The following is a 72,089-nucleotide window of genomic DNA, read 5'->3' on the forward strand; positions in this document are numbered from 1 at the left end:
AATCCTGTAAGAAGGATAACTCTATTGATTATCTTTTCCTATAAACAGGACTATCCGTCCACAGTGTATTTTATTTGGAAACTAAACTAAATTTTAGTAAGAGGGTTATACGTGGCAACATAGAGACAGGGTTTCTGTTATTTACATAAAAGCATACTAATATCATAATGGTAGTGTTACAAGGTCCTATTAATGTGTGGTCATCACATTTGTTAAATGTCTCACCACATTCCTATTGAAACTATTTACTCTTATTGAAACTATTTCGGGAGGACGACGGTTCAATCCCGTCTCCGGCCATCCTGATTTAGGTTTTCCGTGATTTTCCTAAAATCGTTTCAGGCAAATGCCGGGTTGGTTCCTTTAAAAAAAGGGCACGGCCGATTTCCTTCCCAATCCTTCCCTAACCCGAGCTTGCGCTCCGTCTCTAATGACCTCGTTGTCGACGGGACGTTAAACACTAACCACCACCACCTACTCTTCTTGTAAATAACACCTATGACAAATTTATACAAATGTCCACTAAGACTTTGCTCGTCAACTTTCATTTAGGTAACAGCGATCTTTTAGATGTATTTAAATCAGTACTGTTAAGAAATACTGACTAGCTTTATTTTCAAGAATCTCAAGTTTAAGTTATACATACTGTTATCCTCCAATAAGAATCATTGGCCGATTCTTCATCTTTGACAGGTTCAGCATGCCTGCAATGCAAAACATTACCTTTTGTATTAACACATGAAATCCAATTTTTAAATTTAATAAATGCTTATACAAACATAAAGTTTCTTCAAAAAATGTATTTCTGACAACTTCCTGTCACAGATAATTTTCACTGAATGTTTCAACCCAGTTATATTGCTGATGAGAAGCAAATGTTGATCTTTTCCCTCTCTTCCTTCACCATCTCCTGTTTTGTTCACCTTGACATATTTCTACCAAACAGACTACCCCAATGGATCCACTGCTTATATTTAACACACAGTAAATTCAGTGCAAATATTTCCTTAACACAGGATGTGCATTGACGAGCTTGAATTAATCAGAAAAATATAAACAGATACTAACCATTCCACAGCTCTTACAAAATACTTGCATTAAGTAATCATCAAAGCTACTTTTTGTACAGCAAGAGGACTAACAGTCAAAATGGTGCTACATGCTACAGGCAGTGCAATACAATTTATTTTACTCATTGCTACAGCAATAAATGTACTTATAAAAATATTCAGACTTAGACTATAATCAAATACAGAGAGAGAAAATATTCTAACTAAAGAGATATAGCAGCCATAGGCAGAAACAAATAAAAAAACTGATACTAATCTTAGCTTTGAGGACCAAAAGTTTCTTCATCTGGAAAATGTAAAAAGAGAAATGAGACTGTTCAAGAAATAAGGATGAAAATTTAGGATCTTGAGTCATGGAAGATGGATGGTTAAATCAATGAAAAAACTAGACTGGACATGATGAAATTCAGATGCGAAAGAGCAGCAGATGATGTAATTTTAAATGCTGAGAAATAAGATCTCTTCAAGAGGAGCCACCAAAAGGTCAAATAAGTGAAGAACAAGCTGAAAATACCGGTAAATGGGCTAAAATGGTGGCAAATAGATAAACGAAACAGAAAGATAGTGCTGAAGAACAGGCAACCAAACAACAACAACAACAACAACAACAACAATAACAATAACAGCACATTGTAGCAATATATAATAGCAGTCCCACAACATCTGGAGGAAGATTTTCCACTAACAGAACAATAAATTCATGAAGCCATCAAATCATTCCAAAACTTCAAAGCAACAAATGAAGACTCCACTACAGCAAAATTATTGAAATAGTCAGAACACACAAATGATCTACAACTGCTGTTTGAGAACATTTGGAAAGCTGAAGAGATTATTGAAAGCATTAATCCACAGCTATGAAAAAAAGGGGACACACAAAATGTCAACAATTGCAGAGATGCCTGACTTCTGCCAGTGGTATACAAAATATTATCAAAAATTCTCTGGACAGAGTTGTAGAAACTTTAGACAAATAACTGGGAGAATCTCAAGGAGCTCTAGAAAGGGAAGACCCTGCACAGAACAGATGTTTATTAGAAAATTGATAATTCTCCACAGACTGTTAATCACCAAACCAATAATAGTATCACGTATTGGTTTCAACAAAACATTTGATTTGGTAGGCAGAGAAATTATGGGTAAAATCATCAAAGAATTTTGTGTTAAAGCAAACATAATCCTCAAAACACTAGCAAATAGGGTGACTGAAGCTAAATTTATGGGAGAAGTATCTCAACCATTTGAAATAAAAACTGGTGTTAGACAAGGGGACAGTTTATCACCTTTACTGTAACACTACATTCTAGAAAAAATAGAAAGTTATTGGAATTTGGAGAAAAAAAATCACAAAATTGAACCAATAGTTTTAGGACGAAAAACAAATGGAATTAAGGTAAACTGCCTGGCTTCTGCAGATGATTCTGATATACTTTCAAAAAATCTGACAGACAGTTATTAAAAGAAATCTTTTGGAAGAAATAGCAAAGAGAGCTGGTCCCAAAATTTCAGCCGAAAAAACAACATTGATGACAATTTCAAACAATGCATCAACATTCTTAGAAAAACAAAAATGTAAAATAGCATTAGTAAGTAAATTTAAATATATTGGACAAACTGTACAACAAAATGGACTAGAAGAATTAACAGTAGATGCAAGAGTCAGCAAACTGGAGAGAGCAAATCGTTTGACAAAGGATATTTACAACAAGAAATGTACAACTAAAAAAAACAAATTTAAACACTATCCCACAGTGGTATGACCAGGATGTTTACATGGATTAGGATGCCTAATGATGAACTATAAGCTGGACAGAACAGAGGTTCCACAAAGGAGCATTATTAGAAAATAATGGTTGCAATACAAGCTACAGATGGCTGGAAAATGAGAAGTAATGAGGAGATATACAAAAATTTTGAGAAAATATCAGAAGTAATGGCTAAAAGAAGATTAATCTTTTTTTAGAGACCTCTACTGAATGAGTAGTTCTGGAAGAAGGAATCAATGATAGCATGGATTACAGAAATAAGAAAGAAACAACATCAAACAATCAGAAATAATAGAAAGAAACCTTTTTACAGATAACATACTGAATGTAAAAGGATCATCACCTCTCCAAGATCAAAATTAATTTCATCCCTCTCAATAAGACTGTGAAAACCGGAAATAAATTTCATAAATATGATACTGCGAAGCTCAAAATCAATCAAAACGTATTGGAACAATGCCACCAGTAACTGACAGTTGAATCCCATAAATGGGCAGACATTGCCTCCATGATCCAACAAGCAGCTAATACTACAATCCTGACAGCTAAAAAGAGGAATCATACATGGTGGAATGAGGTTTGTGGTGAGGTGGTGGCCCAAACAGCAAGTGCATGGAAATAGTGGAACTCTACCAGGAGACCTGATGATTTTGATGTATTCCATGAAGTTCAAAAATATGCAGCCAGAACTCTACTGCATGAGAAACAGCAGTTAGAACAGATCGATCAGCGTTTCCAGATAAACAATGTCAGAGACTTCTATCAGACGTTCAAATCGAATTTGAAAGGATACCAAGCCCCTAGTTTTTGTTTTAGAGACGAAAATGGAAAGCTCAGTGTTGTGTACATAGTTCCACGTATTCAGCTCGTACACAAATTTCCCACTAGAGTGCGCCCCGCTAAGCACAACAGCGCAGGCGCAGCACTCGTCCATCTCCCCACTACGAGATGGCGCTGCCATAGAGACGGACCAAATTCTGCTTCCGCCGATCCGCGTATTAATATGTAACGCAGCCAATGAGATTGCTGCTAACATAGAACACTTTCTCCTCGCGCATCACACTCACGCAGTGATACATGAACGTGCGAGGTATTATAACGGGTGTAAAGACCTTCGATCAGTCAGTCTGCATTTGTCTGCACCAGTCTGCATTAGTCTGTACCAGTCTGCATTAGTCTGTACCAGTCTGTACGAGTTCTACAATTGTCTGTGCCAGTCCATAGTCAAGATCCAGTCTGTGCCTAATAAGATTACCATATTCCTGTACATAGCCATGAAGATAAATGTATAGACACTTTTGTCAAGTATCCGAGATATATGTAAGAATAAGATTAACGTACCAATACCAAAGGAACTTCAGATTGTCAATTGTAAATAGCATCCAGAACCAAGTTAAATAATTTTTATATTTGTTATTATTTTAATAAATGTGTGTGAAAATTAATCAAGTTCTATTTAAAGTTGGTCACCATCAATCTGCTACTCTAAGTGTGCAAGTGGCATTTCTATCGTCTGACCTAATGGCAGAAGATAAACATGCCATGATAAGACCACGAGACATATTGCTGACACTCGCTTACTTCGTTAGAGCAACAGGTCAAATAATCTGATGGTGTGTGTACTGAAGGTCTTACAGTACGCACACCACACTCGGCCTGACCAACAAAGAGAACTGCAAGATAATGTCTCGTTACTTTGAAAACCTACTTAATTGTGATGAACCGAAAGAAAGATTCCCTGTATGTGCCCCAATCCACAAACTACCCCTCATCTCCATCTAGTAAAGCGGAGACCAAAGAGATCATCAACAACTTTAAGAATAATAAGGCAGCTGGAGAGGATTCAATAGTGGTGGAACTACTGAAGCTGGCAAATAATGAAACTCTAGATATACTAGTCCAACTTTTTGAGGAGATCTGGAGAGCTGGGATGATACCAACTGAATGGCAGTCAGCTTTAATCCATCGTATACACAAAAAAGGTGATAAATAGAATGTCAATAACTATAAGGGTACCTCATTAGTATCTGTTCCATATAAGATTCTCTCCAAAGTGATACAGAATAGAATAGAAGATCATTGTAACCAACTGATTGGGGACTATCAAGCTGGTTTCCGAAAGGGCGATTCTTGCGCAGAACAGATCTTTAACCTGAAGAACATGATCAGGTACAAAAAAAATTGGAAAAATAACTATGTGGTCATATTTGTTGATTTTCAGAAAGTATATGACTCCATCGACTGACAGGCAGTAATGAATATTTTGGAAAAGTTTGGGGTGGATAATACATCAAGAAAGCTGATCAAACAAACTCTTACTAACACAGTGTCAAAAATTAAATTTATGGGTGAGGTATCTGAACCTTTTCAATTGTGTCTTGGAAAAGGTCATTCAAGAGTGGAGAAAGTTATTAGCCCAAGGAGAAACAAATGAAGAGTGGTTCAGACTTGGTCCTAAGAACAAAGGGGTGTGCATTGGCTGCTTAGATTTTGCGGCTGACCTAGCCATTTTTGCTAACAACATAGAGTCAGCAGTCAACAAGATAAATAGGCTGTCAGAAATTGCTGAAAAAAGTTAGACTCCAGATCTCTATTCAAAAGACAAAACATATGACGAACATCTGTGATGGACCTGAATGGATGATAACCAACCTGGGAAAAAATTGGATGAGTTAAGAATTTCAGGTATCTCGGTGAAGTCATCCACCTGGAGAATGGATTAAAAGAAGAAGCAATTGTCGGGATGAGGAAGTTAGACCAAGCATACCAACTGACAAAGAATACTTATAACAAAAAGTCTATGAGTATATGGGCCAAGTTCCAACATTATAATACAGTTGTAAAACCTGAGGGCTTATAAGCATCCAAATCTTTGACCACGAATAGACAAGGTAAGCTGAGCGGCTGGAAAAGCGTGAGTGTAGGATATTAAGGAAAATCCTAAGGTAATAGATGGGTCGATGGACAATGGCGAATGAGAGCAAATGAGGACTCGTGCAGCAAGACAGAACCTATCACAGCATCCATTACGAAGAAATGATTGTTATTTTATGGTATCTCATGAAAATGGACGGTGATCGACTAACAAAAAGAATATGGAGTTTCATCCCATCTAAGAAAACAAGGCCGAGATGGTTCAAAGAATGTGAAAAAGATCTTAAGCAGATTGGTATCTCAGAGAGAAATTCCTGAAAGGAACAAATTTAGAAGATTGGTGACCAACTACTAAGGTTTTAACATGGCATCAACATCCGAAAGACAGTGAGGACCATTATCTGAAGAGCATAAAAAGGCACTTCTTGCAGGGGCTCAGAAGATACTGGCAGGAAGTCAAAGCTGGAGCAAGAACAAGACCTGGACACTAGAGTGAAGTCGGTTGTTACCACGCAGTCCGTAGAGACTCACCTCAATAAAAAAAAATAAGTAAATAAAAATAAAAGGCTTTCAATGCAGAAGAAATAGGGGATTGAGAACAACACGAATAGAATAAAGGGGGAAAAACATGAGGAGGAGATGGACGAGTACTGGAAAAACAGGAGACGACAAGGGAAGAAGAAGAAGTGAAGTTATTACATGATGAGAGATGGTGATTGGATTTGATTTGATTCAGTTTTCATTACATACACCGAAAAAATGAGATGATTCTCGAGGGTGTGGAACATGTCAGAATGTATAACACAAAACATTTTAATATAATGAATACTACCCTGATCATTTGTCATGAGATTGTCAAAATAGGTGAATACAATACAATAAACTGGAAAAGCTAATATTTACAGAATTAATACGCTGTCAGAATGAAACATTGTTATGCACTATTAATAAATTTATCATACACAAAATACCTAATTTTGACTGTTGCAACCAAGTGCTGTCAAAACTTAAATCTAACATATTTTTACTTAAGCTGGCCTTTCAGTCTCTGTTAGGATATTCATCTATAGAGTAGAAGGCATTGCCTATCAAAAAGTCATTCAAACTCTGTTTAAACTGTGCTTTATCTGAAACCAAGTTTTTAATGGTTGCTGGTAATTTATTGAAAATGTGTGTTCCTGAATATTGGACCCCCTTTTGGACCAACATAAGTGATTTTAGGTCTTTATGTAGATTTTTCTTATTCCTAGTATTGATAATATGTATTGAGCTACTTGTTGGAAATATAGATATATAACTTGCAACAAATTTCATTAAGGAGTAAGTATACTGAGAAGCAATGGTTGGAATTCAAAGTTCCTCGAATAGGTTCTACACGATGTTCTTCAAAGACTGGTCCCAGATACTCCATTGCACCATTCACCGAACCTGATAACCCCGAGCCGTCAGTAACAAAAATTAAGTCTTGCTTAAGAGATTTACAACACTACATGCACTTGTTACCAAAGTCTCATTTACTTTTAGAGCTATCTGTTCCACTTCCTTTTTGGCCCCACTTCTCTCTGTCTTCACTATATCTGAAACAGTTCTTATTTTGTTGCCCGATACAATTATCATTTTCTCTTAATAAAGCTACTTCGATTTCTGGATTACTTGATTCAATATTTTGCAGTATTCTTTGTAATGCATTACAATTCTAATATCAGAAACGTTCCTAGATAGTAGATACAGTCTCCTTTTTGCCCCACATGATATCTTTATTCCTTGTATAATCCATGGTTTATCTTTTGACTTCTGTGTGATCTGAGTTACCTTTAGGGGAAAACAATTTTCAAAAGAGGAGGTAACTTTATTAATAAATGCTTTGCATTTTCCATTTGAGTCAGGTAAACATCTCTCCAGTTCATGTCTTTGAGCAATTTCCTGAATTCCTCAATTTCTGGCTTATTTATTATCCTCCTGTACTCAGATTTAATATTTTTTTATCCTGACAAATTTCAACATTTAACACAAGATGCTGCACGTCGTGATCAGATAGTCCATTTACTATTGGTTTTGTGATATGATGTTTTTCCCCTAGATTTGTTCATAAAGATATTATCAATAGCAATCTCAGAGCATTTACATATCCTAGCTGCAAAGTTCACAATAGGAACTAAATTGAATGATAGTGTTAAAAACACCAGCAACCACTATTTCCCCTTCTTTTGTTTTTTACACAAGCTATTCCTTTCGCTTTGTGAAATGAAGCACTGCCTAGTTCCAAAACACAGGACTACTATGACAAGGTGAAATGTTCTCAGAGTGCTACATGTATGATAGTAAATGTAATCAGCACTATAGTTGTTTTCTGAGTAGTTATGCTGTGTGTGTTTCATTCAATCAGATGAAATGGAATAAAATCATCAATTTATTTATTTGGGCTCTTTATCACCAAGATACATTCAATGTTGGTTGAGGTTTATCTTTTGAATTCACTCCAGTGTAGATTGTCAAAATTTTATCAGTTGTCAATGTACTTGTAACACAGTTTCCGAATTTACTGCCATCCAGGAAAGTATCGCACTCAAATTATTCTCAGAGACTGAGAGATGGCTGAAACCGAGAGCAGAAAGCTCTGACATATTTAGTGATTAATGGAATATATATCAGAAAGGCAGGTTAGACACTGTAGGAGAGGGAGTGTCCATTGTCTCTATTGAGGTCAAAGCTGATTGTGACAGTGAAGTTATCTGGTTGCGTATAACAAGTCTAGGTGAAATCACGTTAATTAATGGATAATCAGCCACCCAGTTCTGCTATGACAGCTTTGGAGCCATTCACAGAAAGTCTACAGACAGTAGCACATAAATACCTAGATCATGCAATACTAGTTGGAGGTGAATTTAGCCTACTGAGTATAGATAGTAGCCTATGGCTTTATTTCAGGGGGTGCAGTCAATCTTGTGAAGCACTTTTGAATGTGGTTTTCGAAAATTGTCTTGAGCACCTAGTTTGCCATGCCACATGCAATGGAAATATCTTAGACCTTGTAGTTACAAACAGGCCAGATATCATCAATGACTTCAGCATAGAGATGGGGATTAATAATCATGATAACATAATAACAACTAAGGTTACAAAAATTAATAAATCAGTCAAGAAGGCTAGGAAAATGTTCATGCCAGAAAGAGCAGATAAGCAGATGTTAGCATCTTACTTAGACAGAACTGACATCACTTAGTTCCATTAAGATGGACGTAGAGAGATTATGGTCAAAGCTTAAACAGATCGTGAATTGCACTCTCAACAAGTCTGTACCTAGTAAACGAATTAAGGATGCAAAAGAGCCACTGCGGTTTAACAATGAAATTTGGAAAATACTGAGGAAGGAAAAGCTACTGCACTCTTGGTTCAAAAGAGAATGCCAAATGGCAACAAGGAAAGGTTACTACCACTGTCATACCTCAGCAAAAGATCTGGCTGAGAAGCAGGGGAATTTATTGTCCTATGTAAAATCACTAAGTGAGTCAAAGAATTCCATCAAGTCACTTGACCAGTCTGGTGTGGCAGTAGGAGATAAATGTTTTAAATTTTGCATTTAAGAAATCATTCATGCAAGAGAATCATATAAACATACCGTCATTTGACAATAGCACAAAGACACCTAACAACAATCACCACAAGAGGCCAGCACTAGCACAAGTTGTTCACATGATATTCGTTGGACTGTTGCCTGTAAACCCGTCCCATGTCAGTGCTCTTGGAAGAGAGCTGTGGCAGTGACACGGCTCTGTTGTTGTTCCTGTGCAGTGATCTGCAAAGACGCGACGGTACGGGGCGGGGGGTTGGGTCGAGATTCAAGCAGTGATTAAATACTTCATAAAGAAAGGTATGAAAGTGAAGGACATTCATGCCGATTTCCAGAAAACACCAGGGGACTCTGCTCCTTTGTCTTCAACTGTTGCCAAGTGGATAAATGAATTTCAATTTGGTCAGGAGAGCTTAGATGATGATCATCCATGAATAGGTCAGCCAAAACGTGTCACTACTCTAGAAATCATTGCAAAAGTCCGCATAATGATCAAGGATGATCACCAATTTAGAGTGCATGAAATTGCTCACGCTTGCCAGATGTCATCTGAAAGGTATTCACAAGATGGGTGCCGCGACTCTTGACGCTGTGTCAAAAACGCATGAGAATGGACATATCACATCAATGTTTGGCCTGTTTTAGGAGAAACAAACAAGATCTTTTGTGCTGGTTTGTGACCACGAGGAAACTTTGGTTTACTACTATACCCCAGAGACAAAGCAACAATCAAGGCAGTGGAAACATGCTGAATCTCCGCCGCCAAACTCCTTCAGCGGGGAAGGACATGGTGTCAGTGTTCTGGGATGCGCCACCAAATTCCTTCAGCGGGGAAGAGCATGGCATCAGTGTTCTGGGATGAGAAGGGGATTCTGTTTGTACATTATCTCCCCACTGGGCAAACAATTACTGGAGAATACTATGCTAACCTTCTGGACAAATTGCAACAAATGATATGCGAAAAAGGCCAGGTTTAATAAGGAAGAAAGTCGTCTAGCATCAAGCAAATGCATGCTCGCATGCATGTACCATCGCCATGGTAAAATTACACAAACTAAGGTATGAATTGTTGCCACACGTGCCTCTTCCCTAAACTTAAAATTTTTCTTTGTGGATGAAGATTCACTTAAATGAAGAATTGATAGCCTGAGTTGACAACTATTTTATAGGCCTGGAGGAAAATCATTGTCGAGATGGGATCGAGGTATTGGAACACTGTTGGACCAAGTGAATTAATCTACAAGCAGGGTACATTGAAAAACAAAAAAGTTTCAGTGACATAAGTACATTTTTTCTATTCTGTTTCAAGAACTTTTCAAACCACCCTCGTAAGCATCCCCGACGCCTGAAATAATTAAAAACAAATAAGTCGCCAGTTGCAGATGGAATCTCAATTTGGTTTTACAAAGAGTGCTATATGGCACTGGACCCTTACTTAGCTTGTATTTATTGTGAATCTCTCACCCAGCAGAAAGACCTAGCAACTGGGGAAAAAAATACAGAGGCGTCTCCTGTATATACGAAGGGCGAAAGAACAGACCCGCGAAATTACAGACCAATACCCGTAACATCAGTTTGCTGCAGAATTCTTGAACATATTCTGGGTTTGAATCTAATCAGTTTCATAGAGACCAATAAGTTTATGTCCACAAATCAGTACAAAGCATCGCTCATGGGCAACTCAGCATGCCCTTTTGTCATACGACGTCTGTTCAAAAAATTCCAAAACTTTGTCCACAAAATTTTCTATGCTTATCTTTTAATTACTATGGATTGTCTCCTTCGAAATACTCTCCTCCACAATTGATACACTGCTCCCAATATCATTTCCACTTCCAGGAGCAGTCTTGACACACCTCTTGCTGGGTCGCATAAAGTGCCGTCTGCGAATTTTCTTTTATCTCATCTACCATTGCAAAACTTCATCCTTTTCAACTTTGGAAATAAAAAGAAGTCTGCAGGGGTCATACTATTCTCGCAAGGAACATCTCATTCTCATTTGTGAGATCCAAAAGTTTTTTTGGTCTTGACTCATGAGCGTGGAATGAACTTGACGGCAACACAATGCATTCCAAGATGCTGTGTCATTTCATAACATGATCCAATTGAAATGTTACATTCTACTACAATCTCTCTGACAGTGTATCTTCGACTGCCACACACAATTTCTTTGACGTTCCTGACACAAGCGTCATCAGGGGACATCTAAGAGCGTCCTGAACAAGGATTATTTTTGACTTTTGTAAAGCCATTTTAAAACGTGTGAATAATACATAACACCAAGTATGGCTTAAGCACTCATCGCTATAGGCTCCCTGCATCATTTGGTGTGTCTGTGTAAAGGTTTTCTTGAGTTTCACGCAAAATTTAATGCAGATGCATTGCTCCTCTAACTTTGCCATCACAAAATTCACAAACCCAGATTCCATATTTCTTGATTTCCGAGAAGCATTTGACATAGTGCCTCACTGCAGACTTTTAACAAAGGTACAAGCACATGGAATAGGTTCCCAGACATGTGAGTGGCTCAAAGACTTCTGAAGTAATAGAACCCACTACATTATCCCGACGGTGAGTGTCCATCAGTGACTAGGGTATCATTAGGATCATTCCAGGGATGTGTGATAGGAGCGCTATTACTCATATTTTCTATGTGCATAACTGATCTGATGGACAAAGTGGACAGTAATCTGTGGTTGTTTGCTGATGATGTTGTGGTGTATGGAAGGTGTCATCGTTGAGTGATTTAGGAGGATAAAAGATGACTTGGGCAAAGTTCCCAGTTGGTGTGATAAATGACAGCTAACCCTAAATGTAGAAAAATATAAGTTACTGCAGATGAGTTGGAAAAACTAATCCATAATGCCAGAATCCAGCATTAGTAGTGTCATGAATGAAGTCACATTGTTTCAATATCTGGACATAACGTTGCAATGTGATATGAAATGGAACAAACTTGTGAGGGTCATGGTAGGGAGGGCGAATAATCATCTTTCGTTTGTTGGGTGGATTTTACTACAGTGTGGCTCAGCTGTGATGGACATCACATATAGGATGCTAGTGTCTGGGATCCACAAGGGGTCGAATTAAAGCAGACATTGGGGTAATTCAGAGGCAGGATACTAGATTTGTTAAGAGTAGGTCGAAACAACAACATACAAGTATTATGGAGATGTTTCTGGAACTCAAATGGGAATCCCTGGAGGGATTTTGAGGAACACTGTGCTGACTGCAGAACAATTCTGATTGCACCAACATACATTATGCGTAAGGACCACGAAGATAAGAGACGACAAATTAGGACTCATAGAGAGGCATATAGACATTCACTTTTTCCTCAATCGATTGGCAGATGGAACGGAAAAGGAACTGACTACAGTTGAAATAAAATTACTTGATAGTTGGCACTTCAAACGCCAATAAGAGTAGTCAGCGTCACACTTGAACTGTCTGCTGTTGCCAAACTCCACCAAAATTGGCCAGTCACTTCCAATTCCTGGTTCAGCATTCTTTCTTGATGTATTTGTATCCCGAATTACGAGCCCAACACTTTTATTATGTATTTCATGACACGCGATAGCTACACCAAAAACAACACACATTAACAATGCTAATGAAAGACACACATTTCATTCATAGCACTAACCAAACACTACCGAATAACTCAGCACAAGGTGTAATTCAGTATCATACATATAGTTATCATATTCACAGAGATCATCTTACATTAGATAAGCTTTTCACTACATTGTGTGAAACTGAAATATTTAAGGTTGCAGTTCATAGTTGCAACTGGGTCACTACATTCACATATATAAATACTTCATGCAGTGCTGTGGCATAGCACAATGGTTGGCAGATTAATCTAATGTGTAGCATGTCGTAGGTTTGAATCTCATCAATGTAGCAAAATTTTTATTTCTAAATCTAACCAAAAGAGTGTGATTATTATTTTCATTCAATTAATTGGTTTAAATGTATTTTTTTATTTTTAATACTTTGCTGCATCATTTTTCATCATTGTTTTGACTGTTCTATTTGGTCTTATTTTTCTTCCTGTCACTATTTCTTCATTTGGAATCTGCCTCAGTCATCTATAATCCACGAACAAGTGCCCACATGGACTGTTCACTGGTTTCTAACATGGCAGCATGTGCAGCTAGAGTAAGGATAGTTACAGGTAACAAATGAAACGGAGAAATTTTAATTTGCTTTCAGCCCTGAAATTGAGTTTTTGTTGTCTTGAGTTTACCCTTAAGCGTTAGCTTTAATCGCCATGAACAAAGCGATCATGATATTAGTACTGCTGCAGACTGTTGACCACAATTTTCTCGGCTGGGTTAGGACACAAGTTTACAGTCAGGGATACAAAACGGGTCGTCTTCCCCAGTTCAGTCACTGGTCACTTTAAATCAATAGTCGACAGAGTATCCAACATTTCTGACATACCTTGCACCAGCCACTAGAAAAATTGCTCTGTGTTAAACGTTTAACATAATTTGTGAAGTGAGCCGCTTGTTTGTTGTCACCTGTAACCAAACGGTAGCTGGTAGCCAATGTGGCAACATTGTTGCGGCAAGTGATTGATGTCAACTATCAAGCAATTTTATTCAGACTATTGTAGTGAGACAGGGTACCTTCTGCCATGAACCATATGGTGGCTAGTGGAGTATGTATGTAGATGTGGAATCAGTCTTTCCTTCTCATCCCATCTGGAAAGTCTCCCCTGATCTGCAGTTCTGGGTAACTTTCTCAAAATCTACAATTTTTCCTAGACCTATCCTTCACCCCTCTTCCTTCCACTTCAACCCTTCTGCCTGAAGAATGAGCTACTGGCTCTGAAAGCTTGCCTAATTATAATCTTCTTTTATGTGTGTGTTCTGCCGCCACTTAGCAAGTAGATTGTTTATCTATCCAATTCAATTATCATGTAACCAAAAGCTGCATTTAACACACCAAGTCTCTTTTACCAATCACTTTTAATATGTCCTACAGAATGTACTGTCTATCCTGTCCTTTTTTGAGATTACCGTTTTGTTGTACTTTTCTACAGGCATCATCTTACTTATTAGGAGTCGGTTCCTTCATGTTGTTGTTGTTGTGGTCTTCAGTCCTGAGACTGGTTTGATGCAGCTCTCCATGCTACTCTATCCTGTGCAAGCTTCTTCATCTCCCAGTACCTACTGCAACCTACATCCTTCTGAATCTGCTTAGTGTATTCATCTCTTGGTCTCCCTCTACGATTTTTACCCTCCACGCTGCCCTCCAATGCTAAATTTGTGATCCCTTGACGCCTCAAAACATGTCCTACCAACCGATCTCTTCTTCTAGTCAAGTTGTAGAGCTGCATGTACTCGGGAAAAATTACGGCTGTAGTTTCCCCTTGCTTTCAGCCGTTCGCAGTACCAGCACAGCAAGGTGTTTTGGTTAATGTTACAAGGCCAGATCAGTCAATCATCCAGACTGTTGCCCCTGCAACTACTGGAAAGGCTGCTGCCCCTCTTCAGGAACCACATGTTTGTCTGGCCTCTCAACAGATACCCCTCCGTTGTGGTTGCACCTACGGTACGGCCATCTGTCTCGCTGAGGCACGCAAGCCTCCCCACCAATGGCAAGGTCCATGGTTCATGGGGGGAGTTCCTTCATAGTCAACAGTTAAGGAATGGGTGGCTGAATTCATATGTAGCATATGTCTCTGTAAGATGACTCATGAACAACTTCCTAGAATTACAATCAAATATGAAAATGCTGAGAAAGAACACAGTGTGATATTGCAAGATCAGTAATTAAAAAGATGTGCAAAACATTTGATGCCGTGGCCATACCAGAAAGTGAGTGGCATGTCTGTTGAAGCCTGACTACAACCTAATGTGAAAAACAATTTGGGACAATCTGACACACAACTGATTCTATGCACCAATCTGTTCCCGTGGATGAAATGAAACAGCAGTTGCACAAAAATAGCCAAGGTGACTTAATCGGAGAGAAAGAGTGGTCATTGTTTTCTAGGATGCAAAAGGGATTTCTATTTTAGATTAGCTTGCAAGACTGAAACAATACCTCACAAATACAATGCAAGTATTCTGACTCAACTGGATGAAAAAATATGGAGCCAAGACCCAGGGGGAAAAAAAAAGTTTATTGTCAGTGAAATGCATATGGTCACAAAGGCACTTTCACAATAGGAAAACTGGGAGTTTCAAGTGTGAAGTCTTCAAATATCTATTCCATTCTCCAATTTTTTCACATTCTGACTTTAGCTTCTTCTTCTTTTCTTTTTGTATGAATGATTCACTTAAGACTACATGCGTCACAGCTCAAAACCGTTTTGTGAGTCAACAACTGGATATGTTTTCACTGGTCTGTCTCTTGTAACTCCGTTGGACATGGAGGTAGCAAATGAGGATGTAGGATGTCCATGACATACTGCTGTGCTGTCAGAGTGACCTGAAGTCATATCCGATGCTGCCCCACACGCCCTCTCCCTATGTCGTTGTCATACTCACTGACAACTGTCATCGCGGGTCTTGCAGAATGTCTCACTGCTGGTCACATGACAGGTGCAGGTGTGAAAGGGTTACTATGTGCTCGGCGTACATTACAGCAATTCTCCCATGGGCTCGTCAGACACGGTAAACCGGAAGCTTGCTGACAAGCACACCACCCTTACGTTCCCAAGCAGTCCAACATGGGGCCACTACCACATCTGAATGACTCACAAATCTGCATATTGCATAATTCAATCAGCCTGGCAAATGGAGACACCCAATTAGGCCCCTTCCAATTTTGTTGCGTGCTGATAATGCTGACTCACAGAAGTACAGGGCATCTGTGTCCTTCACAGGGATCACTCAACATCTTACACTCTTCACATCTCTTATAGCTCCTACCATTCTTGGTAACAATCCGAGACACAAACAAATCTAATGCAATCTGGTGGCCTTTGTATCCATTTCAGAGAGTTGCGACTCTCATAATTTACCACTGGTATGCACACTCGTGAAACTACGTTGCTTCAGGGAGCTTCCCTGTTTTTTCTTCAAGCTGTTTAGTTCTTTGAATCCATTTTTCTTGTAGCTCAGAATAATTATTTTATTGTGTAGCAAACTTACAGACTAGCATTCTGGTCTGAGCTGTCGGAGTTGGCGGTCATGTGTGTGTGAGGTGTGCTTGCTTGTGTGAATGAATGCTGTGTATTTCTATTTCTTTTTCTGATGAAGGTTGTGGCCAAAAGCTTATGTGTAAGTGTCTTAACTTTGCCTGTCTGCATTTTAACGTGCCATCTTTATGGTAATTAGCACTCTATCTTTTCCTACACTGCTGATATTCCAACCTGGAGTTTCCATTGTTTGAACTTACGGTCTACTGTTTTATGTTGCAGTGCACTTCTACAAGTGTAATACACAAATGTTGCCTTAGGAAAGAGTCACAATAACATCCATGTCTACCGTTTGCTATTTTTTACGAAATAGCACATCACACTCGAAATTTAACTTAGCCAATGAAATAAGTTTGAAGATTTATTGTGTGTAAGAGACACGAGGGCCCACTGTGTGGGAAATGTGGGAAGTTCTGTGCAGAGATGGAGTTATCCACAGACGCAGTAAGTCTTGGGAGCTATACGGGTGTTTAAACATCGACACCTGCTGGGATGAGGAGCCACTTTCTCTGAGGTGGCGCTGTGCCAGCAACGAGCTCGACCCATTGATTAGCACCACAGATGACAATGACCAACCAGCTGCTTCTCTGTGCAGAGATATAAAATTTATCGATTTTGGACGTCGGGTGACAATCTGTCACATGGAGAACAATGTTTACTCTGGCAATTTTAACACTAATCTAGTGTTCTGCAACATATTAATGTGAAATGTTGTCTATGATGTTGAAGTGTGTAAGTTAAACTGATATCTGAGAATTTGTTGTTTTTGTGGCATTATCTGGAAAATGGCCTCTCTTGCAGCTCCAAGCATAAATGTCAAGTGAAGAAGAATAATTAGCACAGCACACTGGAACCGAGTAGGGATCCGGTTTACTGCTCGGCCACTAAATTAGCATATCGTGAGTACACCAGAAGAGACGCTGTACACACTTGCATATACTACATACACAAGTACAAGCATCGATCAAGCTACCGCGAAACTGCACTCTGTGTGACTCATCACTACATCAGAATACTGTAAATGTGGTGATTCCAATTTCTTAAGGTCTCTTCCTGTTTGTTTTCATCAGTAGGATCTTATTTTTCAAGTATGTGGGAATCCAATGAGCTGCCTGTTTGGATACATTCTTTCTGTATGTCCCACAAGTTGGATTCCTTGGAGACACATTGTAACAAGAGCTTTTAGGAATTTGCCTGGAGATTTCACACTGGGTTCTGTGTGATGTATCCCATCCTTTATTCTTGGACCTAAGATTTTTACTACAATTTTACATTCTTCTAATTCAGTTTGCTGTTTTCATGTCTTGTGTTGGACAAAGAGTCTCTCTCATGCATAAAGAAATTCTAATTTGATCACTGTTGTACAATGTTAGATTTTAGAGTTCCAGGAAAAATACTTTTAGTTAACTGAGAGACAGTTTGTACTTTCTGAAGTCTGGATTCTATGGCCTTCTTTTCATTATGATGTTCAGTGGTCTTTTTCACCAAATTATTTAAACTATTTAACACCGAATACTATGTCATTGCCTATATAAGTTCACCCAGTGCCATTTTGGTATCAGCCAAGAATTTTTTCTCCAGGTGAAATTAGTAGTCCAATTTTCCTAGCTTGCTCCCTTAATATTTCAAATTGCTTTAGCATATCAGTGATGTTTTTGTCAATTAGTATTATGTCATCGGTATAGGTTACACAATATAATTCTATCTTTAAGTTTACGTTCTAGTCAGTGTAATAGTGCACCTGCTCTTCTCCATTATCTTACAATTTTCTTAGGGGCATAGTTGAATAGCAATGTGATATGCCATCCCATTTTCATATTCTTATGTCTGTCTTAAATTACACTGCTTGAAAAAAAGTGAGACACTCAGAAGGTGGGGAGAAAACAAATTGAAACATAGCTAATTTAGAGGGTATGTGATGTTATTTCAGTGATAACAAAACAGAGTCAAATTTACACAGAACTTATCAGTTTGAGCCCACTTATCAATACAGCAATGCACCCTGTCTGGCCTGGACAGTGCGGGAGGATGTCGTAAAGCTGCTGCATACCCTCCTGAGAAAGGTGATCCACAACTGTTGTAACTGGACATTGCAATCATGGATACAGGCAGTGGGATGGAGTTGACGTCCATGTTGGTCCCATAATGTTATATCGGGGACAGATACGGGGATTTTGCTGGCCACAGGAGTATATCAACATCACACAGACAATTTAAAGAGACACATACTACATGTGGACAAGCACCGGCCTGTTGAAAAATAGCACCACAATACTATTACACACTGCTGTACCATCAGAGTTCCCACGGCCATTACAAGCCGTGACCTGAAGTCATACCCAATGGCTCCCCACACCATTTGACTCCTTTGTGACCCACCCCCCCCAAAATGTGGAAGAATGGGACCTCTCCCCATCTCCCCGGGTCACTGTCAAACTTCTCCACGATAGTCATTTGGAGCAGTGCAGGACTGGGACTCATCAGTGAACATAATGTGACGCCATTCATTAGCAGTCCGTACTTCTTGATCATGGCACCACTTCACATGCAGTCATTTGCTTGGGTGTTAATGGCAGCCTATGCGCAGGACGGCAATTCCATAGTCTGGCTGCTCCTAGCTGTATGACACAGCATGTTGCAAGGAGACTATTACAGTGAACTCCTGTTTATCTGAAATGATCAGGATGGTGGTCAGTTCCGATAATGAAAATTCCAGATAAATCAAAGTCCCCCTGTTTTCACATGTGAACACTCCAAATTGCGTCAATATTGCGAAATACGATCGTAAAACGTGCGTAGGGTATGTAAAATGTTTCTGATACAGTTGCAAACAACCCTGTACTTTTTTACTGAAAAAATTGTGTTGACATGTTGAAAAGGCACCAAACTATGATTGAAAACTCAAAGTTTTTAAATGCTGTATAACAAAGCTCGTTTATTTTGCATTCTTACAGAAAAAATCTCCCTTATTTGGCAGCAGGAAAAAACAGGAGTTTTAATTTTATTACCTACTCTTTTGAATAAAAAATAAACTACTGAACAAAATTATGAAACAAATCTAGAGATTACTCAAAGGAACGAAAAGTCTGTCCAGAGGAACTTTCAAAAAAAAAAAAAAAAAAAAAAAAAAAAAAACTTTTTAAGTTATGGACATAGAAGTTCTAGGATGCTTCATTAGAGTTTATTTTTTGGTAACGAAGTCACGAATGTCTTTTTTTCTTTTTTTTTTTTGCTTGAGAAACTATTGCTGCAACAATACATCTCCAACGTTGAAATCAAACTATTTCAGGATAAATCGTCTCCTCCTGTTGGCTGATGTACTCCAGGGCAGTTTGGATCACTTCGTAACAGAATGTGTGAGGAATATTTTTCTCTGATTCATCATCAGAAACATAGTCTTCTAACGCTTTATGATCGGTCACAATTTGGACGATTTCATCCTCAGTCACATGAAAAAATGCCATTTTCCATCCACTCTTCAATGTCTTCGAAGTGTGTGTCTTTACAACCAGCTTCTCCAGTAAATTCACCAAAATTATGTCAGCTTGAGTTTCGGTGTTGTCTCCTCCTTCCCACCACTTAGGTTGCCTTACGATCTAAGAGTTTTTTCCAAGACCTAACAAGAGGAACTGGAGGAATTAGATTCCAAGCTTCAGCAATCAATGAATGACACTTAAAACATCAATTTTTTTAAGAGCTTCCACAAAATCATCTGCAGCATCAATCACACCTATTAAGTATTCCAGCATCTTGTGTCTGTAATGTTTTTCCATCGCCTCAAGAATACCTTGGTCCATCGGTTGACATAGAGATGTGACATTTTGTGGAAGAAATACAACTTTGATATCCCCATCTTGCAGATCACCTGGGTGAGAAGGAGCATTGTCCACAAGAAGTAGCGCTTTTCAAGGAAGTCCTTTTCCTTCCATGTAATTTACTACAGCTGAAACAAACTCTGCCTGGAACCACTCTCTGAAGATGGCACGGCACTGTTCATACATGCCTTAAGACTGATTCGTGTACCTCAGTGGGAAAGCTGGTTGGTTGGTGTCTAAATGCTCTTGGTGTTTTGGATTTGCCAATTAAAGTAAGACACAGTTTATGATTGCCAGTGGCATTACTGCAAGCGAGGACAGTATATCTTTCTTTGATTTTTTTGTATCTGGAAGCCATTTCTTCTTCTTTAGAGGCAAGGGTTTTCGTTGGCAGCATTTTGTAATTCAACCCAGTTTCATCACATTTGTAAAGTTGATTGTCAGTATAACCTCCTTTGTCAATGATTGTGTGCAGTTTCTTCTTAAAATCAGCATAGCAGCTTCATCCCCAGATAATGATTTGGCACTGATGGCAATTTCATGGATGCCATGCTGCTTCTTGAAATGATCCTGCCAGCCATTACTTCCGAGGAATTCTTGCTTCTTTCCTTCTATCAGCTCATTAGCTCATTTTGACAAATTAGAGGACCTGAAACTGACACACCTTTGGCTCTTATTTATTCGTGCCACAAAAATAATGCCTCTTCTAACTGAGGATGTGCACCTTTTCTCATTGTTTTTCAAGATTTCACTGCGCTGCCCAATGCTTGGATGGAACAAAAATTTTTCAATTCCTGATCGATTTGTCTTCCGATCAGTAATTGTACTCCTACTCTGCAGCAACTTTTGTGGGTGGCTCACCAGCATCAATTCTCTGCAAAGTGTGATGCTCTTTTTCCAACAAGATCACATTCATTTTATGTTACGTGCCCGTAGTCACGTTCAGTGTTCTTTTTACAGACACTCGACTGAGTCCTTTATGGTTTTTGGCCCCTTTTATCTCTGGACACTTTAAGGCACATAGTGGGAGCACAAAACCTCAAATCAGAAACACACAAATGCACAACTTGACAACACTCGAGATGCACTAGACAAACTTTTGATTTTTGAAACCAGGCTGTGGCAGCCATCAAATGAAAGCATTCGATACATCTATGCCATTTCCTCTGTTCTACCCAAGCCCACGTGGCAACACAACAGGGTGTTGTACGTTCACTGTTAAACACTCAGCTTTGATGTACCGACAACAAGTGGAAAGTGTTAGGCGGCGCACTCTAATTGTCAGTTTCGACAGGCCTACGTTGCGCTCCATAGAACAATACTGTATGTACTGTACTTCCAAGGAGTTCCAATAGATGGCAGTGGCATGAAACCATGCAATACGAATAAGAAACGCACTAGAGCTTCAACCAACACACGCACGAATTGACGATACTTGGACTTTTGACACGCACCAGTGCACTGATTAGCAGTAGATTGCCAAAAAACACCAGCAAATGCTTGGCTCCAGGTGCACGCAAATTGAAACTTGTCAAGTGTCAATCTAGCTAGCCAAAAGTGTAGCTGCACAAGAGTTTACTGTACTTGTTCTCAGATGGCAGTCACTGACGTGAACAGGTTACAATGTACTCAGTACACTACACAGTGATGCTCCCTTGTAGTGGTCTGATGTAGTCAACTGGAACATTGATGATGAGTAAGCCCTTACTTTCCAACATCAGGCCACTGTCAGATCCAAATACTCCAAAAATACAGATGTTGCAAGGTTTAACCAGGCGACCAAATGGACATCCACAATGAGGTTTCTTTCAAACTCTCATCAGATAATGCTGTCTCACACCAATATGCAGCACCTTCATATCCTCCAGAGTGATGATTCAACATCTGACGCTATTCACATCCCTTATATACCACACGATGCTTGCTAAACAGCAATAAAAGAAAAGAACACTAATGAATAATGAAGGAAAAGACAGACTGTTACTTACCATAAAGAAGATACCTTAGGCTGCAGATGGGAAGAATTAAAAGACACTTACATAAAGCTTTCAGCCACAGCCTTCATCAGTAAGTAGTAATCTGTCTTTTCCAACATTGTTGATATTCCTACTGGAGTTTCCATTGTTTCAAGGACACTGATGCTTTTCTGTGAGTGTTTGCTTTATGATGTTTTCTGCATTTTAGCTTTTTTTTAAAAAAGAAAAAAAAAGAAAGAAAGAAAGAAAAAAAAAAAGATTTGTTGCTGGAAAACTTCTGAAGTCCAATAAAGGAGTTACAACAGCCATATATGGTTATCTGGTGGACCTTGCAGAACCAAATTCTAGGGCTGAAATATACTGTTGACCAATGGGCATTAATCAGAATGAATACTAAATAAAAAATTAAATCCAAGTTTACACAAAAAACACAGGTTCTATCACTGTTGCTTTTCATTCTATTTTGCTCTTATGTTTGCTATGACTTGTTAAGCAGAAATTAAAAGACACTTCTATCTACAGAGTTACATTTGCTGTAATGTATCTTACCTTCATGTTGTTTCTTCTTTCTTCTCACTGCTGCCCCAATCATGGCAAGCAAGTCATCCTCACTGCATTTGCTTCGTATTGCATCTCTGAAACAACAGTTAAAACACCCGTTAAACAGTACCAGGCAATTACCACACAGTGAAATGTTGGTACACTAAAAAGGAAGAAAAACTTTGCAGAAATCTTCAACAGTAATCTTGTAGTCTGCAGTAGGCAACAGCAGGATAACAAACCCACTGGACAAGAATGGGAAAGTCATGATAGAAGTTACTTTTATTTTTATAAATAAACAGGTATCTTACACAAATGCTCAAGAGTATACATAGGATCTCGGGCTGAAGAGGTGGAGCAGAAACTGACATTAGTTTTGTTGAAGAGGGAGTACTGGAACACAGCACAATTTCTTGCAAAATGAAGCCAAATTTATTGATAAACTCTTAATTAATTGCCAAGCTCACTAATGTGACCATTTTATAACAGGTACTTACTGCTTGGAGTATATGTGACTTTTCAGGCTTGCCTAATAGATCTGTTGCAAAAACACTTTGCGTTCCCCACCAGATAACATTATGCAAGTCCCTCCCTCAATATTTCAGTGACACAACGTTTTGGCATCTTCAGGTGGTGGTGATTTCCACCATCACTGCTGCAAGATGCAACTGGCAATTTCCACGTGACAGCTTTGAAATTTATCATGTGGATGACTATGACCATCATATTTAGAATTCAGAGGATTTCATAGAATACCTGAAGATGCTTAAACTAGAACTTTCAGATCTTTTAGTTAGCTCAAATGTTATATCATTACTTACAAAAGTGCCCCTGCAGCCCTCATTAGAGGTTATTAGCAGCAAGTTTGAGAAAGAAATTGTGATGCTGTTTAAACATGTGCATACCTCATCCTATTTCTTATGTAACACCAACTACTTTAATCAAGTGGACAGTGTTCCCATGGGAGATCCTCTATTTCCCTTAGTAAATATCCAACATTCCTCCTTCTGGCAGAATGCTGAAGAGACATTTGTGGTGTGGCCCACATAATACAGACACTACCTATGTCCCTGCAGCATTTGCACTCGCTCCATCTGAATATTCAGTTCACTGTGGAAGTACAAAAAGATAGCAGCTTACCATTCCTGGATGTCACGGTTAGAAGAAAAGCTGACATAGCACTGGGGCTTAGTCTCTACTGCAAACTGATACACGCAGAGTTATATTTGAGGTCCAAAAGTTGCCGACACCCTGCACAATGTGGTAGTGTCTTACACTCCCTGGCACCTAGAGCACACGTGATTTCAGATACCGACAGTCTGCCTGGTGAACTGTAACACCTAAGAACAGTGTTCCAGCAGAATGTTTATTCTTGTAAACAGATTTGCAATGTGTTCTGAGCAAAGCAAGTTCAGTGTAGGGATGTAAATGAAGATACTTAGACAAGCACTGCAAATGGCTTTCTTGCCATATTTCAGTGGCATGTTTTCAAAATTAAAAGAATCGCTAAGAGAAACAGAATCAAGTGTGTTTTTCGTCTACCAGCAAAACTAAGGAATTGTTTGTGTTCAGTTAAAGACAATCTTGACCTTAGAAAACACAGATCATATATAAGATCTGATGCCATTATGGGAAACCTTATATAGGGCAGACACCTCACATTGTGCAAGAACACTGTGTTCAACAGCGCTGACAAAAATGCCACCCAGTAAATTAATGGTAGCAGAACACTGCCTGAATACAGGGCACCACACGTTTCCCAAGAGGACTGAAATTTTATCCTCAGCATCATCACTCTAGGACTGTGTTTTTAAGAATGAGGCATGTATCCATACGGTGGGCAATCTTACCAACAGGAATATGGAATTTTGACTAAGCACTGCCCAGAATCCAGCACTGACTGCCATGAAATTAAAACAGTAGAAACCAGATCCTCCGATGTATGACCTGATGCAGTACCTTGCAGAGAGTTAATTCAGCTCTTAACCACACGAGTGTCCAGAAGTGCAGTCATTGCCCACAACACATAAGCAGAAGGCTACTATGAATGGCATTTACATCCAACTGGGAGTGCCTGTCCACACATTCGTACTCCTGCTTCTAGCCTGACAAATTTCAATTCTGCTGTGCGAATATCACCAGCCACATCTTGCAGCAGTGATGACAGGACCCACCACTACCTGAAGATGACGAACAGTTGTGTTGGTGAAATATTGTGAGGCTTGGACAAAGTTATTCAGTGGCAAATCTGAGAAGATTTGTATACATTATTTTTCTGTGACGTAGGTAATGTGCAGCAAAATGTGATAACTTTCTGCATTTTCCTTTTTGTACATTTCAAAATACCCCAAAAATTGGTGAGAAACACTGAACATATGACATAACCAGATGTCACACCCCACAGCATGTGCAGCAGTCGGGGTTGAGTGTAAATGAATGATTGAGCAGTGCAATACTTTCATTTGAGCAAACAGAGCAAATTTCGAAAACATTTTGTAAATATGATCTGTTGTAAATGTAGATGTTAAAAATTATTGTCCCTGCTGTAATCAAGCAAAAGCAGTTCTGATTTTGTGTTTATTGCTTCTGTCCCTTCTCTTGTTAGTAAAGAAAACATAGGTCATTTAATGGCGATGATGCTATTCTGAAGTTTATACTCATCTACTTGTTATGCAATATGGTAGGTTTTCATTGTACTGTACTTTGCAAGAAATCAAGGAAACTGCAAGACCGGTAAATAAAATAATAAACTTCTATATATAAAAATAAAGATGAGGTGACTTACCGAACGAAATCGCTGGCAGGTCGATAGACACACAAACAAACACAAACATACACACAAAATTCAAGCTTTCGCAACAAACTGTTGCCTCATCAGGAAAGAGGGAAGGAGAGGGGAAGACGAAAGGAAGTGGGTTTTAAGGGAGAGGGTAAGGAGTCATTCCAATCCCGGTAGTGGAAAGACTTACCTTAAGGGGAAAAAAGGACAGGTATACACTCGCACACACGCACATATCCATCCACACATAAAGACACAAGCAGACATATATATCTGCTTGTGTCTGTATGTGTGGATGGATATGTGCGTGTGTGCGAGTGTATACCTGTCCTTGTTCCCCCTAAGGTAAGTCTTTCCACTCCCGGGATTGGAATTTTACTATCATTACTTTTTTTTTTTTTTTTTACTTGTACCACACATATTCCACACGGTTCATGCTCACTCCTTCAATGATACTGCCCATCCTTCTCTAGTGTGTGAGTTGTCCCTGCTTTCCTGCGTGTTTGTTGGTTTAAACACCCTTGTTTCAAAAGAGAGTGACAGCTTAGATACAGTCTTGTCAACATTTTGTATTTTTCTTTAGCAATTATTGTTTGAGCCTTATAGGTGAATGTCACAAGATATTGTCAACCACTGCATTCACTAGATGGGAATGGGGTTCATGGGGTTCATTTTTTAAGATGCTGTTATCTTTTTCATCCTATGTTGGACTAGCTTTTCCATACTCCCACTCTATTTTACGTAGCCAAACAGTTATCTGCCCTTGCAAACTTGCTCCTTTACTACCAAGTCAACTAATACTGGGCAGCATAACAGAAGTTCCAATATCCAGTCTTTCACCACAATTCACCTACACACACTTTTCACTCACTGATTTTCTTTTTTCAATGTCATAAATATTTTGCTTTCACAGGCTGCTGTGCTTTGAACATAAAATTGTAGGAACATCTGCCTCACATGTCTTTTTTTTTTTTTTTTTAATTAAAGAATATGTTCCTTGCTTATTCCTATTTGCTTCTGATACATTTCCATTCTCACTTTTATTTTGTTTTGATCCATTTCTTTTTTCTTTGATAGACAAGTCAAACAACAATGGCAATATGTTGCAGCCCCCTGTGTTTCACCCTACTTACTATGAACTTACTTTTCTTAGCTTCCAATTTTATTAGTCATTTGGTTTTTAAGATACTTAAATTAATTGTTTGACCCTGTATTTTTATATCTTATTTTACCTTCGGTTGATAAAGGATTTCTGGTATGCTCACAAAGAGAGAGCTGATTCTTCCCACCCCTCACCCCCCTTACCATGTCCTGAAACAAACTTATCGCCAAGTCTTAGTCTAGTCATCAATTTAAAAGTGTCAGTTGTTGGTCCCATTGTCTAATAATTTGTACATTTATACACATGAAGTTCCAATTTTTATTTGGAACATATAGACTCTGATAATCATGAATCACATTTGAAATGGCTCTGGGCACTATGGGACTTAACATCTGAGCCAAGGCAGGATTCAAACCTGCGACCGTAGCAGTCGCGCAGTTCTGGACTGAAGCACTTAGAACCGCTCGGCAACGGTGGCTGGCGAATCATAGTTACCATCACATGGACAGAAATGCTGTGTTAACTTTAATACAACACAGGGACATAGCCAAAAATGTCTTTACATAATTTCCAGTTCTGATTACTTTCCTTTAATTTAATCTCACAAATAGGTTAGTGTAACATGATGTTGACAGAGGCAAATTATATATACTCACAAATTATTTAGCTAGAGGTATCTGGTTTGTATGTCTGGGAGGGAGGAGGGTGCAAGCTGAAAACTTCAAGAAAAGATTACTCATTTCATACCTGCTGGATTTAACTGCAGTTTATCTCTTCCATATACCAACCACATACCTAATGTGCATGGCAAACAGTTTGAAAGTATTATTCTATACTCAGCATTTGGAACTATCAGTTCCTTCATGAGAGAGGAAAGAGGGATAAGTTTCTGAAGGTCTCAAAGGTCACTCGGACTCCATGACTAATGTGAGGACAAGAGGAACGAATGTGTCTATAAGAAGTTTTGGAATTTCACCTCCTGAAGGTAAAATACTGATCAGTCTGTCAGTCTTCTAGTAATTTTATGGTTTCCTCGCATGAATTTTCACTTGGACATGATTATTCTATGTTTCATCACTCACCTGAGAGATATCTCTGAATACCCAAAGAGACACACCTCCAAATTGCCATCAGCTGTTATCTGTAAACGGTTGCACGTGCCACAGAAGTGTTCACTCATTGAGGTAATAAATCCCACACGTCCCTTGAAGCCCGGGACATGGTATGCCTGCAAAAAGAAATTGTAAGAAAATAGCTACTGCTGTTGTGTAAATACTATAAATGTGTTGCTCACCAAGTGGAGGAAGGAGAAAATGTGCATTAAGGGGAGTTTGAACGCCCTATCCTGACAATGTTAAATTTGGTGACTTAACTTCCCCGTATTTCAGGAACAACTGTAGCCATTGACAAGAAACTTTTACAGGACATTAAACTATATGTTCTGAGTCTTACAATAATTGCATTTCAGCCACTGCTTTTGGAAATGCAATTTTTTAATTACACAGTTAAAATTTTGTGTACTTTTTTGTATGTTATTCTAAATAATTTTATTTATGCATAATATTATGTTCTTCTTTTAGTTCAGAAGACTCACAATACGTATGTTATTACTCCCTGAAAATTTTAATTCGCTACTCGAAGTAGTTTCTGAGATTTAGGGAAAAATGCAAGAGAAAATCTAAATTTTCAAGAAGAGTTTTTAAAGTTTTAATAGACTGTAACTCAATATATGCTTAACATTTTATTTTTAGTCACTCAGAAGCACCCTGCACCATACTGTATATCATCCTCTTGACCTTTTTAAAGTTTTTTCTTGTTTTCTTCTTTCTGGACTCCGTAGTGGCCAACTGTGCTGCATACAGTGCTTTACCATTGCAAATCTTGTCCATCCATTCAAATTCTCTGATGCAGTTTGCTCCAGAATTAATTCCCATATGTTGTAGCACTTTCACGCTACCAATGTTGCCATCATTAAAAGCAATAACAGCATGACTGACCCCCACTTTAGTGTCTTCATTACAAGAAAAACATTTTTTGGTCTACATCTACATCTACATCCATACTCCTCAAGCCACCTGACGGTGTAGGCTACCTTGAGTACCTCTATTAGTTCTCCCTTCTATTCCAGTCTCGTATTGTTCGTGGAAAGAAGGATTGTTGGTATGCCTATGTGCGGGCTCTAATCTCTCTCATTTTATCCTCATCGTCTCTTCGCGAGATATACGTAGGAGGGAGCAATATACTGCTTGACTCCTCGGTGAAGGTATGTTCTCGAAACTTCAACAAAAGCCAGTACAGAGCTACTGAGCGTCTCTCCCGCAGAGTCTTCCACTGGAGTTTATCTAACATCTCCGTAATGCTTTCATGATTACTAAATGATCCTATAACGAAGCATGCTGCTCTCTGTTGGATCTTCTCTATCTCTTCTATCAACCCTATCTGGTACGGATCCCACACTGCTGAGCAGTATTCAAACAGTGGGCGAACAAGTGTACTGTAACCTAATTCCTTTGTTTTCGGATTGCATTTCCTTAGGATTCTTCCAATGAACCTCAGTCTGGCATCTGATTTACCCACGATCAACTTTATATGATCATTCCATTTTAAATCACTCCTAATGCATACTCCCAGATAATTTATGGAATTAACTGCTTCCAATTGCTGACCTGTTATATTGTAGCTAAATGATATGGGATCTTTCTTTCTATATATTCGCAGCACATTACACTTGTCTACATTGAGATTCAATTGCCATTCCCTGCACCATGCATCAATTCGCTGCAGATCATCCTGCATTTCAGTACAATTTACCATTGTTGCAACCTCTTGATATACCACAGCATCATCCGCAAAAAGCCTCAGTGAACTTCCGATTTCATTCACAATGTCATTTATGTATATTGTGAATAGCAACAGTCCTACGACACTCCCCTGCAGTACACCTGAAATTACTCTTACTTCGGAAGACTTCTCTACATTGAGAATGACATGCTGCATTCTGTTATCTAGCAACTCTTCAATCCAATCACATAATTGGTCTGACAGTCCATATGCTCTTAAATTGTTCATTAAACGATTGTGGGGAACTGTATCGAACGCCTTGCGGAAGTCAAGAAACACAGCATCTACCTGGGAACCCGTGTCTAAGGCCCTCTGAGTCTCGTGGACGAATAGCGCGAGCTGGGTTTCACACGATCGTCTTTTTCAAAACCCGTGCTGATTCCTACAGAGTAGATTTCTAGTTTACAGAAAAGTCATAATACTCGAACATAATACATGTTCTAAAATTCTACAACTGATCGACGTTAGAGATATAGGTCTACAGTTCTGCACATATGTTCGACGTCCCTTCTTGAAAACGGGGATGACCTGTGCCCTTTTCCAATTCTTTGGAACGCTACGATCTTGTAGAGACCTACGGTACACTGCTGCAATAATGGGGGCAAGTTCCTTCGCATACTCTGTGTAATATTGAACTGGTATCCCATCAGATCCAGCGGCCTTTCCTCTTTTGAGTGATTTTAATTGTTTCTCTATCCCTCTGTCATCTATTTCAATATCTACCATTTTGTCATCTGTGCGACAATCTAGAGAAGGAACTACAGTGCAGTCTTCCTCTGTGAAACAGCTTTGGAAAAAGACATTTAGTATTTCGGCCTTTAGTCCATCATCCTCTGTTTCAGTACCTTTTTGGTCACAGAGTGTCTGGACATTTTGTTCTGATTCACTTACCGCTTTGACATAGGAGCAAAATTTCTTAGGATTTTCTGCCAAGTCAGTACAAAGAACTTTACTTTCGAATTCATTTAACGCCTCTCGCATGGCCCTCCTCACATTACATTTCGCTTTGCGTAATTTTTGTTTGTCTGCAAGGTGTTGGCTATGTTTATGTTTGCTGTGAAGTTCCCTTTGCTTCCGCAGCAGTTTTCTAACTCGGTTGTTGTACCACGCTGGCTCTTTTCCATCTCTTACGATCTTGCTTGGCACATACTCATCTGACGCATATTGTACGATGGTTTTGAACTTTGTCCACTGATCCTCAACACTATCTGTACTTAAAACAAAACTTTTGTGTTGAGCCGTCAGGTACTCTGAAATCTGATTTTTGTCACTTTTGCTAACCAGAAAAATCTTCGTACCTTTTTTAATATTTCTATTTACGGCTGAAATCATCGATGCAGTAACCGCTTTATGATCACTGATTCCCTGTTCTGCGTTAACTGTTTCAAATAGTTCAGGTCTGTTTGTCACTAGGAGGTCTAATATGTTATCGCCACGAGTCGGTTCTCTGTTTAACTGCTCAAGGTAGTTTTCAGATAAAGCTCTTAAAAAATTTCACTGGATTCTTTGTCCCTGCCACCCGTTATGAAAGTTTGAGTCTCCCAGTCTATATCCGGCAAATTAAAATCTCCACCCAGAACTATAACATGTTGGGCAAATCTACTCGAAATATTTTCCAAATTATCCTTCAGGTGCTCAGCCACAACAGCTGCTGAGCCAGGGGGCCTATAGAGACATCCCATTACCATGTCTGAGCCTGCTTTAACCGTGACCTTCACCCAAATTATTTCACATTTCGGATCTCCGTCAATTTCCTTCGATACTATTGCACTTGTTATTGCTTTAAACATGCCTCCCCCTTCACTGTCCAGCCTGTCTCTGTGGTATACACTCCAATCTGAGTTTAGAATTTCATTACTGTTTACATCTGGTTTCAGCCAACTTTCTGTCCCTAGTACTATGTGGGCATTGTGACCGCTTATTAATGAGAGCAGTTCTGGGACCTTTCTATAGACGCTCCTGCAGTTTACTATTAGCACATTAATATTGTTATTCCCTGTTGCATTTTGTCTACTCCTACCTTGCCGCATCTCAGGAGGTGTCTTGTCGGGCCTAGGGAGGGAATTCTCTAACCTAAAAAACCCACATGTGCACTCCACATATACTCCGCTACCCTTGTAGCCACTTCCTGCATGTAGTGCATGCGTGACCTATTCAGGGGGACCCTACATTTCTCCACCCGATAGCGGAGGTCGAGAAATTTGCACCCCAGATCTCCGCAGAATCGTCTGAGTACCTGGTTTAAGCCTTCCACTCGGCTCCAAACCAGAGGATCACTATCGGTTCTGGGAACGATACTACAAATAGCTAGCTCAGATTCCACCCCGCGAGGCTTTCCGCCTTCACCAACTCCGCTAACCGCCTGAACGAACTGAGGATGACCTCTGAACCCAGACGGCAGGAGTCATTGGTGCCGACATGAGCAACAATTTGCAGTCGGGTGCACCCAGTGCTCTCTATCACTGCCGGCGCGGTCTCCTCCACATCTCGGATGAGACCCCCGGCAAGCAGACAGAGTGAACACTGACCTTCTTCCCCGACCTTTCCGCTATTTCCCTAAGCGGCTCCATCACCCGCCTAACGTTGGAGCTCCCAATAACTAATAAACCCCTCCCCCCATGTGCCTGCTCGGACCTTGCTGAAGGAGTGGCCACATGTCCACTCACAGGCAGAACGGGCGATGCCACACGGCCAGCCTCCACACTGACCCTCCACCTCGAGCACCGCGAACGCCGCTGAACCCGCCACTCCCCTTGGGAAGAGGGTGGCACAACCGCGCCCGGTATCCGCAAAGATGTGTCGACAGCAGGGTCAGTGGGTGAAGCATGTAACACCTGGGGTGTACCATGCAACGCACCAGACTCACCACTGCCTGAAGACGGCTAACCGCGGCCATCAACACGTTCAGCTGTTTGCGAACAGTGGCCAGCTCCTCCTGTGTCCGTACACAGCAGTCTCACATCCTATCCATCTTAAGAAATCAATTTACTGTAGAGAGTTAATCAACTTATAACTAGACTGCTAATTCACTAAAGGCGGCTGATAGTTGACTACACTGTGGTTACTAGACACTTCCTGTAGAAAACAATGAAAATAGCACTACCTGTCTCTGGACTGTATTGAAAACAAACACTAGCACTACTGGCACTATGGCTGACTAAACGGACTTTCTCTGACTGTATTCAAAACAAACACAAAATCTATGGAACACTATTACTAGCACTCGACAATTAAAGCTTCCTAAAAGCAAAAACACATGGAAGAAGAAGTTACAAGTAAGAAAAATAGAGTTAATACTTAAATCAGCATAGCTCGCTGCACAGCAGACGTGACGCAGACGGCAGTTATGACGACACTGACGCTATAAGATTATTGAACGACTCATTGGGATTTTGAGTCTGACAATGCAGACACTTCTTCAATAATTCAAGATTGCCAGGTCTCTGTAAACAGGTTTTATGATATCCACAACTGCTGCTGGGATATAATGTTTATGGCTGTATGACCTGTTTGAGTACTGGGCATTGCGGTAATTGCACCATGAACCAGATCCAGGAGGGCATGACCAACACATTCCAGTTCTGTGATAAGCTTCTCACCATAAGGCTGAGTGGCTACTACACTGTTATATGCATTTGAGTCTGCACAACCTAAGAACTTAGTGTAACACACTCCCCTTTAGTTTACAGATCGATTATAAATTTCAACAGCTGCACAGGCCTCCGTACGACTAGTTGTCCTTCATAATTTCTGTCACAGATATGCCCTTCTTCATTCCCTGATTTATACTTATAAGAATGTTTGGTTAAAATCTGGAAATCTATTAGCTTTCCAGTATCCACCACTGGTCACTGTAGCAACAGAATTCTTAGAACTTCAGCTGCGCTTCTACCAAGTGCCCCAAAAGCTACTGATATGTCAATCATACCATCGTTTATTTCAGCAGCTTCATTTGCAGCACCCTTAATTGACTCACATGCAGTGGATTTCACAGCAGCTCCAATAAATCCTGCATACTTGTCCATTTTACAAAGTGGGCGTGGCATATACATCACGACACACATTGTTTCTGCTGCAGTGTGTCCTTTGCCAATAGCTCTCAATCCATAAAACCACCTAACATTTATTTCAAAATAATTATCTTTACACTTATCAGAACTCCAAAATGAATGAGTATATTTACAACTGGCAGAATTAATGATAAGTTTCCTGGCTAGTCCATTTGATACCTCAATGTCTTCATGTAAACTAACTGGCCCTCCACATACATACAGCACACACATTCACATAACACCCCTGTTACGATGTGTAGATGTATCAGAATATAACCTAACCTACCATTTACATGAGTTTTGTTTTGAGATAACTGTGTTATCACTATGTTTTATTTTAATCTTCGAAGCACTAATGGGTGTTTCTCTAGATACTCATGAGTTTGCGAGTATTTCATTGTCTGTAACTTCACACACCACATGCTGAACACAATGTTTCTCTTTATTCAAAAATTTATTACCATGAAACCCACATTTCTTAAAAACACTTCATTTTGGAGTCATACTTTTTGAGAGATTTACCAGTCTATTCGTCACTATTCCTCAGAAAAATGTTAGCACTTCGATATACAAAGCATGTTTATACTATGAAAAGATACGATACTATTTTTGACAGTGCTACCAATACAAACACATAATTTAACCTTTATAACACAGCAATCCACAGCTTTCTACAGGGTGGTCCATTGATAGTGACCGGGCCAAATATCTCACATAATAAGCATCAAATGAAAAAACTACAAAGAACGAAATTCGTCTAGCTTGAAGGGAGAAACCAGATGGCGCTATGGTTGGCCTGGTAGATGGCACTGCCATGGGTCAAACTCATATCAACTGCATTTTTTTAAAATAGGAACCCCCATTTTTTATTACATATTCATGTAGTACGTAAAGAAATATGAATGTTTTAGCTGGACCACTTTTTTCGCTTTGTGATAGATGGGGCTGTAATAGTCAAAAATGGTTCAAATGGCTCTGAGCACTATGGGACTTAACTTCTGAGGTCATCAGTCCCCTAGAACTTAGAACTACTTAAATCTAACTAACCTAAGGACATCACACACATCCATGCCCGAGGCAGGATCGAACCTGTGACCGTAGCGGTCACGCGTTTCCAGACTGTAGCGCCTAGCACTGCTCGGCCACTCCAGCCAGCTGCTGTAATAGCCACAAACATATAAGTATGTGGTATCACATAACATTCCGCCAGTGCGGACGGTATTTGCTTCGTGATACATTACCTGTGTTAAAATGGACCGTTTACCAATTGCGAAAAAGTCATCAGTAGCAGACAAAAAGCGTGAGAATTGGGAATCTCAAAAACGTCGGTGTTTAGAATGCTACATCAACATCGATTGCACCCGTACCATATTTCTATGCACCAGGAATTGCATGGCGATGACTTTAAACGTCATGTACAGTTCTGCCACTGGGCACAAGAGAAATTACAGGATGATGAAAGATTTTTTGCATGCATTCTATTTAGCGATGAGGCATCATTCACCAACAGCGGTAACCTAAACCGCCATAATATGCACTATTGGGCAACGGAAAATCTATGATGGCAGCAACAAGTGGAACAGCAGCGACGTAGGCAGGTTAATGTATGGTGTGGCATTAAGGGAGGAAGGATAATTGGCCCCCATTTTATCGATGGCAATCTAAATGGTGCAATGTATGCTGATTTCCTGCATAATGTTCTACCAATGTTACTACTAGATGTTTCACTGCATGACAGAATGGCGATGCACTTCCAACATGATGGATGTCCGGCAAATAGTTTGCGTGCGGTTGAAGCAGTATTGAATAGCATATTTCATGACAGGTGGATTGGTTGTCAAAGCACCATACCATGGCCCGCACGTTCACCGGATCCGACGTCCCCGGATTTCTTTCTGTGGGGAAAGTTGAAGGATATTTGCTATCGTGATCCACCAACAATGCCTGACAACATGCGTCAGTGCATTGTCAATGCATGTGCGAACATTACGGAAGGCGAACTACTCACTGTTGAGAGGAATGTCGTTACACGTATTGCCAAAGGCATTGAGGTTGACAGACATCATTTTGAGCATTTATTGCATTAATGTGGTATTCACAGGTAATCACGCCGTAACAGCATGCGTTCTCAGAAATGATAAGTTCACAAAGGTACATGTATCACATATGGAACAACCAAAATAAAATGTTCAAATGTACCTACGTTCTGTATTTTAATTTAAAAAACCTTCCTGTTACCAACTGTTCGTCTAAAATTATGAGACATATGTTTGTGACTATTACAGCGCCATCTATCACAAAGCGAAAAAAGTGGTCCAACTAAAACATTCACATTTCTTTACGTATTACATGAATATGCAATAAAAAATTGGGTTCCTATTTAAAAAAACACAGTTGATATCAGTTTGAGCTATGGCAGCGCCTTATAGCAGGCCAACCATTGCGCCAGCTGGTTTCCCCCTTCGAGCTAGACAAATTTCGTTCTTTGTAGTTTTTCCGTTTGACACTTATTTCGTGAGATATATGGCCCGGTCACGATCAATGGACTACCCTGTATATAAAAAATTACCGATTTTATTAGGTCTTGAAGTAATGCGTGTAAAAATTTTAACATTTTCAACTAGTGTAGATTATATTTTAGAAAATAAAATAAAATACTTCCCACGCAAGTTTATAAGTAATATACATATCATTTTATTTGGAAAATTGCAAATTTTATAATCAGGTAAAAACCCGAAAAAGTGAAAAAGAATGTTTTCCCCTTAAAGTTATGGAAATGTGCAAGCTTTCGGAGCCAGTGGCTTCTTCTTCTGGCAGAAACAATAAGGGGACGGAAAAGGGAAGAAAGAAAAGGATTGTCAAGGTTTAGGAAATGGGGAGAGTTGTAGAAAAGCTGCAGAGAAACCCAGGCCAGGACAGACTTACTGAATGGGATGAGAAATATGTAACTAAACCAGCAGATGTGAAGTATTATTGTGATTGGTAGTAAGTCATAAACATTAAATTATTTTCAATGTATGTTCATATGTAATACTGCACGTACCTTTGAGGTATCATTGGGCCCATTGGGCAGAGGATCAAAATTAGGCCACTGCTTTCTAATTATTTGGACCATTTCACTAAATGAGACCATCTTCCCATCATTCCATTTGTTGCCGCTGAAAGGCATGTACTCGATAAATCTTACATCAACATTTTTCTCTTTTGTTAACTCCACAAAACTGCACACTTCATCTTCATTAAAACCTCACATTACAACACAATTTATCTGTGGAAGAAAGACACCATTAAAAACTTGGTATCAGATAAAGCATGGTTTAAACAGAGTTTGAAAGACTTTTTGATAGGTAACTCATCCTACTCAATAGATGAATATCTTAACAGTGGCTGTTAGGCCAGCTTAAATAAGAATGTCTGTTAGATTTCAGTTCTGAGAGCACTTTGTCATAACAGTCAAGATTATGTACTTTTTGTTTGATAAATTTATTAATAGTGCATAACAATGTTTCAGTCTGACAGCGTATCAATTCTGAAAATATTAGCTGTTCCAGTTTGTATTGTATTCACCTAGTTTGACAATCTCCTGACAAATGATCAGGGTATTCAAATGTTTTATATTTTTTATGTTATACTTTCTGGCATGTTACTCACCCATGAGAATCGTCTCATGTTTTGGGTCTTGGAACAAAAGCTGAATCTAATCTAATCTAACCTACAAAATAATGGTTCTACAAGTCTGTTGTTATATTTGTATACCTCACTGATTCTGTTAAATTAATCTTTTTCTCTCTTTTTAGAGAATGTCTGAATTTATCTTAGCATGCCAAGCTGTTAACCTTCTTAACAATTTATGAAAATTAAACTACATACATCTCCAATCTTTTTCCCCACTCCAACGCACACATCTTTTGCTGAAAGTATTATTTTAACAATTACATGAAACTGTGCTGCCATTTGTGAAACAAAGTTGAAAGTGTTCTCAAGATAAAAGGTCTTCACAAAAGGAGCATTTAGTATCTGTGCAGGTGGTAATACTGACAGCCATCATATAAACAAGCCCAAATGGTAGAACATCCTGCTTTACACATACACGCAATGGCAGAAAAAAGGAAAAGAGCACACCTTTCATTCAAGCATTGAATATATAAACTGATGAGACAAAACACTATGACCTCCTGTTTGATAATGTGTTTGTCCACTGTTGGAACACAATACAGCAGTGATTTTGTGTGGGACAAGTTCAACAAATTTCAGGTATGTTCCCAGCATTATGTGAGGTATGTTCCCAGCATTATGCAGCACCACATGTCTAAGCACAGGTCATGTAATTCCCATAAATTGGAGATCAGTGGTTTCTGGGTGCAGAACTGGTATCTGATAGCATCGCAGATGTATTCCATCAGATTCAGAAGGGGTGAATTTGATTCTGGCCTCGTGACACTGAAAGTCATATTGTTGAAACATGTCACCTTCATTAGGGACAGGGTGCGGACAGTGCACAATAATGTTCACACAGAACAAAGCTGTTATGGAGCCTTCAGTTACTACCACAGGACCCATAGAAGACCAGGTGAATGTCCTCCATAGCATAATATTGCTCCCACTGGCCTAAGTCTGTAGCAAAGTGCACCTTTCAAGCACCAATTCACTCTGTTGACAGTGTATGTGCACAAAACCGTCAAGTAGGTGTAATGCGAAACTCGAATGACTCAACCAGATGACACATTTCTATTGATTCACTGCCCAATCTCAATGCTCCTGAGCCACAGAAATTGTAATTCAACTGTGTTGTCAACATGGGAACATACAGGGGTTGTCTGCAGCAGAGCCCTATGTTTAACAATGTGCAATGAATGGTGTGCTCTGAAATACTCGTGCTTCCACCAGCACTGTGTCATCAGACGTGCCACAGAAATTAGCTTCCTCAGCCGAATGTCATCTTTTTCAAAGGAACCATCCCAGCATTTGTCTTAAATCATTTAGGGAAATCAAGGAAAACCCAAATTTTGATGGCCCGATGGGATTCGGGTCCGTTGTCCTCTGGAAGTCAAGTCCACTGTCTGACCACTGTGGTGGCATGACCTAGTCTTAATTAAGCCAGAAAATCCTGGGAAATGCTGACATACTTATTGATTTAAGATATAACAATTTAAAACAATCCTCTCATGAATTTCACTACAATTTTCCGCTCTTTTGAAAAAAAATTTCTTTTGACTGTTTTGAAGTTGTTTAGTATGTTTAAATAATGATGGCAGTCTCTATAAAAGGGCAGTTTGACTTTTAAGTTTAGTTATACTGTTTTAAACTACATCCTTCATCTATTTGTCCACCCAGAAGTGCTATAGGATATAACTTGAAGACTATGGTGAGGTGGTGGGGGACAGTCATGTGTTGAGAAGGAGGTGCTGCCAGAAATGAAGTGTGTGAGGTGACGTTATTGATACTGCATACAGGGAGAATAAAAATACTCTATTCCATATTCATTTACAATCTACGTCTGGCCCCCATATGGTTTTACTTTTCCCCAATAAGAAAAAAGAAATTGTCAGTAACTGTCTTTATAAGGTCTTAAAAGGAAACAAACAATAGAAATCTAGGCTGGAGTAATGACCATATTATAAAAAAGATACATTGCTATTCACTGTATACAGGAGATGTTAGGTCACAGACAAGCACAACAAAAAGACTACTAAACACGTAAGCTTTCCATCAGAAAGTCTTCTTCCAAAGTGGACAAAAAACACACACACACACATACACACCCGACCGTTGTTTCTCCCATGATGCACAGTTGCTCCCAGTCTGGCCCTAGCAGCCGGAGACAGTGGTCATGTATGTGTGATCTGCATTTGCGCGCATGTGTGTGTGTGTGTGTGTGTGTGTGTGTGTGTGTGAGGGAAGGGGGGGGGGGGGGGGGGGGGGGGGGTTTGCACCAAAAGCTTACGTGTTTAATAATAGGTGGTGTTCCTTTCCCCCCCCCCCCCCCCCAACCCCCCCCCCCCCCTGCCCGCAACACATCTACACTATACAGTGAGTGCCAATCTATCCTTTTCATAATACTGTCGTTACCACCTTGCCAAGAGGCATATTGTGGAGTAATCCGAAGGGCTCTACTAATCTGTACAAGAGGAAGGAGAGCACAATCTCAATGTAAGTTTTTAGAAAACTGGTATGTGCATTACTTCTGCAAACCTTTCAGAAAGGATACGGTATGCACTTCATTCAGCAAGATGAGTAATAAACAATATTAGCAATACTGCATCAAACTTGTTCACTTTCATCTTTGGATTAAACATTCGATTTCAGAGAGTACAGAATTTGGCAGAATCAAATTTTGGGGATATGTGGAACTGGGACAATGGCATATTTTTTACCCATTCAACAAACTAAGCACTGCTGATTGCTACTTTTATTGTGTCTGCTGCTGCAATGCATATATGAAACTATAAGTGCAGCATCTATGATGGAATAAAATGTTATACAAATGAAACATACAGGTACAGTGAAATAGAGTAGTATGGCTCATCATTTCGGTCTCACAGATTAGCAGGTGTTGACTTGAAAGATAATTCTTAAGAAGTTGAATCCAAAGGAGAGGATGTACCGTATTTACTCAAATCAGCCGCACTTTTTTTCTGGTTTTTGTAATCCAAAAAACCGCATGCAGCTTGGAATCGAGTGCAAAGCAAGTGGAAGTTCTGAAAAATGTCAGTAGGTGCTGAAACAACTAATTTCTGCCGTCGAATATATGTAGCGCTACACAGGCATGCTTCGTAGGCACAAAGATAAATACTGGCGCCAAAACCTCTGCGTCAGTAAATAAATTAAAAAAAAAAAAGGTGGAAGACAATTTTCATACATTATCCAACGAAGTAAATACAAATTCCGTATTGTTCATCTTCGAATGTAGCAGAACTTCAATGTATTACGAAAATCCGACCGGCAAGACTGTTTGGGATGTTTGTCAATATGGCCAACTCAATGTTCTGAATTTTTTCCTACCTGTGAGAAGAGACGGTTGCTAATAGGAACCTGATGAAATGTGAATCACATGCAGTATTCTCTTCATCATAAGAGTAATACGAATATAAACATTTTGCCACGTATTCTTTCGTGTTTGCTGCTATCTTATTTAAATACTGTCTGCCTAATAAACTACGAAACTAGAGTGAGACAACAGCAAACGCGGAAGAATATACGTATCGTGTCATGTTTATATTCATATTATTCTTATGCCTAATAGTGATACAGTCAGAAATGAAGCACGGCAACTGACTAGATTTTTATATCCAAGATGACTCTAATTTCTGTGCAGAATTTGATGTACTAAAGAAGCGGCCGCAAAGATTTTCAAATGGAGAAATATTTTCACCTAACTCTCGTTCAGAACATGTTCTATCATACGCAGTCTATTATTTGGTTCTTGTTGATCATTATCAAAGAAAGCAGCAGTGTAAGGAACAACAAATAGTAGTCTCTTGCCATTGTTTCGCTAATGAGATGATTTCTCTCTCTTCTTCTTCTTCTTCTTCTTCTTCATTTTTTTTTTTTTTTTTTTTTTTTTTTTTTTTTTTTTTTTTTTTTTTTTTTTTTAATTGTAGGCAGCGGTAGCGTGCACAAAAGCAAGCCATGCCACGAGTGACGACAGGCCGCAAACACCCACTATCAGAATGCGACAAACAATGCATGACACAGTACAGTAATGCATTTTCAGCTTAGAGTGACATAAACGCCTATAACAAGGAAAACGGCACTTATCAGATCAAAGCAAAATAAGCAATTGATTCAAACCAGATGAAGCACATGAAAAAGGAAGGGTACCAGTATAAATACGGATGGAGTGCCTGACGCATAGCAAAGGCTACCTGGTAAAGCTTAACTGCTAAGCTTACGACTCGAACCAAACTACTGTAGCTGTATCGTCATTCATTCGACCTAAATTGTGTCTCATATTACAATGGACCGACTTTGTTTCGATTTGGAGGTGCGGCCTAAAACTTTTCTCTCCCCTTGAACTTCGAGTCTCAAATTTCAGGTGTGGCTTAGATTCGGGGATTTTTTTTTTTCTTTCCTTTATTTCGAGTCTCATTTTTCAGGTTTGAGTGCGGCTTAGATTTGGGTAAATACGGTAGGTGGTATATCAACTAATTCTGACTATGAAATAAAACAAAGTACAGCAGGGAGCTCTGATGAATCAAAGAGCAGCGATGAAGATTCTGATGAATAGTAAAGTATGAGTTAAGAAATAAGATGCTACTGAGATCGTAAATTTTTGTTGTGTTGATGAATCTGTTAACAAACATATTCAAAAATGCACTGAAACATTGGCACATGTAGTGTTGGGAGGTGATAAACTGTCATTACTGTTAGAGGAGCTACGTATTTCTTGCTGTTCTACTCCTAAATGACACTGTATCTGAAGGTATAGAATGAATCTTCACTGGCTAGAGAAATGGGTAACACAATTTTACAAGTCTCTGCTGTCATGTAATCTCTTCAGGGAAATCATGACTGTACTAAGATTCGGTTTGTGGTTGACAAGGTCAGAGTCATTAAGAAATGCAAGGCAGCTACCATGTCAGTCCTAGAAGAGAGAGACGTAGCAAACTGTCAAAGCATGTACAGTCCCGGTCCATATGTTTGTGGTGATGTACTAACCAAGTAATACTGTGTGTCAGGCAGCGCATTACTCAAGAACCATCATGGAAAAAGGTGGAGTGGTAATTTATGTAAAAAACAACATATTTTACAATGCATTAGATTTAAAGAGCCATTGTATAGAGCAACAAATTGAAGTATGTGGTGTTGAGATTACTGTAAATGACTTCACGGCTGTAGTGTTAGCACTGTATAGATCTCCCTCAGGGAATTTGAATGTATTTCTTAAGCACTTAGATTCTTTATTATCCATACTGTACTCAAAGTCCAAGAACTTGATAATTACTGGTGACTTTAATGTTGATTTCCTAAATGAGAGCAATAGTAAAGCTGATTTAGTACATTTAATGGAGTCTTATAATCTGATGACAATAGTAGATTTCCCAACTAGGGTTGCTGTTAACAGTAAAAGTCTGATAGATAATATATTTATAGATAAGTCTACATGGAATGAGATCACTGTACATCCAATCCTTGGCCTTTCTGATCATGGTGGTCAATTGCTTAGGCTCAATTACATCAGTGTGTGCAACAGTTCCGAGCATTCTTGGAAATCTTTTAGGATAATAAATGAACAGGGCCTTAAAAAATTCAGTGATAGCCTAAAAGAGATAGACTGGAGCCGAGTTGATAGGGAAACAGATGTAAACAAAAAGTACAATTCATTTTTAAATGAATTCATGTCTGTATTTGAGTCCATCTTTCCCAAAAAAAGTAGTTAGAAATAGTCATATAGGCAATGCCAAGAAGTCTTGGATCACTACAGGGATAACAACATCTTGTAGAACAAAAAGGATGTTATACAGTTCTCTCAGGACTTGTAATGATCCAAAGAAATGACAACACTACAAACTTTACTGTAGCATTCTCAAGAAGGTTATAAATAAATCTAAAAGTATGTGCATAAAATCAGAAATTGAAAGCTCAGAAAATAAAATTAAAACTATAAGGAATGTAATAAAGAGGGAAACTGGCAGGACAACAGGGAACATGTCTCAGGTAGAGATTAAAACAGGGGACAGTATCATAAAGAAACCTGAGTTGGTTGCAGAAATATTTAATAACCACTTTTTGAGAGCAGCAGACAAGCTGTAATGGTTCTATGGAAGAATCATTGTCCCTCCTACAGAAAGCTATTAGCAACAGAATCCCACAGTTATCCTTATCTCCATTTACTGTAAGCAAAGTCATAAGAGTAATTAGATCATTAAAAAACAAAAATTCTGCTGGTGTGGACAATATTTCTAGTAAAATACTGAAACACTGTTATAAATTTGTTAGTCCCACCTTATGCAACAAATACAATGCATCCCTACAAGATGGGATTGTCCCTGACAGACTTAAGTTGGCTGTAGTGATTCCTCTCTTTAAAAAAGGGGATAAAAGCATTGTTACAAACTATCGCCCAATATCCCTATTAACTACCTTCTCGAAAATTCTAGAAAAACTCATGCACAGGAGGATTGTAGACCATCTCAAATTCCATAGTATCTTAAGCAAAAATCAGTTTGGTTTTCATGCCGGTCTTTGTACTGAACAGGCAATATTCTCTTTCAGCAACCAAGTTTTGGAACCAATTAACAAAAATATGTCTCCAGTGGGTATTTTTTGCGATCTTACGAAAGCCTTTGACTGTGTAAACCACCAAATTCTTTGGAAAAAGGCAGAATACTATGGTTTAGGTGGTACTGTTGGCTTGTGGCTACAATCATATCTACAGGATCAGAAGCAGACTGTAATGCTAAATGGTTCTTCTGGAGAACCTGCCTCGTCTGAATGGGGCATGATAACGTGTGGTGTGCCTCAAGGCTCCGTTTTGGGCCCACTGATTTTCCTCATCTTTATTAATGATCTTCCTCTTTGTTCTGAGACAAACAGCAAATTTACCCTGTTTGCCGATGATACCACAATTCTAATTGACGATTTGACTGATCATGATCTTGAAAAAACTACAACTACTGTTTTTAATGACATCTTAAATTGTTTCTCCTCAAATGGTCTCTCACTCAATGCAGATAAAACTCATTATATGAGGTTCCATACATCACAAAGTAATCCCAATGAAATTGACATAAAATGTAGAGATCAACCAATACAGAAAGTTGAAGAAACAAAATTCCTGGGTGCTTACATAGACAGTAAATGTAATTGGTCAGTTCACATTCTTCATCTATGTAAAAAACTTAGCTCGGCAACATTTTCACTACGGGTAATTTCTTCAGTGGCTGAAGTTGACACTATTAAGGTTGCCTACTTTGGCTACTTCCACTCATTGATGTCATATGCTATCATATTCTGGGGGAACCAACCACTTGCAAAACAAGTTTTCACCATCCAAAAAAAAAGCAATCAGAATAACGTGTGGGGTTAATCAAAGACACTCTTGCAGGCACTTGTTTCGGAAGATAGGTATCCTAACAACTGCCTCACAGTATATTTTTTCCTTGCTGACCTTTGTGTGCAAAAATTATTCCATCTACCAAGACAACAGTAAATTCCGTGGTTATAACACCAGAAACAAAAACAATCTACATTTAGAAATGAAACGTCTCACTCTGGTACAAAAAGGAGTTTACTACTCCAGCATTAAGCTGTTCAATGCTCTACCACTACATATCAAATGTGTTCATACAGAACTGCCAAAATTTAAACGAGTTCTCAAAGATTACCTGACAGAGAAATCTTATTATACTGTGGATGAATACCTGAAAGAAAATGTATACCATCACTAAACTTATTGTGTCTAGAAGTAGTTCAATTGATTTTATTGTGCATTTGGGAATTAGCTCACTTTTTGTAACAACAGATTGGCTGTACATGTATTTACTCTTGTAGGCCTAATATCTGATTTAACTTTGTGCTCTTGCCTTTAACCTTTATTTGAAACTCCTTTTTCTGTCAAATGGTTGTTATGTTATCTAGCTGATATTGTATCTGTTACTGTATTTATAGTATGTCTTACTTAAACTATGTACAATTTGCCATTGAATTGCCCTTGTATAGTTTAAATTGAAACCTGTACAATTTGACACGTTCCATATCCTTGTGATTGACTCACTAACTGGATCTATGGAACAAGAAATAAATAAATAAATAAATACTGAAGTGTGATCCAAGTCGCACAAATATGGCTTTAATAATAACCTCCGAACAATATGCCTCTAAGGACTCAACAAGACACAGAACACTGATGTGCACATTACAAACTAGAATCACACAGAGAGTCAGTCAGCACTGTTCCACACTAATATATGTGCGAGTCACCAGCAGATGGCACGGCAGGGACCGCACGGCACGCTTGGCTCCCAGAGACGGCCTCCAGCAGCCAGCCTGCAATGATCAGTCGGTGACCAATTTAAAGACGCATGTACAGCAACACCACTCTCGGTGCACTCACACTGACATGTACTAGTAGCACGATACAGCAGTGATGAGTAGTAGTACCCCTCCTGTCTTGTGCCCCTTTTATCTGGCTCTACAATTTACTTTCCTAGACCCACACAAATGCCTGATCCTCCTAATTCAATTTGCTCTGCAGACTATTTAAAACTTTTAAAGAAAAAGGAGCCACAATTGCACTTTGTGTGCCAGTTACTTTCCAATACATTGGCACCAGCTGATCTTATTTAAGAATACTCAACTTTCGTAGCCATACTTACAGCACATCCTTTGCTTCCTGGCCTAAATCCAAGTTAACTCCCAGCCCCCCCCCCCCACACACACACCCCTCTCTCCCCCCCTCGCAAATCAGCTAGTTGTGTGCTGTTATCTCACGTCACACCCTAGTCTATGAGTGCCCAGCTGTCTGGCACCTGACCCCTCTACCTGCACCCCTAGCTAGCCCACAGATGGCTCCCCACTCTCCCACGAGCCACTAAATGCTTCCCTCCAAACCCCTCCCATCTCTCTCCATCTCTCACATTGCCTCAACCCACCCCATCCTACCCCACTCTAAAGCCCCACCTCACTCCAGAACACTCACCATGGGCCAATAAAGAGCTGGCAGTTGAGCGACCACAGCATAAGGAGACATGCATGCGCATGTGAGAGAGTATGTGTGTGTGTGTGTGTGTGTGTGTGTGTGTGTGTGTGTGTGTGTGTGTGTGTGTGTGGGCGCGCGCACATGTTTTCCCTACAGCTAGAAAAAGAAAGTGCATTCTGGAAGCTCGCCAAGTAACGTACCTTTTAGTTTGGAAGGTAGAAGACGAGGTACTGGTGGAAGTAAAGCTGTGAGGACGGGTCGTGAGTCGTGCAAGGATAGCTCAGCACTTGCCCACGAAAGGCAAAGGTCCCAAGTTTGACTCTTGGTCCGGCACACAGTTTTAATCTGCCAGGAAGTTTCATATCAGTGCACACTCCACTGCACGGTGAAAATCTCATTCTACATACCTTTTGTTCGTGTGCCTATCGATGAGACAGTGCTTCTGCCTTTTGGTGAGCCATCTCCTTTATTCCTAAATAATTCGTAATTTTCAACAGAAACTTTCTGTACCTTATTGTTGCATCCTACATTACAATATGCAATTTCCACAATATGTGGTCATCTGTGAATATAATGGGGGTAACAACTGTAGGAGACCAAAAACTGACTGCAGTAAGCAAGTTCAAGTTATTGTACGCTGCAGTAGTTACCCAGAGGTGAAGAGGGTCACAGAGGATAAGCTAGCATGGGCAACTCCATGAAACCAATCTTCAGATGGAAGATCACAACAATAAAAACATTTGATTCAGCATACAACAGGCTCCAAACAGCATACACAACCTGTATTCTCAGAAACACAGAAAATCATATTGGTTCCATCAGCAGGAAACTTCAGCCCGTAATTGTTATGGAACACTGCGGCGATTTTGTTCATTAATAAAACCCAAAACTGGGGAGTAATAAGAGAGTATTGTTGTAACTTCTTATCAACCTGGTTACCAAAATACATATTAAGAAGACTGGTAAAGTGTTATTTTGAAGGGGTCACTCCAAAGCGCCACGAAAGTATTTGAGCAATGTATAAAATTAGAGAATCAGTGCACAATATTGAAAGCCTATCTACATTATCTATATCTGCATGACTAGTCTGTAATTCACAATTAATTGCTGGCAGAGGGTTCAGAGAACCACCCTCAACCTATTTATCTACCATTCCACTCCCCTACAGCATTTGAGGAAAACCAAACACTTCAATATTTCCGTACAAGCTCTGATTTCTCTTATTTTATTACAATGATCATTTCTCCCTATGTAAGAGGGCTCTAACAAAATATTTTCACATTCGGAGGAGAAAATTGATGATTGAAATTTTAAGAACCTGCTACAGCAAAATGCTTTTGCTTTAATTACTGCCACCCCAATTCACATGCGATATCTGTGGCATGCACTTTCCTGTTTCCCAATAATACAAAATGAGCTGCCCTTCTTTGAACTTTTAAATGATGTCCTTTGTCAGTCCTATCTGGTAAGGATCTCACACCATGCAGAATACTCCAAAAGAGGACAGACAAGTATAGTTGTAGATAGTCTCTTTAGTAATCCTAACCTTCTAAATGTTTTACTATTAAATCACAGTCTTTTGTTTGCTTTCCCACCGCGTTATCTATGTGAGCATTCCAATTTAAGTTATTTGTAAATGTAATTCCAAAGTATTCAATAGACTTCACAGCCTTTAGATCTGCGTGAATTATCATGTAACCAAAATTTAGTAGATGCCTTCTACTACTCATGCGGATGACATAACAATTTTTATTATTTAAGGTCAGTTACCATTTTTTGCATCATATGGATAGGTAGCCTAAATCATTTTGCAGTTCGTTTTGATCATCTGATCACTTTACAAGACAGTAAATGATATGCAAGACTGTAAATGATAGCATCATCTAAGAGGACTGCTCAGATTCTCTCTTAAATTGTTAATGTAGATCGGCAACAGCAGGTGGTCTATAACACTTCCTTGAGGAATGTCAGATATCACTTTTGTTTTACTTGACGATTTTCCATCAATTACTATGAACTGTGACCTTTCTGACAGGAAACCACACATCCAGTTGCACAACTGAGACAATACACCATAGGCACACAATATGATTAGAAAATACTTGTGAGGAACTGTTTCAAAAAGTCTTCTGGAAATCTACAAATATGGAATCAATTTGAGAGCCCCAGTCGACAGCACTTATTACTTTGTGTGACTAAAGAGCTAGCTGTGTTTTAAAAGGTCAATATTTCTGAACCTATCTTGGCTATTTATCAATGAATCATTATCTTTGAGATAATTCATAATATTCAAACACAATATATGTTCCAAAATCCTAATGCAAATCAACATTAGTGATATGAGTCTGTTATTTAGTAGATTACTCCTCTTTTCTTTCTTGAGCATTGGTGTGACCTGAGCAACTTTTCAGTCTCTAGGTATGGATCTTTATCAAATGAGTGGCTATATGTTGTTGTTGTGGTCTTCAGTCCTGAGACTGGTTTGATGCAGCTCTCCATGCTACTCTATCCAGTGCAAGCTTCTTCATCTCCCAGTACCTACTGCAACCTACATCCTTCTGAATCTGCTTAGTGTATTCATCTCTTGGTCTCCCCCTACTATTTTTACCCTCCACGCTGCCCTTCAATACTAAATTGGTGATCCCTTGATACCTCAGAACATGTCCTACCAACCGATCCCTTCTTCTGGTCAAGTTGTGCCACAAACTTCTTTTCTCCCCAATCCTATTCAATACTTCCTCATTAGTTATGTGATCTACCCATCTAATCTTTAGCATTCTTCTGTAGCACCACATTTCGAAAGCTTCTATTCTCTTCTTGTCCAAACTATTTACCATCCATGTTTCACTTCCATACATGGCTACACTCCATACAAATACTTTCAGAAATGACTTCCTGACACTTACATCTATGCTCGATGTTAACAAATTTCTCTTCTTCAGAAACGCTTTCCTTGCCATTGCCAGTCTACATTTTATATCCTCTCTACTTCGACCAAAATCAGTTATTTTGGTCCCCAAATAGCAAAACTCCTTTACTACTTTAAGTGTCTCATTTCCTAACCTAATTCCCTCAGCATCACCTTACTTCATTCGACTACATTCCATTACACTCGTTTTGCTTTTGTTGATGTTCATCTTATATCCTCCCTTCAAGACACCATCCATTCCGTTCATCTGCTCTTCCAAGTCCTTTGCTGTCTCTGACAGAATTACAATGTCATCAGCAAACCTCAACGTTTTTATTTCTTCTCCATGGATTTTAATACCTACTCCGAATTTTTCTTTTATTTCTTTTACTGCTTGCTCAATATACAGATTGAATATCATCGGGGAGAGGCTATAACCCTGTCTTACTCCCTTCCCAACCACTGCTTCCCTTTCATGTCCCTCGACTCTTATAACTGCCATTTGGTTTCTGTACAAATTGTAAATAGCCTTTCGCTCCCTGTATTTTACCCCTGCCACCTTTAGAATTTGAAAGAGAGTATTCCAGTCAACATTGTTAAAATATTTCCCTAAGTCTACAAATGCTAGAAACGTAGGTTTGCCTTTCCTTAATCTTTCTTCCAAGATAAGTCGTAAGGTCAGTAATGCTTCACATGTTCCAGTATTTCTACGGAATCCAAACTGATCTTCCCTGAGGTCGGCTTCTACTAGTTTTTCCATTTGTCTGTAAAGAATTCGTGTTAGTATTTTGTAGCTGTGGCTTATTAAACTGATTGTTCGGTAATTTTCACATCTGTCAACACCTGCTTTCTTTGGGATTGGAATTATTATATTCTTCTTGAAGTCTGATGGTATTTCGCCTGTTTCATACATCTTGCTCACCAGATGGTAGAGTTTTGTCTGGACTGGCTCTCCCAAGGCCGTCAGTAGTTCCAATGGAATGTTGTCTACTCCAGGGGCCTTGTTTGGACTCAGGTCTTTCAGTGCTCTGCCAAACTCTTCACGCAGTATTGTATCTCCCATTTCATCTTCATCTACATCCTCTTCCATTTCCATAATATTGTCCTCAAGTGTATCGCCCTTGTATAGACCCTCTATATACTCCTTCCACCTTTCTGCTTTCCCTTCTTTGCTTAGAACTGGGTTTCCATCTGAGCTCTTGATGTTCATGCAAGTGGTTCTCTTATCTCCAAAGGTCTCTCTAATTTTCCTGTAGGCAGTACCCATCTTACCCCTAGTGAGATAAGCCTCTACATCCCTACATTTGTCCTCTAGCCCTCCCTGCTTAGCCATTTTGCACTTCCTGTCGATCTCATTTTTGAGACATTTGTATTCCTTTTTGCCTGCTTCATTTACTGCATTTTTATATTTTCTCCTTTCATCAATTAAATTCAATATTTCTTCTGTTACCCAAGGATTTCTACTAGCCCTCGTCTTTTTACGTACTTGATCCTCTGCTGCCTTCACTACTTCATCCATCAAAGCTACCCATTATTCTTCTACTGCATTTCTTTCCCCCATTCCTGTCAATTGTTCCCTTATGCTCTCCCTGAAACTCTGTACAACCTCTGATTCTTTCAGTTTATCCAGGTCCCATCTCCTTAAATTCCCACCTTTTTGCAGTTTCTTCAGTTTTAATCTACAGGTCATAACCAATAGATTGTGGTCAGAGTCCACATCTGCCCCTGGAAATGTCTTACAATTTAAAACCTGGTTCCTAAATCTCTGTCTTACCATTATATAATCTATCTGATACCTTTTAGAATCTCCAGGGCTATATATGATTTCTAATGGAGCTGTTGTATCAGCATACTCTGAAAGAAACATAACTGCTTTATGACACTGAGGAGAGCTACTACTAAGTTACTCACAGTTGCAGTTGTTCTTGATTTGAATACTGCAATAATAACTTTGTTGTCTTTGGTGAAGAAATTTCAGAAATCCGTGTTTAGTAACCCTGCTTTAGTAGCACTGTCATCAGTAATATTACCACAGCTATTGCGCAGTGAAGGTATTGGTTGTGTCTTGCCATTGGTGTACTACACATGCAACCAGAACCTCTTTGGATTTTCTTCCAGATTTCAAAACGAAGTTTCACTATGGGAACTATTAAACACATCTTGCACTGAAACCCACCCTAAGTTTCGAGCTTCAGTAAAACATCGCTAATCTTGGAGATTTTGCATTCTTTTAAATTTTGACATGCTTTTTTTCATTGCTTCTGCAGCTGAGTTTTGACATATTTTGTGCACCACCCTTTTAATTTATTTGGTATCCTTTCAATTTATTTGGTATATATCTCTTAATTGATGTCGATACTATTTCTCTGAATTTAAGCCATGTCTGGTCTACACTTACAAAGTCAGGCTTGAAGGAGTAGAGACTAAGTAGAGACCGTCTCCTTGGAAGGCATCAAGTTAGTTTTTATCTGCTTTCTCATTAAATGCCCTATTGTGTAGGGCTGAAAATTAATAGGGATAAGGTAAACAGAATGTGCAAAGTAAGTGGAAATTACTCATCTCTTCCCCGATTACAGTGCAATAGAAGATAATACAAAATGTTGACAGATTGCCATATCTCGGTAGCTTTATATGTAATAATGAGGTCACAGATGCAGAAATCACCAGCAGAACTGGAAAATCAGTCCATATGGCAATTAGGTCTTTAATATGCCAACAAAGCTTTGACTGCATTCCTTTATCGTTTATATGTGTGAGACTTGGAAAATGTCAGTAAAATCAGCACACAGTCTCCATGTTTTTCACCAACAATGCTAGAGATGAATTCTGAAGATGTTAACCCAACCAAGTTACAAACGATGAAGCGCTGAGAATAAGAGGTCTACACAGCCTGCACAAAATTATTGTTGAAAGAAGACTGAGGATTGCAGGTTATGTTCTACGCATGTAAGGTGGAAGAATCCCAAAATCAACACTGTTGTTGAAATCAATGGACAGATACAGATGTACAGGAAGACCTTTTAACACCTGGAACTTTTGCAATGAATCTTCAATCCATGGACACAAACTTGGAGGAAGGTGAGAACTTGGCAGCTGATCAAGTGAACTAGTGGAAACCAGTTCCTTGTATGGTACACAGCAAATCTGAGTAAGTTAGTAAGTAAGTAAGTAAGTAAAGTACAACTGGGGATTTTGCAAAACTGTTGGATGATCGATATTATTGTCTAGATTTGACACTGTTGGACTTCTACCTTTTCCTTGATGTGTATTCTTCAAATTGTGAGTTTTACGAGAAAGCTGATAGATACTTACCAATCAACCTTCCCTGACACGAACTGACATTGTCTCTTTATAAATTCTACTGTGCTAACAATTATCTACTGAGAATCCTCGACTAGGTCTCCACAGCTCAAATGAGCCAGTTTCTTTTAAATTTCTGTCTTTGGCTATAATTGTCTTCCAAGTATGGTGACACAACATCCTGTCATGAAACTTTTGCCTTTACACTTGTTTACTTTTCTGGACACTGCCTTTTTCTGCACTGTGCACTAAATACACTATGTGAGTAATGTCCAATCTCCAACAACCAATCGTGAACTGTAAACAGCTGTAAACTCTACCAGGGCACATAACAAACAATTAACATTTGTGTTTTAGTGTTCTAAGCTGTGAGGTCATCAGCGGACAAATAATTTAGTACCTATTCCTGGACAGCCAGAGTGGCCGTGTGGTTCTAGGCGCTACAGTCTGGAACCGAATGACCGCTACGTTCGCAGGTTTGAATCCTGCCTCGGGCATGGATGTGTGTGATGTCCTTAGGTTAGTTAGGTTTAATTAGTTCTAAGTTCTAGGCGACTGATGACCTCAGAAGTTAAGTCGCATAGTGCTCAGAGCCATTTGAACCTATTCCTGACGTGCTGTTGTTTGGAACAACAACTGACATGATCCAAAATATTACTTTCTTTTATTATAGCTTCACTTTTATTTTGTCTAATGATTACTAATTTCAGTATCAAATTCCATCATCAAGCCACTATATGATCAGAAAGCATAGTGTATCGTTAAAATATTGTTTAATAAACAGATTACCATTATATCATCATTCCTTAAAGTAATGTCCAAAGTGGAAGGACAGATGATTAATTTTGAGTATATACAAAAGTCAGAGTACTGAACCGGATATGAAAGAAGGAAAACCAGAAGGGCAGTGAGAGACGGGTGCCTTCTATCACCTTACTTCCTTAATATGTTCATCTAGGAAGTAATAACAACAACAAAGAAAAGATGACCAGAATCAAAAGGTAATTTCTGGAATACGCCATGGAAATGTGATAGGACCATTACATTTACAATGTATATAAATGATCCAGTAGAAAGTGTCAGAGGCTCCTTAATATTGTTCACAGGTACTACACTTGTCCATCAGAAAGTAGCAATTACAGAAGACAGTATCAATTTGCACAATGACCTGCAGAGGATTGGTGAATGATGTAGGCTCTGGCAGTTGACCCTGCACATAAATAAATGTAACATATCACACACACACACACACACACACACACACACACACACAGGAAAAGAAATCCAATACTGTACAACTACACTATTAATGACAAATTGCTGGAAACAGAATCTACCATAAAATATCTAGAAGTAACTATCCAGAGCAACCTTAAAGTGGAATGACCACATAAAACAGCAATAGAAAAGCAGATGCCAGACTACGATTCACAGGAAGAATCTTAAGTGAATGTAAATTACCCCTGTGTCCTTACCCAGTAAGACTGACAGAAGAGAGAAAGAAGATCCAATGAAGTGCGGAGTGTTTTGTCACAGGATCATTTAGTCGCTGTGAGATCATTACAGAGATGCTCAGCAACTCCAGTGGTAGATGCCATAAGAGAGCAGTTGTGCATCACGGAAAGATTTACTACCCAAATTTCGAGAGAGTAGTTTCCGAGAAGAGTCTGACAACATAATAGTTTCTCTCATATACAATTCACGAAATGATCACGAGAAGAAAATTTGAGAAGTTAGAGATAATACAGAAGCGTACTGACAGTCATTCTTCCCAAACACTGTTCACAAGTGGAACAAGGCAGAGGGGGTCAGTTGGTGGCATGAGACGTACCCCCTGTCACATACAGTTAGGTGGTTTTTGGAGCATGATGTCGATATGGAGACTTAATTGCATGCATATACACTGCAGACTGACGACATCACAATAGTAAATCAGAGTAGGAACTAAATAAAATGTTTCAGGCCTTAAATCAAGAAATGGTAAAACTAAAGCTAAAAATGAATACAAAGAAGACAAAAGTTATGGCTACAGACAAGAAAGGAGGTGGAGGCAGGACTGACGCAAGAACAGGCAATGAGCAACTCAAGAAAGGAACTGAAATTCACTATCTCAGTAGCATTTTGCAAGAAAACAATCAATATTTCAAGGCATTCAAGAAAAGAATAGCACAGGTGAAGAGTTCCTTCCAAAATAAGAAGAAGCTGCAACTGAATAAACATATCAGCTCCCACATTAAGAAAATATTTGTAAAGACCTTTGTGTGGAGTGTTCTGACACACAGATGCAAAATCTGTACATTAGAAAAGCCAAAGGAAGCTCACCTCAAACCTGCTGAAATGTGGTTCTGGAGGAGAAGTACAAGAACTAGCTGCATTGACAGAAAAATTAAAGGAAATAGGAGAGAAGAAGGAACCACTGAAAGTTATAGGCCAGAGCAAAGCAAAATACACTGGACACTTAACTGGAGATGATAATCTTTTAAAAAACATTTCTGAAGGCAAGATCATAGGTAAGAAAACAAGGGGATGACTGAGAACATCCTACTTAAACAATATGATCAATGAATGGGATTTTCTTCACACATGGAGATGAAAACAACTGCTGAAGAGAGGAAGCTGTGGCTGCAGAGACAAGGTTTAACCTTTTGGAAGAGTAAGGACAAACTAATACAAAATATGATTCTGCATGGCAGCTACATATGGAATAAATGACAACTTCTTGTGTGCATTCATCAAGTCACTTACCCCAGTAGGTGTCTTATCTACTAAAAGTAAAGGTCACTGTTGTGCTTTCAATAGATGTGAACTGCACCCTGAAAATGGTATGTCTAGTTTGCAGTTGTACAGAAGCTTTTTATTTTGCAAAATGGTTCAAATGGCTCTAAGCACTATGGGACTTAACATCTGAGGTCATCAGTCCCCCAGACTTAGAACTACTTAAACCTAACTAACCTAAGGACATCCCTGCCTGAGGCAGGATTCGAACCCGCGACCATAGCAGCAGCACGGTTCTGGACTGAAGTGCTTAGAACCGCTCGGCCACAGTGGTCAGCTTTTATTTTGCACAGAAATGTTTGATAATAAGATGAACTGATGCTAGCACTTGCTACTGAAACCAGTAGTACTTAGACACAACAAAAATGTGACTACAGAATTAAGAATAATTTTTCCAAACAATCGAGTATTTTTACCAAAACAACACCACAATAGTGGAAACTTATTTTAAACTAAAGACACAAAAGAAAAAAAGAGAAACTGTAAAGATCTTGAGTCTCATAAGACTCTCTTGGGAGGAAAATATAAGATTTTTAATTGGTAAACTTGCAAGGCATCCTTTTTATGTTGTATAAACTGCGAAACTGTTAGCATCGTCAGCTAAAATTTACTTCTTCTGTCTTAATATACCTTCCTTCACTTACAGCTGCAGTGTGGAGACAGCGGTGAGGGTGGGAGCGGGGATGGGGGCGAGGGTGTGGGCATACTGCTTTAAAATGGTGATTCTTGTATTGATATTCTTAACAACAGATTTATATCTTTTGTTTATGAAAGTCTGCATGCGATGACAGCTGCACTAGTAATACCTTCACAGGGTCATATTCAAGTTGCAAGGCTAGATCTATGCCAGCCATGGCACGCTCCCAGCCTTTCCTCCTCGTGATCTGGTTGTAGCGTTGGGACTGCAGGGTGTCTAAGCTGATGTTCAGACCGTCAAGCCCTGCCCTCTGCAAGGCAACCAGCTGTCTTGTCAACATGAGGCCATCGGTTGTCATTAAGACACTTTCGAGATCTTTTATTTCCTTCAAGGCACCCGTGAAACAGCAAATTATTCTATAGAAACTGAAACAAATAATTTGTAACATTGCTGCTGCATATGAAACAAAACTCCAGTTGATAAATTGAAAATACAAATTCCTCAAAAGTTAACTGAACATTTGCCCTAATACAAAGAGATAAGAAGGGTTAATAAACTGAATTGAAGAATGCAAGTTAAGATAGCAATGAAAAAATAATTAGAGGCATAAGATCACCTACTGCAACAGGGAAATGGGAATCAATATGAACCATTACCCAGCTACTGTCAACTGATTCCATGTCTCCATGCACACTGTATAAACCACTGTGGGTTTGTCCGACAAAGTACATTGTTGTACCACACATTATGGTTTTTCCCCATTCAATGCTCATGTGGAGTGTGGGAAGAATGATTCTTTAAATGGTTCTGTGCATGCTGTAATTAATCTTGCCTTCATGGTCCCTATAGGAGTGATACATATGCGGTTATTGTATAATCACTAAATACCTCACTTAATACACGTTCCTGAAATTTCATAAGTTAGGTTTTGTCATATATTTGGCGTCTATCTTCACTTGTCTGGCATTTCCAATTTTTAGTAACTTCTTGATGCTCTCCCATGCATCAAATAAATCTATGATCAATCATGCTACACTATTTTGTATACATTCAATGTCTGCCATTAGCCTTATTTGTTATGGGTCATACTTAAGCAATATTCTAGAATGGGCCACACAAGTATTTTGTAAGCAATGTCCTCTATAGACTGATTGCATTTTCCAGTATCTTACCAATGAATTGAAGTCTGCATTCTGCTTTGCCTACAAGTGAGTCTATGTCACCATTTCATTTCATCCAGATATTTGTATGAGTTGACCAATTAAAACTGTGATTATTTGATAATGTAGTCATACAATACTGTCTTTTTTTTTGTTTTGTGATGTGCTCCAATTTACATTTCTGAAAACTTAAACTCAGTTGCCTATCTTTGGACCAAATTGAAATGTTATGATCTGACTCAAATTTGTGCAGATTTTTTTCAGGCAATAATTCATTATAGACAACTCTATCATCCAGGAAAAGTATGAGGTTCCTTATAATATCGTCTTCCAGAACATTAAGGTACAACATAAATGTAATGGTATAAATTACTATAACTGTATAAATAAGTTTATAAGTGTGTAAAATACATTGAACTATTTGTTACAACAAAATATTGTACCGGTATACTCAGCAAGATGTTAAATCAGCAGATAGCTACATTTTATGTTCAACATTTTGTGTACAGCATATATGCTGGAAAGGATTTATACCCAAATTAAATAAATCTGAAGAAATGGTAGTGTGTGTCTGGAAAAAAAATCCGTAAAAACTCATACAGTCCAATTTGCTATTATGTCACTGTTACTGAAATATAATACAAAGTAACTGAATTCGATGAACATTCTCAGAGTGCAATATGCCTCAGAGTGAAATGCATAGTACTGTCAACATTATTTTTTAGGCTATGTTTGTGAAAATGGATGAAAGCAAACCACACATTTTGTTCTCAATCTGCGGAAGCATTATGCACTGTGAAACACTGTACTGCTGTTATACATAAAAGCTGTCTCATTGCCAACATCTTTCCCCTGCTGGCTGTTCTACACTTCTCATAACTAATTCAACACGTTGTAAGATATTTTATGCTGTATGACACCACAGTCCAATCTGGTTAGGATAGCATAAAAATAATATATGAATTTCAGTATTGAAACTGGAAAAGCAGAACAGCTCTCATCACACTGGATATCAAATCGAGGTTGGATTACAGCCATGGGTACATCATTTCATGCTACTCAACTGAATGTCATATGTCAGAGTTCTTCAACTGTAGTGGCTGGTGACTGGTGGCTGGCGGCTGGTGGCATACCCATCTCTTGGCATCCTGTGAACAGACGTTCTCCACAGGTGACAGATTTGAAGAAAATGCTGGATACGGCAACAGTGGAACACTCTCTGTATCGAGGTAGCTCAGTACAGCTCAGGTGATGTGTAGTCTTGCATTATCTTGTTAAAAGATAACATCAAAGAAAGACTTGTAAGGGATAGAACAATTTATCAGCTTCCTGAACATCCTTCCAACAGCGAGGAAAACAAAATAAACAAGAAAGAAGAACAAAAATACAACGCTGCTGACATTCCTAATTTAAACTAGAGGTATGTGATGCTGTAAATATGATTCCCAATTACCAAATTGTGAATACGCCCGATTTAAAAATTTATCACCATAATGTGCAATCCCTGCGTAATAAGATCGATGAAATTAACGTTCTATTAACACATGAACTTAATGATATCTCAGTGTTATGCATTTCTGAGCACTGGCTTAACCCAGAATTAATCCAGAATACTAAAATAAACAAATTTGTCTTGGCTGCTTACTACTGCAGGAAAAACAGCAAACAGTGTGGGGTAGCAATTTACACAAAGGATAATGTAGATTTTATTACACTACCTGACTTAACTAGGGCAAATGTCGAAAAGGATTATGAAATTGCAGCTATAAAAATTACTCAGTTCAACCTGGTTATTGCTACAGTTTACCGATCACCGTCTGGGAATTTTGAACTTTTCTTAAACAAAATGGAGTCATTGCTAAATAAAGTAAATAAAATGGATTGTGAATTTATAATTTGTGGTGACTTCAATATTGACTTCCTCACGAATAGTGGAAATAGGGAGACCATTTTGAACCTTGCAACGTCCTTCAATTTAAAGGCTGAAGTAAAAGCAGCTACCCGAGTATCAGAAACTTGTCAAACAGCTCTTGATCAGTTTCTAGTGAATAAGAGTTTACACAACACCTCACTAAAAATTTTCAATGCAGGTTTTAGTGATCATCTTGCTCAAATATTAAGCATAAAAGTACAAGGCAGTATTATTAACAACATGTCTTTTAGAACAGCATATCGAAGCTATAATCAGCATAATGTGAACTACTTCAACAACTTATTACACAAAGAAAAATGGCTAGGAGTGTACAAAATGAATGATATTAATGAAAAATTCGACACTTTCATTGATACATTAACCCATTTCTTTGAACTTGCATTCCCACTGAAAACATTAACCATACGGGGAAACTCTAGAACAAACAGCTGGATCACAAAGGGAATAAGGGTTTCATGCCAGAAGAGAAGACTACTTCATGAAATATGTAACTCGAAAAATTCCTCACCTGTAGTACGCGCATACTATAAAAAATACTCCAAAATATTAAGAAAGTAATAAAAGCAGCAAAAATAATGCATAATGATGAAATCATTTATAATTCAGCTAATAAATCAAAGGCTATGTGGAGTGTTATAAAAAAAGAATGTGGAGAATACAGACAACCTTGGAAAAATATAACACTATCACATAAAAATAAAAAAGTAACAAACCCCTTAGAAGTAGCTAACACATTTAACAACTTTTTCACAGGTGTTGCTGAAAATATGTTACAATCAAACTTTAAGAGCATCCAGGCAAATGAATATAAAATAAGTACATGTAGAGGATCAATGTACATCGGTTCTGTTTCACAAGATGAAGTAGCTAAAGCAATAAAAGGACTAAAAAATTCCAAATCGGCAGGTATTGATGGTATACCTGCAACAGTGTTAAAGAAGAGCGCATCAAACCTAACTGAAGTACTCACACATTTATGCGACTGCTCACTTCAGGCAGGCACTTTCCCTGATGTGTTAAAAACATCAAAAGTTATTCCTGTATATAAAAAAGGGGATAAAGACAATGTAAATAACTACAGACCCATCACAATTTCCTCCTGCATCTCTAAAGTACTGGAAAAAGTTATGTATGAGAAACTTATGAAATTTATAAATAAAAACAGCATCCTATGTAATGAACAACATGGATTCAGAAATAAGAGGTCAACGACAACTGCTGTCTATGAGTGCATCAATTTCATCCTAAACCTGATGGACAAAAAACAGGAAACAATAGGAGTCTTTATTGACTTGTCAAAAGCTTTTGACATGGTGGACCATAAAATTCCGCTATCAAAGCTAGAAAGATATGATATTCGAGGTCTGTCCAACAAGTGGATCAGTTCCTTCCTGACAAATCGTATGCAGGCAGTGTGCGTCAAGCACACAAATATTGAACTAAAAACTGTATCTAATCACTTATCTGACTACAAACAAATAAAATGTGGTGTACCCCAAGGATCCGTATTGGGACCCCTTCTGTTTCTTCTGTACATAAATGATCTAAGCTTAAATATTGATGCACACAAATCAATCATATTTGCAGATGACACCACGATTCTACTAAAAGGAGACGACGATGAACAGTTACAGCAGACAGTAAACACAGTCACGAAACAACTTAGCAGCTGGGCACAGAGTAATCGGCTTGTAATAAACAGTAAGAAAACCGTTGCTCTAAAATTCCACAATGTTCCTAACAAGGACATGTTTATCCCATCAGTCTCTATCAATGACGAACCAGTTGGTAACAGTACTGAAACCAAATTCTTAGGACTTTGGCTGCAGAGTAACATCAGATGGAACAAGCATATTGAATGTCTCAATGCAGAACTGACCAAAACACGTTATCTTCTTTGTTCATTAAAATCATGCTGTAGTGAGAAAACAGTATTGAATGCATATCATGCGTACTTTCATTCTCGTCTTAGATATGGGGTCACCTTCTGGGGAAACTCTAAAATAGCTAATAGCACTTTTAAACTACAAAAAAAGGGCCATTAGAATCTTGTTTGGGTGCAAGCCTAGAGACTCTTGTAAACCCCTGTTTAAGAAATCTGGTATTCTCCCATTACCGTGTGTATACATTATGGAAACCCTTTTGTTCTTTAAATTAAATGTAATAGGCAAGGACCAGAGGCTAAAAAAAACTGTGATATACATGAGCACTTTACCAGACAAAACAGGAACTTACATATGACTCAAATCAGCATAGCACTGTGCCAAAAAGGTACTTTTCACATGGGAGTTAAGCTTTATAACAAACTTCCTGAAAACATAAAAGCTATCACTGAGGTCAATACATTTGGAAAATCTCTAAAGTCATATTTACAGCATCACTGCTTTTATTCCATTGAAGAATATTTAAATTTATGAAATGTGTTATATAAATACTTGTGTGTAAAGTGTATTATTGTAAGCTTAAATATGTATGCTTTGAAATTACTTTCAGCCTGTATATTTATAACTTGACTTGTCCAATGTCTTATGCATAAGCTGCTATGTAGACAACAGGACCAATAAAATACAATCTACAATCACGGAGTCCTTGAAAATAGGGCACAGCGATAGGCCTTAACAAAACACAAATGCAATGACTGCTGTCCAAATTACTGGATATGTGAACCAGAAGTTGTGACATGTATCCAGTTGCACCCCATACCATCACATCACATGCTGGACCCGCATGAGAATGACAGGTACAATCTGGCCAGGTCTGTTGGCATCAGAGCCTCCAAACACAAGTACATCAATTGTGACGATGTTGCAGAACCGAGACTCATCTGACACGATGACACAGTGCCATTCCTGTGTCTGGCATTGTTGTCAGTTGCACTGCTGTCAGTTCACCTCTCTCTAGAGCTGCATTAAGGGCTTGACAGTCTGTGCTGCTCCAGATGCCATCACATTGTCTGTGTGGATATCTGTCTCACTGTATACAAGCCCACTTCCTGACTAAATGTACACAACTTCACTGCAGGAACATGTACGCATGAGCGAACACTTGTCTGCCCTCTCAGGTGCTAGTTGGGTGGCACTACTGAGGCCCTGCAAGGCATTTAGCATGGCCCTCCTGAACCTACCAATTCTATGTTGGCACAAAATGAGATTCTGAGCAATGCAAGCAGCAATATAGTGAAACAATAAACCAGAGACTCAGCAGACCATGAGCCTGCCACTGCCAAATCTGGAATGCTGATAAACATTTCTCCTTCTTCCATTATGCTTAACACGGTCTTCGTGTAAACAACCAACACTGAAATAGAATTTCTGAATGAGAAACCCGCTCCATAAGCTTTTCTTGCATGCAGAATATGCATGGGAGTGCTGAAAAGTAATGCCTCTGAATTTTTTATTCTGTTCTCAATATCGGTCGAGGTATGACACATCACGCATATTACTTGGTCAACTTTCCCACTTCACTGACTCATGGCACACCCACCTCCCGCAAACAGATGGAGTCGGAATAGGCAGCCCACTCTGACCAGAGATTGTGAATATGTTTACGGTGCACTTCGAGGAAGAGGCCCTGATGTCAACCAAATGGAAATCCATCTTCTTCTTTTCTTCTTCTTCTTCTTCTGTTATGTGGATAACACACTTGTCATCTGGCCGTTATGGAAGAGACAAACTTCTTGACTTCTTTGTACATCTGAACTCCACACGCCACAAAATCAAATTCACTATGGAGACCAAAGAAGAAGGAAGACTACCATTCCTGGACATCATAGTCAGGAGAATAATGGACAGCACCCTGTGCCACAGCGTGTATCTGACTCTATAAAACACATAAACTCAGTTCTCCCTATGGCACTGTGAATAATTTCAATAACAAAAAGTGAGATGAATGTTGCAGCTTACAATTAATTTCCACTTTGGCTTTGTATTCAAGATCAGTCTTACCTGAGAGTGCAACATTACATCTTTAGTTAATTTAATTATATGTTCATTAGATTTTGGTTATAAGGCACGTTTTGCTGCCTAATGTTTCATCTCCAAATACTGGAAACAATCCATGGAGGAAGAGGAGTATGTAAGACATTGTTGGACCAGGTTGGAAGAATCTGTGAATTTCAATACTCTGTAGAAGAGCTCAATCATTTGAAAATAACTTTCAGACCTTGTGGCTATTCTAACAGATATACATAGGGCACTACATTCTAAAATATTTGCATCTTTCAGTGAAAAACAAGCAACTAGAGGAAAAGTTCTCTTGCCACTTGTAAAAACAGTCGCAGATTGCGACCTCTGAGTGCTATAAAGAGAAGGTATTGACGCAGTGCTTAAACCAAACAGAAGACCACAACTGCAGCCATACTCAAGCAAATTGCTATGCAGTAGTTTCAGTGAATTTGACAATGATGTGGCTGCTTTCATAGTGGCCCAGTCATATTGTGGGGTACGGAATGCCAGTGACAGGGCTGGAATTGTAGGTGACAGATGGGTTTTTGGCAAAGCCTTGTATCAATACCTCCTTAATTATTGAGCTGAAAAACTGTAAAAAACATTCATGCAGTAAAATCACACAAAAAAATTTCCTATTTCTGCAGGTATTGTGCCTTCTGTTTCTTTTTCATTACAAAAACATATTGATTCAAGTTTATAAAGTCACAACTATGTCACTGTGATTTGTGTAACACACATTCTAGAACATGTTCCAGGAATGTCATGAAACAGACAGCTTTAAATAATTACTCTAGCTCATCTTTCAAGACTTGCATGCCAACAACAACACCATCTATCCAATCTCTTTTTATTTCACTTTCATGAAAAGATTTCTCCACAAAGGATATCATCTGCCATGTAGGTAGTGCAAGAGGAAATTCCACACTAACATTTGGGTAATCAAGTGGATTCTGTGTCTTGTCAGAACCAAGTACAATCAACCCAATTTCACCTTTACCACTGGTAAATATCTGGAAACATATTAAATGGTAAAAATAAGTTTTGTTTATAACAAGTTGTATACCAATAAAAACATCACACACAGATACTCTTTATAAAATTATTTAATTGGATAGATAAAAAATCTACTCACCAAGCAGTGGCAGAACACACACATAAAAGACTGTTGTGATAGGCAAGCGTTTGGAGCCAGTGACTCCTTCTTCAGGCTAAAGGGTTGCAGGGGAAGCAAGAAGGATGAAGGAAAAGGACTGAAGAGGTCTAAGAAAAGGGGTAGATTTTGGGAAAGTCACCCAGAACCATGGGTCATGGGTGACTTACCGTACAGGATGAGAAGGAAAGACTAATTGTTGGGGACTGCATCGGGCAAGATTCGGAAACCTGAGAGCTTAAAGGTGGAAGACAGGGTAATATGCAAGACAGAGATTACTACTAAAACTGTATATGGTTAATAAGAGTGAGAAGGTAAGTGTATTGTATGCAACAGTTGTGGGAGGGGGCAGTGAAAATAGACGGGAAAGACAATGAAAGATGTAGAAAGCTAAAACGGAGTGAAGCAAAGAGTAATTACAGTGAAGAAAAGCTGAGACAGGAGAAATTAACGTAAATTAAGGCGAGGTGGGTGGTGAGAACCAAGGACACGTTGTAGTGCTAGTTCCCACCAGCGGAGTTCTGAGAAACTGGTGTCTGGCGGAAGAATCCAGGTGGCATGTGTGGTGAAACAAGTGCCGAGGTCACGTATGCCATGTTGTAGAGCATGCTCTGCAACAGGATATTGTGAGTTTCCAGTATATACACTATGCCTATGCCCACTTATCCTAACTGATAATTTGGTGGTAGTCATGCAGATGTAGAAAGCTGAACAGTGTTTACATAATAGCTGGTACATGACATGTGTCGTTTCTATTTTTCGCCTAATCCGAAGTTCTGGGTGACTTTTCCAAAATCTACACCTTTTCCTGGAACTCTCCAGGCCTTTTCCTTTACCCTTCTTCCTTCCCCTTCAACGCTTCTGTCTGGAGGAGCCACTGGCTCCGAAAGCTTGCCAATCATAACAGTCTTTTATGTGTATGTTCTGCTGCCACTTGGTGAGTAGATTTTTTATCTATTCAATTAAATAATTTTATCAATAATATATTGTTTTTGTTGTTATAGTTACTCTTTATAACCTACTTAAAATACATCACGTACCCTCCTCTCCACAATTCTTCGAACACATAGTTTGGCCTTTTGCAAAAAATCACTGCGTTTCTGTATAACATACTTGGAGTCAAAGTGTCCAACATCTATTACAATTATAAACAGAAGAAAGAAAGTCATTGTATTTATTGGCAGTATTACGCAATCAAATATTTTGAAAGAGTTCCAGTGGTATAAATTTACAAAATCTTACAAATAAATATATACGTTTATTCTTTAAATCAATTCTTAGCAATAACATAATAGTATAAATTGCAGAATCAATATAGCCAATTTTAATGTATAGACTGCAATACAAATACAATATAACAGCGGTAAGTTATAACAAATGAGAGAGAGAGAGAGAGAGAGAGAGAGAGAGAGAGAGAGAGAGAGAGAAAGAGAGGCATTTAGACAATGTTTCATTACAGCGTGAAACTTATTAGAATTAAAATGAAGCCATAGTGAATTATTACATTCCAAAACTAATAATTATTGTGTTCTTTCACCCCAAAATAATACATTCATTAGGCAATGTATACTTTTAATTTCAGAAATTTTTACAGCTCTGAACTTCACTGCTTCGATGAATTTATTACATGTGTCAATGAATGAGGGTTGATAACACTGCTTTAGTCATTCAATTGTTCGTCATGTGATATTCGCAATGTTCTTAATAACTTCTTATGTAAAGTTCTATCATCAAAAAGATAATCTACGTAAGTTTTAAAAGTCGCGAATCTTTAAACAACAACTTGAAAATGGGTATATCAGTATTTTGTATACATTCTAGCATTGCTAGATTTACTTTTAAATTTTAAAGTATATGAGCAGATTGAGCGACTTTCCATCCAGAAAATTTGCTGTTGGCAAGACCACACTACAAAGAAAAATGGTCTTTCCGGAGTCAAATGCTAAAAAATTCATAAATACCAGCATTGTAAGTGATACAAACAGGTATTAAGCACCGGGCATAAATATCATTCTGCTTGACGAGAAAAAAAGTAGGTAGATGAAAGAGTAAATTGGGTGCAAGGATTGAACATAAACCAACCCAAATTGCACAAAAAAAAACATGAGGGTCACTGCTCAAGAATTGAGAACTGCCCCCCCCCCCTTTCTTTTACAGGCTTGTTTCACATTTCAGATGAGACCATGTCCCCCATATGTGAAGAAAATAGCCAATATGTAAAGAGAATTACAGATAAAGAGTTTTCTAGAATGAGATTTTCACTCTGCAGCATAGTGTGCACTGATATGAAACTTCCTGGCAGATTAAAACTGTGTGCTTGACCAAGACTCAAACTTGGTGATCGTAGCCCCAGACCTGTGCTGCCGTTTTGGGAGGTAGATCTCATATCTGGAAAGAGGAGATGACAGTTAGGGTACTATGGGTGAGCAGCTGCCATCAATTTTTGATGGCGCAGAACCCACAATAGTGGAACTGCTGCCTAGTCCAAAGGCACTTGTTACCAGTCTTACCCCACAATAGTGTATCGAATCCAGAAGTAATGTCGAAGCTGATAAAAAGTCATATGAGAGATTCCTGTAATCTAGGTGTGACTGCACCAATGCTGCATACAGCCATATCAAAGTAGAGTGGACCACACCGCTGAGGCATAGAAGAGCATTCAGGTGCGACCTACATGTCTGCTTTAGTTGGCAAAGACGGGGAAGCCATGTCAACTAGGCATCAAAGACCGGACCTAAAAAACACGATGACAGAAATGCATAACGTAGGTCATGGCAGCCAAAAAATGGATGCTATGAGTGAAAGCCCAGGATTGTGCTTGGTGTATTGCTCCCTGCATTCTGCCTCCAGCAATAGCCGTCGCGGACGAACAAAAATGATGGGGACAAAATATGTCATGCAGCTGCCGCCAGATCATTGATAGCCACAAAAAGGAGAGTGACACTCAAAACAGAACCTTGTGCAAGCCCCTTCTCCTGCAGGGGGGGAATGCTACAGGAGGCACCAACCTGTACCCAAAAAGTGTGACATGGAAGAAAGTTCTGGATAAAAATCAGGAGTTGGCCATGGAGGCCCCACTCCTTTAAGGTGGCAAGGACGTTATGGCACCATGTGGTATCATAAGATATACACGCAGATCAATGAAAACTGCAACAAGGAACTGATGCTGAGCAAAAGCTGTTCAGATAGCACACTTCAAGTGGACTAAATTATCTTCAGTAGAGCGCCCTTGGCGAAAAGCACCCTGGATCGAAGCCAAAAGATCCGGGGATTCAAGGACACAATACAGCCTTCAACTAACCATATGTTCAAGTAACTTGCAGGACACTGAGTAAACAATCTGGACGACAGCTGTCCGTTTGAAGAGGCAATTTATGTGATTTCAAAATTGGAATAACGGCATTTTCTCGCTACTGGGAAGAGAATTCTGCATTGCCCCAGGGATGGTTAAAGAAAGGCCAGGTACACTGACGGAAAAATTTGCAACACCAAAAAGTAATTAATGTAGAGTAATGAAATACCAGGAATATATTTGTTGAGACAACGTATGTAAAGTGATTAACGTTGCAGAATCAATGGGAGTGTGAGACAAGCCACTGCAAATGTAAATGCAAATGCTGGTACGCTATTGTACACGTGTCATGTGTCAGTTTGTGGGATGGAGTTCCATGCCTGTTGCACTTGGTTGGCCAATATAAGGACAGTTAATGATGTTTGTGGATGGGTTGAAGCTGTCATCAGATGATGTCCAATACGTGCTCGATTGGAGGTAGAGCTGGTTATCGAGCAAGCCAAGGCAATATGTTGACACACTATAGCATGTTGGCTTACAACAGCAGTATGTGAGCAAGTGTTATCCTGTAGGAAAACACCTCCTGGAATGCTGTTTGTGAATGGCAGCACAACAGGTCAAATAACCAGACGGACATACAAATTTGCAGTCAGCGTTCGTGGGATTCATACAGACAGTTTTGTCAGTGGAAAAGCGAAATCCGTTGTTGATGCTCCACGAGTAAAGACAATCAAGACATTGCTGAAGATGCCACTAAGTGAGACAGGTTCATAGAGAATTGCAATAGAAGGCAAAATCGTCAAAAAAAAAGAGAGCCGGAGATGCCCAGTGGGAGACAGGCCATTATAGGGTTTATGGTGATAGCAAAGAGAATGACACTCAGAATGGAACCCTGAGACACACCATTTTCCTGGATAAAGGTGTCCGACAAGGCAGACCCTTCATGCACCTCGAAAACTCGGTCTTTTAAAAATGTCTGAAGGAAACAGGGTAGGTGGCCACGGAAGCCCCACATGTGAAGAGTATGGACGTTACTAGCTCTCTAGCAGGTGTCATAGGCCTTCTCCAAATCGAAAAACACAGCGACAATCTGGGATTTCTGCAGAAAACCATTCATGACATGGGTGGGCAAAATAATGAGATGGTCCACTGCAGAATGCCCTGTTGAAAGCCACACTGTGCATTCATCAAAAGTTTTGAGACTCGAGCCACCATATCATCCGGGCATGAATCATATGTCCCATCACCTTGAGAACACACTGGTAAGAGAGATGGAGTGGTAGCTAGAAGGAAGAGTGTGTGTGTGTGTGTGTGTGTGTGTGTGTGTCAGAGAGAGAGAGAGAGAGAGAGAGAGAGAGAGAGAGAGCTAATTTCGACAAGAGCTAGATTTCCATCAATAAACTGAGTTGAAGCTGCTGTTGTGGTCTTCACCCAACTACTGCTTTGGTGCAACTCACCAGCCTATTCCTGCCTTTGTAAGCCTCTTCATCTCTGCATAGTATTTCAACCTAAATCCACTTAGAATGGTGAACCACCATTCAGAGAATAACTTTTTAACAACACAGTTTGACTTCTCTAAAGGCTTCTATACTGAGAATCCAACATAATATCTCACAAATTCAATTCCAGTAGAATTAAATAGTGGAAATTATCCCCTCTGTCATCTTGCCAAAGCCTTTGACTGTTTAGATTAAAAAATTCTGAGAGGGGAAGCTAAAATAGTATGGCATTAAAAGTCTTCCCCTTGCATGGATTGAGTTGTACTTTAACTACAGAAAATGGAAGGTCACATTAACAAATGATAAGACAGGAATAAGATTAAACTCAAAAAGGGAGAACATAAAATATGGTGTGGCACACAGTGTTTGCTGCCAAGTCCACAAAAATGATTTACTTGGGGCACTGGAGGGCTTTGGAAAAACTCTAATGTTTTGCAGTGTCACAAACTTATTGATACAAGATCTAAATTCATCCATACCAGAAACATCCAGGAGAATAACAGAACAGGCTTGTACTGATCAACAGATACCAGCTTAATGCCTAAAAACTTGTATTGTGCAGTTCTAAAGAAATAAAAGCAACTTACAGATACGAATATCAAAAGTAGGGATAAATGGGCAATTAGGCTACCGTGTTCTAAGTTCCTAGAAATGCAGATACCACTCACATGTGAGACCAGCATGTGAGTCAGTTAACCGAGAAGCTCAGTTCTGCCCATTTTGTGCTTAGAAATCTCTTACTGTATCAAACTGGACAAAGGATTGCTAACACACTTTCACTCAGTTTACTCATATGGCATAATCTTCTGAGGTACTTCAGCTAAGCAGAAAAAATTATTTATTCTACATCTTGAAAAAGCTTCTTCAGGGACCCATGGATTCTCACACTTACATGCCTATAGAAGTTATATTCCCTAATGGTATTTGTGATTAATAACAAGAGTTAGTTTAAGATGAACTCAGCAATTCAGAACTGCAATACTAGAAGCAAAAATAATTTCCATATATAAAAACCTAAAATCAGGTTTGCCACAAGTTTCTCCAAGTGAAATTCCCTGATATTTCTCTGATTCCACAGACACGTTTTAGAATTTTTCCCCGACAAATTTTGAGGTCTCAAGGGGAGGTAAAGACATAAGTCGACAAAAGAATGTAAGGGCTTTGTATTTCTCCCCCATTTTGTTTTAGGGCACAAAAACAACTAGGGTCATATGTGTCCATGCCAAAACTGTGAAACACAAAGATGAAGAGAGGAGTTAAAAATGATTACATGTCAACGTTTAATGACGGAAGATAGGACAGCTAGAAACAGGGACGTGGAGAAAGGTCTATGAAGTACGCAATAGTGAAATGGAGGCCCAGAACTAAAAATTAAATGGCCTTCACTATATTGCTACAACTGATAAAAAGTAAAACAGAGTCGACAGCCCACGCATTGTTCACTAAAATGGCCAATAACTCAGATGGCAAACCCAAAAGGGAATGTAAACTCTAAAAAAAAAAAAAGGGCATCGCCTCAGGAAACGGCAGACAGTTAAAAGTTGGGTGCAATGTGCACAAAGTAGTAGGGGAGCACCACTTAACAAATGGTGATGGCTAAAAAGGCAGTGCCCAATATGCAACCTAGTTAAAATGACCTCCTCGCCACAGGAGGACTGAGAGGAGGTTGTCCAAGCCACTGGGAGAGGCTTAATAACCCAGAGCTTATTCCTATGAATGGAGGACCAGTGGTGATGCCAAAGTGACACCACCTCCTGACAGAAAGTAACAAGAGATCATCAGAGGGAATGCAAGAATTATTGGGCTGAAGTACGAGGAATGCAGCTTTGGCAGCAGTGTCAGCAACCTCTTGGACCGATATGACCTGGAACACACATAAACATCACAGTGGCTCCATAAAAAGTGAGCAAGTGGAAGCTTTCCTGGAACCGGTGCACTAAGGGATGGACAGTCTACACTGCACAGAGGCTTTGAAGGGTGCCAAGAGAGTCTGAGCAGTGACACAGTGAAAAGAGTATGTCAGCAGATGTACTCGATGATCTGATACAGGGTGGAGAGCTCTGCTGTAAATACTGAGCAATGTGCCGGACGTCAGTACCAAAAAATGTTGGTTGACGTTGAAGGCACACCCGACACCATGGTCAGTCCAAGAGCCATCAGTGTACACAAAGATACTATTGCAAAATTCCATGCATAGGTCGTGAAACTGAAGGCAATAGACCGACCCTGGTGCAGTGTCTTTAGAAAGTGAATGAAGGTCAAGGTGAAGATGGGCTGCCGCACGAAGCCAAGATGGTGAAGGGTTCACACCCATCGAAAAAGCTGCAGGGAGCATGAAGTGGGAGGACCAAGATAGTTTTGTATAAAGCAGGAGCCTCAGGAATTTTGTAGTTTCAATGAATGGAAGAGCAACAGGCCCAAGATGTAAAAATGGTGGGAGAAACCAGCTGTGCTGCCAGAAATTCATACAAATGTTTTTGTCAGTAGAAAAACTTAAGCCACTGTCCATGCTCCATAAGTAAAGACGATCAAGACATTGCTGAAGACACCACTCAATGAGACAGGTTCATGAAGAGCAGCAGTAGATAGCAAAATTATCAACAAAAAGAGAGCCGGAGATACCCGGCAGGAGACAGGCCATTGTAGGGTTAATGGCGACAGCAAAGACGACGACACTCAGGACAGAACCCTGAGGTACACCATTTTCCTGGATAAAGGTGTCTGAGGAGGCAGACCCCATACGTACATCGAAAACTCGTCTTTTAAAAATTCCTCAAGGAGATGGCGCAGTTGGCCACATGTGTAGAGAGTACAAACGATACCAGTCCTCCAACAAATGTCGTAGGCTTTCTCCAAATTGAAAAACAAAGCCAGTCTGGGATTTCCACAGAAAACCATTCATGACATGGGTAAACAAAGTGGGTGATAGCCAGAAGGAAGTTGTTTGTCCTTACCGGGCTTAGGTGTGGGTATGACAGTGCCTTCACAACAGTGGCTGGAAAACATGCCCTCTGCCCAGGTCCGGCTGTATGTATTAAGCAAAAAGTGCTTGCCCACAAGAGAAAGGTGCTGCAACACTTGAAAGTTAACAGTGTCTGGTCCAGGGCGGAGGATTGAGATGAAGTGAGAGTGTGGTCTAGCATCCTCATAGTAAAGGCAGCACAGTAACACTCAGGATTCTGAGAAGAGATGTTATTGCCCGAGTCTTCTCTGCTCATCTCCTATAGAGGTAGGCAGGATGATAGTGGGAGGAGCTCAAAATTTCTGCAAAATGGCGACCCAAGGTGTTGGAGATAGCAATAG

General features: G+C 39.2%; 1 pseudogene; it reads right to left on the reverse strand.

Annotated features, from left to right (window-relative positions):
- Window positions 1-648: 648 nt before the first annotated feature.
- Window positions 649-56,485, reverse strand: LOC124554957 (annotated as a pseudogene).
- Between the last annotated feature and the right edge of the window lie 15,604 nt (window positions 56,486-72,089).

This window comes from Schistocerca americana, chromosome X (assembly GCF_021461395.2).
Source record: "Schistocerca americana isolate TAMUIC-IGC-003095 chromosome X, iqSchAmer2.1, whole genome shotgun sequence".
In the NCBI taxonomy this organism is placed as follows: domain Eukaryota; kingdom Metazoa; phylum Arthropoda; class Insecta; order Orthoptera; family Acrididae; genus Schistocerca; species Schistocerca americana.